Source organism: Synchiropus splendidus, chromosome 16, assembly GCF_027744825.2.
Source record: "Synchiropus splendidus isolate RoL2022-P1 chromosome 16, RoL_Sspl_1.0, whole genome shotgun sequence".
NCBI lineage: Eukaryota > Metazoa > Chordata > Actinopteri > Syngnathiformes > Callionymidae > Synchiropus > Synchiropus splendidus.
In genome coordinates this window covers 4,531,223-4,603,311 of record NC_071349.1, presented here as the reverse complement: position 1 = coordinate 4,603,311, position 72,089 = coordinate 4,531,223, and the positions used below count along the sequence as shown (strand labels likewise).

The 72,089-nt window shown below is 40.2% G+C and overlaps 1 protein-coding gene across 1 annotated transcript; it reads right to left on the bottom strand.

Annotated features, from left to right (window-relative positions):
* Nucleotides 1-25,085: 25,085 nt before the first annotated feature.
* vrk1 (VRK serine/threonine kinase 1) lies at nt 25,086-65,019 on the bottom strand. The gene is made up of 13 exons (XM_053845299.1): nt 64,975-65,019; nt 64,182-64,379; nt 44,686-44,741; nt 43,078-43,147; nt 41,382-41,469; nt 40,304-40,412; nt 37,725-37,817; nt 37,476-37,608; nt 36,618-36,738; nt 36,494-36,552; nt 28,073-28,239; nt 27,788-27,887; nt 25,086-26,474 (listed from the first exon to the last, which is right to left on the bottom strand). Exons 2-13 carry the CDS (start codon nt 64,339-64,341, stop codon nt 26,443-26,445), a joined length of 1,188 nt encoding a protein of 395 aa, XP_053701274.1. The 5' UTR covers nt 64,342-64,379; nt 64,975-65,019; the 3' UTR covers nt 25,086-26,442.
* Nucleotides 65,020-72,089: the final 7,070 nt, after the last annotated feature.

Here is a 72,089-nt window from a genome sequence, read left to right as displayed (position 1 = left end):
ATCCGACCACGCATCTTCCTCTGACTTACTAAGCAACGAATTCATCTCTTCTCTTTCCAATTTACCTTTTCCTCGCTCTCTCTTTTTTTTTTTTTTTTTTTTTTTTAAATCTTAAAATAAGTTCCTGACCTCACTATCACAGACCATCAAACTCAAAATAAAACTCTATATACTGGGCATCAGACCCAGATAAAACTCTATTCTCCTGGTATCCGACCAGGCATAAAACTCTCTCCTGGTATCCGACCAGGCATAAAACTCTGTCTTGATATCCGATCAAGTATAAAACTCTATTCTCCTGGTATCCGACCAGGCATAAAACTCTGTCTTGATATCCGATCAAGTATAAAACTCTCTCCTGGTATCCGACCAGGCATAAAACTCTGTCTTGATATCCAATCAAGTATAAAACTCTCTCCTGGTATCCGACCAGGCATAAAACTCTACGCTGTTTCAGGGGGTCCCAAAAATCCCCTATGTGTACAGCAACATTGCAAAATGAGATCGCGTCCGATCTCAAGCCAGTCTACGGCGGGACAGAACCGAGTCCAGTTCCAAACTGACTCGCGTTCATGCAAAATGAACCAAAGCCCGCTCTATGGCTGCTTTGCATTCATATGCAAAATGAACCAAACCCCGCTTTTTCGCTGATTTGCATTCACAAATAAAAAATGAACCAAACCCCGCTCTCTGGCTGATTTGCATTCACAAATAAAAAATGAACCAAACCCCGCTCTCTGGCTGATTTGCATTCACAAATAAAAAGAACCAAACCCCGCTCTTTGGCTGATTTGCATTCACAAATAAAAAGAACCAAACCCCACTCTCTGGCTGATTTGCATTCACAAATAAAAAGAACCAAACCCCGCTCTTGTGTTTAACCAAAATGACTATGGACCAAACACTGTCTTCCAACCAGTCTCCAAAATAGTTCTTATCCAATGTGCAGAATTCGTGATATCTCAAACAGGTTTCTGCTCACCTTTAGTCCGGTGCACCGTGGAGACCAATCGTCCAACAGAAATCAAGTCCGACTCCTCTGTCCTGTTATCCAGCCACCTCACGATCACGTCAGGGTCACCAAATTGTAGGAATCTACACCTTTAATGTATCTTCCGCATGTTTTCAGTCTGCAGTCTTCAATCTTGGGGTGCAGTCTCCACTGATTGGTCCTGGTCTTCTTATGGTCCTGGGTCAGATTCCAAATCTTGTGTCGCCTCCACCACGTCTGGAAATCCCTTTAGGATGTTTATACATCTGTCCTTTATTGGCGACAATGGCGGAGCAGATGACCCAATCCGGCCTTCTTTGGTATCTTGCTTCTGTCAACTCATCCGTTCTCCACATGGTTAATTGGTTTACGACGCCACAGACGGTCTCCAAAAGGTTCCTCATGTCAGATGCCATTCCCTTATTCTCCGCATCTGTTGAACACAATCTTATTATTATTTAACAAAACAGTATAAATTCAATTTAATAATATAGCTTGATTAATATATTTATTTTGTAATTTAATATTATTCCCATAGCCGTCGTGTTTTAAATACCTGTCAATATTGTTATAAAGAGGTGTAGAAGTGGATTCTACACAAATAATAAATTAATAACGTAAACAGTATTTGGTCTGTGACGTAACTGCAACTTCCGCCTGGTTCGTAGATGCATATAGCCCCTGAAAAATGAATAAAAATGTATCTGTGTATAAGTGCATACTATTGAGTCTATTGTGATTTCTAGTGTGATATCAAATAAAAAAACAGAGCTCTGTACATGTCATCCAATCACTACGCGTTGTTCCGGAGACTGCGTAGAAGAACTGACATGAACTTCGCAAGCGATTCAATGACAAATATCATATTTTGTGGAAATAAATGCCACGCATGTGGTAGAAAGCGCCATGAAATCCTTTATTTCAATTTCCTCTGACCCATTAAAACATTAAAAAAGAGATCGTACATGCCGGATTTGACGCAGCAGGCAGGACATCCCGCTATGTTTTGCTCTAGGTTTCAGAGGTTGTCTTCCAAGCTTAAGATGAGCCTACATGCAGACATGTATGAACATTGGAACGTTATCATCCACATTGTGGTTGTAGCAACATGCATGGCGGAAGTTTTTTGTCAGTGGGACGGTTCAATATGTTCAAGTTCACTAAATGTGTAATGTTTTGGGGGGATTTGTTTTACTCTCAGTGGGTTTTTAGTTTTTTAGTTTTGTTTGTTGACGTGTTTTCTGTTGAAGTTTCAAAATCTTTCATTCTAGGTTCAACAAAAGATGGGAAAGAAAACGTCTCAAAAGTTTCATATTGCTTGAAAATATATTATAGTGAGCTCGCATGTCTAACTTGTTAGATATGAAAGTATGTAGTTGGAATGTCTGGGGTCTGAACAATATGGTAAAGCTAAAACAAGTATTGGGACGCATCCAACAAATGAAATCCAATGTCGTGTTTCTTCAAGAGACCCATTTGGTGAGGAGCAACATGAGTAGAATTGAAAATAGGTGGCCTGGGCAATTATTTTCAGCTAATTTCACGTCTCATTGAAGGGGTGTGATGGTACTACCATAATTTCCGGACTATAAGCCGCTACTTTTTTCTCGCGGTCTGAACCCTGCGGCTTATAAAACGATGCGGCTAATATATTGATTTTTACAGGGATATTCCAATCAATCGGCCACCGATTATGAAAGGCTGAACTCGTTGTGATCGGTGAATGCCGACCACTGCCTGTCATTGCCGGTCACAAAATCCGATCACATGTGACAGCAGCCGTTGATGAGGCACCGCCCGCGGTTTGTGATGCGTCCGCTCCTCCCTCCCGACTCGCCGCTCGCTCGGCAACGGCGTGTCTAATGCGGAAGCTTTTTTCAGTCTGTCATGTCAAGTTTGCATCCTGCAGCACATGCATGTTAAAAGGCGTCAACGCCACGAATTCAATACGATATTTAAAACACCAGCACTTGACGGAGCACAGTGAGTTTTCTGGTGCTCATGAAAGTGAAACTGCAGGAACCAGCGGTCACTCGCGACACTCGCCGGTCTGAGCGTGACGTTCGGAACGCGAAGCATATTGCCCGAGAAATAATCATTAATTTCACCGCGCCAGATGAGCAGCCTTTCTCAGGTGTCGTTTTAAGACGGAATCAACGGCGTCCGAATCCGCTGCAGTCTTGTGTGTGTCAGATGCAGCGTTCGCGGTGAATCTGAAACTTTTGCAACCCTCCAGAGTGAGAACTTTCATGAAAGAGGTTGAAGCTGCTTCAGCTGAGTGCTCTCCCTGTCTCTCGGAGCATCCCGAGTTTTTAGAGTCTAATGAGCATGCTCTTTGCTGGCAAAAATATTGAGCATCAAACCGATGACATCACGGGCGTTTTATTTACCTTTAAAGCGCTCAAATTGCGCTGTTTTCGCCCGCGTGTCCGCAGCTCTGCTAACAGAGACGATCTACTGGAGGGTGAAAACAGCGCTTTCTGAGCACTTTAAATGTAAATAAGATGTGAGCAGTTCATGACTGGAGTTCAGAACATTGGCAAGATTGTTTCATGAGTCAGTCTCGACACTGGACCCCGTTTTCAAAACTAGTACTAGAGGATCGCTAAAAGTGATCCTCATGCATTTTCTGTGGCGCAGACAGCAAAGGTGCGGCTTATGTATGAACAAAATCCATTTTCCTTCTTAGATTTGGTGGGTGCGGCTAATATTCCGGTGCGCTCTGTAGTCCGGAAAATACGGTAATTCATAGATCAATTCCATTTGAAGTTAGCAATAGACATGCTGATCCATCGGGCAGATTCATTATAATTAGCGGAAAAATAACTCATATTCCAATAAACTTTGTATCTGTGTATGCACCAAATGCAGATGACCCTTCTTTTTACCAAAATCTATTCCTCACATTATCATCTTGTAATGGATATATTATTATAGGAGGTGACTTTAACTGTGTGTTAGACCCAGTGATGGATCGTTCAACAGGCAATGATAACAAACATCAAAAAACAAGACAAGTCATTAAAAAATATATGGGTGATTTAAACCTATTGGAGGCCTGGAGATATATACATCCCAAAGAAACAGACTTCTCATGCCTGTCAACAACTTATAATACATATTCCCGGATAGATTATTTCTTCACCATCCAGACTTCATATGTTTTTTAGAAGACAAAATAAGTGAATATTTTTCGATAAATACAAATCAAACAAGTGCTTCAGTGAGATGGGAAGCATTTAAGGCTTATATTAGGGGTGAAATTATAAGCTTTACAAAACATAAATCGAAAATATACTATAATCAGCTGAGTGATCTCGAAAATCAAATTAAAAAGCTAGAATTGGAACTCTACCACAATACTAATAATCAAATAGTACAACAATTACTTATCTCGAAAGGACAATACAATGAGTTAACTACAAATAAAATTGCAACTAGCCTTTCATGGTTGAAGCAATCGTACTATGATCGGGGAACGGGCTGGCAAACTTTTGGCCTGGAGAATAAAGAAGGCTGATCGGTCTATTAATAAAATAATACAAAATAATGGGGACACTGTTGTAGATCCAGTTGAGATTAATCAGGCATTTAAAACATACTACGAGAATATCTATAAATCAGAATATCCTGTAAATACAGAAAACCAAACACATTTTTTAGATAATCTTGCTATTCCAAAACTAGATACTGAGGTTAAAATAAGTCTGGAGAAAAAAAAATGGTGGAAGAACTTACAGCAGCACTTATCCTCATGAGTACTGGTAAGACACCAGGATCAGATGCCCTGCCAATAGAATTTTACAAGAAATTTTCTGGAAAACTGTTACCGCATCTTCTTGAAGTGTTTAATGAATCTTATGATATGGGAATTCTCCCACCCTCAATGAGATCAGCTATCTCCATGTTGTTAAAACCAGGCAAAACTCAAAGGCAAATGGCCTCATATCGGCCCATTTCTCTTGAATTGAATCTCACATTCCCAAAATAATTATGCCAGATCAGAATGGGTTCGTACAGGGCAGACAAGTATATCATAATACACATAGACTGTTAAATATACTACACGCCAGAAAGAATGCTGCTGACCACGCCATCCTGTCCTTAGATGCTGAAAAAGCGTTTGATAGGATAGAATGCCGTTATCTTTTTGAGGTTCTCATGAGATTTGGTTTTGGAGACAAGTATCTCAAATGGCTGAGATTGCTATACACAGATCCAACTGCAATAATATCGACTAATGATCAAAGATCAGGCCCCTTCACTCTCTCCAGATCAACAAGACAGGGGTGCCCATTATCGCCATTATTATTTTTGTTTGCGATAGAGCCACTAGCCATAGCAATACGTCAAAAGCCTGAAATAGCTGGAATAAAGATCGGTCAAATTGAACACAAATTGTCTCTTTTTGCAGATGATGTTATTGTATTTTTAACAAACATAAACAACTCACTACAATCGCTTTTAAAGGCATTTGGTGAGTTTTCAGGACACAAAATAAATAAACAGAAGAGCTCTCTCCTACTCTTAAATGACGAAGAGAGAAGGTCCCCTCCAATACATACGCAATTTAATCTTAGTCCTGATGGTTTTACCTATTTGGGTATTAAAATTTCTCCAAACATAGATGACATTGTCTCTCTGCATTATGATCCTGTAACACAAGGAATATTGAACTCATTTGAAAGATGGAATAGCATGCCTATCTCAATGATTGGTCGTGTAAAGATTATAAAAATGTCAATTCTGCCAAAGTTTTTGTACATTTTCCAGTCTATTCCTCTCCCTCCTCCAGATAATTTTTTTTCTTTGTTAAGGAAACAATTCAATAATTTCATTTGGATCACCAAACGACCACAGATCCATCTACATCTTTTGTATTTACCATATGATCGAGGTGGACTTGGTCTTCCCTGTTTGAAGCTTTATTACTGGGCAGCTCAACTTAATGCTGCTACCAATTATTTCATGGATTCTGATGCCCCAACTTGTGTAAATATCGAAGAGCATTCAGTAAAGCTCCCTCTAAAATCATATCTTTATTCTGCACATTTTCGCACGCTTATTAAAAACACTTTGAATCCTTTTCTTAGAAATACTATTTTAGTATGGCACCAGTCACATGTCTTCTTAAATGAAGAATTACAGATATCACGCTTTACACCGCTCTGCAGTAATGATGATTTCAAACCAGGCAAATCTGATATGGGATTTAGAAGGTGGGCAATTGATGGTTCAAGTGTGGTTGGAAATTTATACCACGTGGGTATTTTGATGACATTTGAACAATTATTGGATGAATATCACATTCCTAGAAAACATTTTTACAAATATCTGCAGTTGAGAAATTATGTTGTGACCACCAGTGGCTCATGTTTGGAACCTGCACTTTCTTCATTTGAAAACCTCACTGTCCAGAATCTGTGTAAAACTGGTCGTTTGTCGAAGTTTTACCACCTATTACTAAGTGGATCGAAGGAGAACTCTCATTCAAATCTTCATGCCTGGAGAAATGATCTGCGAACTGATATATCGGTTGAGGAATGGGAGGAAATCTGTTTTAAATGTCAAACCCAAACAATCAACACCAGATTCAGACTACTGCAATACAAATGGCTTCATAGAATTTATATTACACCGGCAAAGTTGCACCATTTTAATCCAAATATACCAGATGTCTGTGTTAAATGTAACAAGGAGAAGGGAACTTTGTTCCACTGTATGTGGGAGTGTGAAGAAATATTAAAATTCTGGAAGGACATAATGGACTTGATCTCAAAAATAGCAAATCTTTCTATTAATGCACATAAGAAAAAGTTGATAGTTTTCTGTTTGCTACAGGCCAAACATGTTGTTGCATTGAATTGGAAAAATGTTTCAGCTCCTACAGTTGGTCAATGGATCAGGGAAATGTCCAGCAATCTGGCTCTCGAAAAACTGACCTATTTATCAAAAAGGAAAGTGCATGACTTCTATGCTATCTGGACGCCTTTTATGCAATTTCTGCAAGAGAAACCGTTGTTTTCTTTGCTGTGATTGTGACTGTATGTGACTGGATTTTGTACACTGAAACAAAAGATTTTGTACACTAAGAGTAAGTTGGTGTTGAGGGTGGGGGGTGGGTGGGTAAATATGTATTGGTTGTTTATTTTTTTTGTCTTTGTTTGTCATTTGTAATTGTGAAAAAACTAATAAATATATATATGAAAAAAAAGAATAAATATCCACTCCCTCTCATAGAACCTGCTTTTGAACCTTTAAATCAGGCAACTATTTTCTCTGAGCTAGACCTCCGTAAAATCACCTGGTTGGCATCAAAGAGGGGGGCTGAGTGGAAAACCGCTTTCAAGACGCCTCTGGAGATTTGTGATTTCATCAACGACAAAATAAGTATGCATTTTGAAATATTTTGGAAACATCTTGTGTTTGGCTTGCATGACGACCTATATTTTTGTTTCCTTCTTGCTGTTTCGACTTCAATCTGCAGGTGGCGGTGTTGTCAGCAGATCTGCGAGCTCATCGTATTCAGTGTTGAAGTGTGATGTGTGGAAATGTTGGTGACGCTGGTGAAGAGGCCGAAAATGTCCTGGTGTGCACCAATGAGTATTTCCTCCAGGTATTTTTATTTCTCTCTGACTGTTTCAACCTCAACCTGCAGATAAGATATTGCTTTATTCGTCTGTGAGGGGAAAATCCAAATTCACAGCAGCAAAATGAAACGCAATAGAAATAGTTGTCAGAGCACTTTGAAATATGATATACATAATATAATATGATGTATATAAAAAGTCAACTGACAAATGATAACTATTTGGGTAGCTGGATGTCAACAGATGTATTTGGAGTCGTTTCTGGTGTGAAGTTAAACACCAGTCAGAAGGAACTTTTCACATGCTTTGGGTGGCTCATCCTGTCATCCATCGGCTCCCCACCTCTTCCTGAAGGTGGTGCTGTTGCTCTTATTACTTGCAGATCTGTGCTTTACACACACACACACACACACACACACACACACACACACACACATTACACATTACACACATTATTTCGTTCTCAGAATAAACAGCAGTTGGAGCGACTAGGTCCTCCCTGACCACATCCGTGACTCTGGTGCTGTGACTCTTTGGACCTGCTGGATGCTCGTCGTCGTCCAAATGCAACATCCAGGTTATGGTGGTCAGACCTGCGTGGTGAGTGGACATGGATTCATGTGTTCATTATTTACTCTCAGATGACCTCAGTGAACTATAATTGTTTCTCACATTTTGTACACAATGCAGTGGCAAAAGTACATGTCCGGGACATTTCTAGCTGGTAACTGCCATCACATTGTATAGATTAACATTTCCTACTGTGACTCACTCAAGGTCAGGTTCCAGCTCAAGGTCTCCGTCCTGAGCTAAAGGTGGTCTTACTGACAGCTTAATCCCAAAAGAAAAAGAAATTATGTTCGTAACATTCTCTGTACGCAACATATCACAATAAAATAAAATTAAATAATATTACAAATTGCAAAAAGCAATACCAATGATCTTAGAAACAATGTGCAAGAAAATGCAGTTTCAAGGACAGAGCGAACATAAAAACATGACAAAAAATCCTTCATTGTAATTTTTTCAGGGATGAATTGCACAATTTTATTGCCACAGGAAGAAAGGACCTGCTGTGGCGCTCAGTCTTTGAGATGGGTAGTCTCAGTCTATTGGTCCATGTGCTACTGTATTGGACCAGGAGCAGATGGAGGGGGTAGGTGATGTTGTCCAGGATGCTCCTTAGTTTCAGGAGACTTGGAAGACTTGGACAAGACTTGGAAGCAGAGGCTGAGAGCATTTGCATTTGCTTCTGTTTAAGGAGTGTGGCGGGCGCTCAACCCTGAAGCAGTTCTCACCTCAAGCACTGGTTTGGGTTTGATCGTCCGTTCTGAGCCAGCAATGCTCCTGAACCCAGGTGCACTGATTCCGGCTGCATGTCAGAGAGAAGCCTCAACAGCAGAAGTACAGGGACGACTGGTTCTCCAGTGTCGCAGGTCCACTATCATCAGTTTTTTCTCCTGTCATTCTCAGCTGCAGCACAGAAGTGGGAATACACCCTGAAGCATGATGAGATCCGACTCTTGCCTCCATCACTTGGTCATCTGGAGAAGATCTTTTGGAGGCATAACGGTGAACAAGTTGTTACACTCGACAGCAGCAAACTAGAAGCACACTACTTGTATGAGGACCGAATCTTATTAGACCACTTTACTGCAACACTCTGGATCAGAGAAGTGCGGTTGGAGGACAGAGGGGAATATGAGCTGGAGGTTTGGGTCAAAGATCAGAACCACCAGACTAAAAAAGAGTGTTATCGTTGGGAGGTCACAGGTGAGTTCATTCTGCTTTACTGTGAAGTCTGACGTCACGAATGTTGATGATGAAGAGTCTGCACTCTCGTCACACCTTCATTCATCATCAGTGCTCCTCCTCTCCTTCATCTCCAACATCCTTGATCCACCTCTGTCTCCTCTCTTCACGTGTCCAAACATCTATCCTCCCTAACTTTGTCTCCAAACTTCTCTTTCATGTCCCTCTCATAGACTAATTTCGGATCTTCTCCTTTCCTCCAATGACAACCTCAGTATCTTCAGCTCTGACTCTCCTGACACCTCCCTCACCTGCTCTGGCCGTCACCATAGCAACAAGAAGAGCTGATGCTCTCATCTTGACTGTACAGACGTCTGAACATATGGAAGTCACCACTCATGTTTCTGTGTGGTCCAGCTGAAGTGTCCATCACCAGTGTTTCCTGTGAGATGGATGGCGACCGCCAGGCAAAGCTGGTCTGCTTTGCTGAGTCCAGTCACCCTCAGCTACTGAGCTATGAGTGGAGCTTCAATGGAACTAAACACCGCGGTTCCAACCTGACCATTGGTCTGGAGGACGAACGTGACGAGAGGGTGTTCACCTGTCGTGTCACCAGCCCCCTGAGTGAAGACAAAGCTACTTTAGCAGCTAGGAAATGTTACCCAGGTCTGTGTGCACCATCCAACATCGTCTTCTGTGACCTTGTGAGTTCATGATGTCGCTCTCCCTCAGAAACTCCAGAGTTTGTCGTGCCGACTGTCGTCCCCACCATGTTGATGGTAGCTGTGCTGATGATTGTGGGCTTGATGGTCTGGAGGAGATGTAAAGGTGAAGGAAACTCACACACACATGTGGTTTGGACCATGGTTTGGATGTGGTTCATGAAGCAGCTCTGCTCTTTCAACTTTGTACAGGAAGTGTAGTGAAACCTCCTATCGTTGTTCCAACGAGAGCACCACCTTATTATTATTATCTTTGAATGACTGCTCCATGCAGCTTCATCAGCTCACCACTCATCTGTCACTGTGTGTCCTGTGTTCTTACCTGGTCACAGTGGTGAGCTGATGTTGGGCACAGAAGAAGCTACAAATCCATTTCATGTTGTTCAGGGGTCACACAAAGCTGTGTAACTTTTACTCATGGATTTATTCAGGAACAAAGGTTAAATGAAGTTGTGACCATGTTTTCGTTGTTTATCCAGCTCACCGTGCAAAAATCAAGGAGGCCAATGTGGGACTCCAGGCAGCAAACCAAAGTAGGGGTGACTTCATTGTCCACTCTGCTCCGAACACTCACCTGTTCCACTCATACTCAAATATTCGGTACAATGACTGAGACACCCAGCATTGATTTATTGATGTTTTCTTTAGTAGTCAAACCTCACACTACCATTGAGGTGCTGAGCTTCAAAAATACTAAATGTTTTTATTTACTTACTTATATTGACTTAAAGTTTACACAATGGCTGCTGTATTCATGTCTTATGATCAAGTGATGCATCATGTTCACGTGAGTGACAGCAGCTCCAGAGGAGGATGATTGACAGATTCTACATTTCTGTCAGTGAAGTGAAAGTCTGGGCCTCTGGCCTCCGGCTGCTGCCTCCGTGACCTGAGCTTGGTTTGTTACTGAGCAAGGCCTGTGAGAACATGATTATCATAAATCAGACGACACAAAGCTTTGAATATCTGGAGCTCTGAGGCACAGTCTCTCGCTCTCGCTCGTGTCTCACACTATTCAACCCCAAATAAAAACTGACACAAACACAACCAGGTTTGGACTGAACTAGAGTGAATGGAGGTGTTGAGCATGTTATCATGATCATTTACAGGTTCACCTGAGGAAGAGAACCAGGCCAGAGAAGACCATCCTCTCATGAAGTGGCCCAGCGACAATATGGATCAGGGTGAGCTGAAACAAGTTTCGTTTATCATCACTTCACTCACAGGTTCATGAAGTGTCACAGCAACACATCTGTGCTGGAATATGATGAACTTGGTTCTTCTAGCTTCCTCTGTGCACTCTGGTTTCCTCCCACATCACATTTGCTTTCACATTTAAAGGGAATATTCATAAAAAAATATCGATTAGATAAATGGGCCACAACCGCAAAAGATATGCCAGTGATTTGCTTCTTTAGCCCATCGTGTCTGAAAAAAAATTGTACAGCACAATTATCGGCATACATTTGACCCCGCTGGGACCGATTCTTATACCAATTTGAACCAGATTCTTATACATTTTTGAAATTTCTCTGAATTGTTTCCCCTTGCAAGTGTCTAACATTAGTCCACTTATTCCTGGTGGTAGATTTGAGCTCTGACTCTGTTTTGTAAAATGATTTCTCAACTGTAGATGCCTGTAGAAATCTTCCTTGTCCTGAAAATCTTTCATGATTGTGAATATTGCCGTGAACCCCATTCGTGCCCAGCTTCTGAATCTAGTATCATTCAAGCAGCACCTAAATTTTTTATCAAATGCAAGCTGATTCAACAATTTTACTTCCCTGTTCAATTTCTTGTGTTTTGTTATTATTTCAAGCCAAACATTCAGAGAATGTGATGTAATCAGGTCAATATTACCTTTTATTGTTTTAAATAGTTAGTCGTTGCCCAGTAGAGTCTGAACTGGATAATCTCCAACGTTATTTTCTAAATCTTTCCACTTGGCACAGTATCTGACATCACACCACTTTATCAATGTTCTCAATTCAGCTGCATTATAATGGTCTCTTAAATGTGGATGCGCCATACCTCCTTCATCTGTGGTCGGTTGTAATGTGGAATATTTTATTCTTGGTTTCTGTTCATTCCATATTTATCTGGATATGATTCTGTCCCATTGTTTAAATGTGCCTGGAATAGGCGCAGAAGCCCAGGAAAGATTTTCATTTTTATTCTCAGGATCCTAGAACTTAAATCTAGTGTGAGAGTAGACTATGTTTCCAAATCTTTGCCTAAATTTTAGTGTATTTTATCATAATTTTGTTTATATATAAGTCAATTCCTTGTTTGGATAAGAACACTCCGAGATCTATCATATTTTCAAGATCCTATTTCAGTTGATTTTTCTCTGATTCTTTTGGAGGGAGAATAATGAAATGCCAGTATCTGTTTTTGTAATATTGATTTTATGTCCAGAATGTTGGTCAAATGTTTTTACCAGATTTAGCAATGCTATTTACATTTGGATATGTTAAATATAAAATCAGACTGACTTTGTGTTCATTTCCTTTGACACAACTTTCAATTCTTCTTTTTGATGTATTGCCTGCGCTAATGGCTCAATATATAGAGCAAATAAGAGTGGTGATAAACAACATCCTTGGGTGCCTCTTTCTAGTTTGATTCGCTCAGTCAAGTAACCATTAACCTTTATTCTGGCTACTGGGTATTTGTAGATTGATTTTTTGCATTTATTTGAGTCTTCATTAAAACCACGTTTTTGTAGCTCTAATTGACACTAGAGAGAGTAAAATCTGTAGCACAGTTTACTCTCTTGTATGTAGTGAATGACTTATCATGTTCGTCTTATGCTGTCATGAGTTTGGCATCTAGAAATGAATCCAGTTTTTTTTCAAATCACTTTACAATGATCGATGTGTACAGTATATTTTATACTCCATGTTAAGCACAGACATGGGCCTCTAGTTGTTGCAATATTCTTTATCCTTTCCCTCCATGGAAATTAAAAAAAATGGCCTCATTCCATGAAGGTGGGAGTTTTCCATCTTCCAATGTGGAGTTAAATGATGTTTCTAATATAGGAATGATGTCTTCTTTACATTGTTTATACCACTGGAAAACCATCAGACCCCGGAGATTTGTTTGATTTGAGTCTTGCAATAGCTTTTGCTATCTCTTCTTGAGTGATGGGGGCTGGAAGTTTGTCATTCTCTTGTTTCCCAATAGTTGGTAAGTCCAGGAGAAATTGATTTTTTCATCGATGTTGGATGAGGGAGGTTGCTTATATAGTTCTTTGTAATATTTATGTAAAATAGTTTCTACATCTGTTGTGTCGAATTTAAGTTGATTTGCAGATGGTTCTCTTATCTTGTATTTAGTGTTTAATGCTTTTTGTTTTTTGAGTCTCTGTGCGATGTCTGTACCCTGTTGACTTAGGGCCAATTTCATAATAATTTTCCTTAGGAAAAATGTGTTTCTTCTCTATTGCTTCAGTTAAAACATTATTTATTTATTTATTTTATTTCCTCTAGGTGTTTGTTTGTTCTGATTGATTTGATTTTAAAATTCCAATTCTTTTAATTGATCAATCAAATTCTCTTATGTTTAAAGAGAATTTAACCGATTCTCTTTTAATCAACAAAACTGGTCCCGTTCAGGATTTTCTGCCGAGTCTTGCCTTGTCTTTTGTCTCCTTGTTTTTGTCGTACCTTAGATCACTTTTTTAAAGTCATACCAGTTTTGAATGAAGACATATTTAGTTTTTTTTTTCAAGTGTTGATCTTTAGCTCTCGTTTTATGCTGCCATCTTGTCCGAAACTGGCTCCGCTCCATCCTTTCCCATCTCTTTTTAATATATTCTGTGCATTGTTTTTGATTTGTTTTGTCTTTGTTTGTGCTTGTTTTGATTGTTGTATGTCTTTGGAGGAGGAAGTCGTGCTGATGACTGTGCAGGGCGACTGAAGAGGAGGCTGAAGGAGAAGTTCCACAGTGTGTCTGAGGGGGTCGCTGAAGCAGGAAACTCTGTCCCTCTGAATCAGATCTACACAGAGCTCTACATCATCGAGGGCAGCACAGACCAGGTCAACCAGGAGCACGAGGTCCGACAAATGGAAGTAGCAACCAGGAAGCAGACCAGACCAGGAACTACCATCAGACCAGAAGACCTCTTTAAAGTCTCTGCTGACGCAGAGCAACCAATCAGGAGCCTGCTGACAAAGGGTGTGGCTGGCATTGGGAAGACCTTCCTGACACAGAAGCTGACTCTGGACTGGGCTGAAGACAAAGCCCACCAGAACTTCCAGCTCATGTTTCCTTTCACCTTCAGAGAGCTGAACCTGCTGAAAAAGAAGTTGAGTTTGGTGGAACTTGTTCATCTCTTCTTTTCTGAAGCCAAAGACTCAGGACTCAACAGCTTTGAAGGAGTCCAGGTTCTGTTCATCTTGGACGGTCTGGACGAATGTCAACTCCCTCTGGACTTCAACAGTCGGGTCCTGACAGAAGCTACAGAGCCCACCTCAGTAGACGTCCTGCTGACCAACCTCATCAGGAGGAAGCTGCTTCCCTCAGCTCACCTCTGGATCACCACACGACCTGCAGCAGCCAATCAGATCCCTCCTGAGTGTGTGGACATGGTGACAGAGGTCAGAGGGTTCACTAACCTCCAGAAGGAGGAGTACTTCAGGAAGAGGTTCAAAGATGAGGAGCAGACCACCATCATGTCTCACATCAGGAGCTCACGAAGCCTCTACATCTTGTGTCACATCCCCATCTTTTGCTGGATCACTGCCATAGTTCTGGAGGACATGTTGAAGAGCAGAGAGACAGGAGAGCTGCCCAAGACCCTGACTGAGATGTACATCCAATTCGTGGTGGTTCAGGCCAAAGTCAAGAAGCTCAAGTACCATGGAGGAGCTGGGACAGACCCTGAGAGCAGGAAGATGATGGAGTCTCTGGGTAAACTGGCTTTCGAGGAGGTGCGGAGAGGAAACCTGATCTTCTATGAATCAGACCTCACAGAGTGTGGCATCGACATCACAGCTGCTGCAGTTTACTCAGGAGTCTTCACACAGATCTTCAGAGTGGAGAGCGCATTGTACCAGGACAAGGTCTTCTGCTTCATCCACCTGAGTCTCCGGGAGTTTCTGGCTGCTCTCCGTGTCCACCTGAAGTTCTACAACTCTGGAATCAATCTGCTGGACTCACAACAAACACTTGAAACCTCTACATCTAGAACAGTTCTACCAGAGAGCAATAAATGAAGCTGTAGAAAGTCCAAATGGACATCTGGACTTGTTTCTGCGCTTCCTCCTGGGTCTTTCTCCACAGACCATCCAGAGGCTCCTTCCAGGTTTGTTGACACAGACAGGAAGTAGCTCTGGTACCCATCTGGACACAGCAGAGCTCATCTGGAAGAAGATAAGTGAGAAAGTGTCTCCAGAGAGAATCATCAATCTGTTCCGCTGTCTGAGTGAACTGAAGGTCACTTCTCTGGTGGAGGAGGTCAATCAGCTGCTGAGATCTTGTGAGCCTTCTGAGCAGTGGTCCACCCTGGCTTTCATCTTACTGTCCTCAGAGGAAGTGTTTGACCTGGAGAATTGCTCTGCTTTAGAGAAGGTTTTTGAGAGGCTGCTCCAGGCCTCAAAAGAAATTTGGTAAGTGGATCAAACACAGAAACCTGAAACATCTCTGATGATGTGAACTGAACATGAATGTTTGAGCTGCTGTGGACTGTCAGGTTGATATTAATATTTATTGATCTGGAAACACCTTCAGAGACACTTTAGTGATTCTTCTGATGTTACAGTTCCATTTCTAGATTTCACTTCATCTTTGGCTCAGAAATTCACTTCCTCCTTTTCTTCTCATTTTCTCTCAAACTAATGAGTTTTCTGATTTTCCAAAAGAAATGATCCACTTTTCTCAAGTCTTTTTGAAACAACTTGTTGACTGTTTAGTGGCTATTTCTTGTCCATCATGTTGATTGATGTTTGTCATGTTGCTGATAAAACACTTGACTTTCTCTTCTTGTCCAGGTGTTAACTACTTTACTACAGTTGGACTTTGTCTCCATTTATGCTTGATATTGAAGATATTGAGGACAATGTTCATCAGCTTATCTCTGCAGCTCATGTCCGTAATATTGGAGCAGAATCACACCATTTTTCATCAGAGCTCCTTTCTCTGTTGTGTCCACTTAGTTTGACTTTGAAATGTTTTGTCTTCATCTCCATGTTTCTGTTCTCTTGTTGCTCTTTTGACCTATAATAGGAGCCAAAAACACTGGCCTCACAACAGTCCTAGTGTTTCAGACATGTTTGATCAAGTTGATCCTAACTGATATAAAAGTGCTTCAAATATTCCAACTACTATGTGATGATGATCTTCTGAATGGAAAGAGTTTAGTGTGTCCTCACATCAAGTCTTGTCACAATAGAGGATTGAAAAAGTTTCACTTGTTGATGACACTCGTCTCTGTCACAGCCTGAGCTGCTGTGGACTGTCAGAGAGAAGCAGTTCCCTTCTGTCCTCAGTCCTCAGCTCTCCGTCCTCTTGTTTGACACAACTGGACCTGAGCTACAACTACCTGAAGGATGCAGGTGTGGAGCTGCTGTCTGCTGGACTGAAGAGTCCACACTGTCAACTGGAGACTCTCAGGTCAGAACACATCATCTCCTTATTCTTTGTCCTCATCTGTGGTGAGCATTGGAATGTACAGTTGCAAGCCTCACTGGATTCAAGCAGTTGGTTCTCAGAGGAGAAACTCAGTCACTAACAGTTGAAGCTCCTTTTATAGGCAGGTATGATGGACGTCTGCATTCGCCTTCTTTTCACATCCACATCATGTTCAGTCCAGACTGGATGCTTTCTTCATTTCTAACTCAGAGAGTAGCATGGATACATGAAGGCTGTCCGTAGTGTGAGCTGTGTTTCCGCTCTACTCTTGGAAAATAACACGCTTCTTCGTGGCATCACTCTCACTGTCCGTGTCATGGAGTTCATAACAGTGTGGTGTGTTGAAGCAAGTTTTCAAACCTTTGGCCAGCTATACATTATTTCTGCTCTTTTGTGTGTGCTGAAAAAAACTTTTGTTTTCAGCCTCTAGTTAGTTTGTTGCATGAGATATGAAAGGTGAATAAATGTTGTTAAACATTCCAGTTTATCCCTGTAAAACATCAATGAATTTCAATAACAAAAAAAGCTCCAAACAGGAATTACCCATCTTTCAACACTGTAGTTCTGTAATGACAGCCTCACTGGATTGTTTCTTGCATTACAGCAGGGGAGTCAAACTGATCCACAGAAGGTTTTGGTTCCAACCCAGCGTGTAGGTTTAGGATGAGAGGCTGGGGAAAGGGTTATGGCAATGAGATGCCCCCACTAAGATAGCAGTGCAAGTGTGTGTGTGTTTTTTTTTGTACTTCTATCTCTGTGAGGACCTTGTGAGTTTTAATGAACAGGTGCAAATGCAAAGTGATGGCATTTTTGCCAGCCCTCACTTTGTCAAGGTTTAAAACTACAAAATTGCTGGGTTATTATAATTGAAAAAGGTTAAGTTTAGCCATCTGTTTTAGATGGTTATGTTTAAGGCTGAGCGGCTGGGAAAAGTGTTATGTCAATGTATGTCAATGTATGTCAATGACGGTCCTCACTAAGATCGGAAGACAAACTTGTGTGTGTGTGTGTGTGTGTGTGTGTCAGGGGAGTGTGTTGTTTGTGGTGCCTCTGTAAGAAAATCCTAATGAGAACAAAGTTTTCCAAAACACATTTATATTCCAACAATAATGTGATGAAAAAGTCTCACTTGTTGATGACGCTGGTCTCTTTCACAGCCTGAGCTGGTGTTTACTGTCAGAGAGAAGTGGTTCCTTTCTGTCCTCAGTCCTCAGCTCTCCGTCCTCAAGTCTGACACTACTGGACCTGAGCTACAACAACCTGAAGGATGCAGGAGTGGAGCTCCTGTCTGATGGACTCAAGAGTCCAAACTGTAAACTGGAGACTCTCAGGTCAGAACACATCTCCTCTCTTCAGTTCTGCTCCACAACTGGACGGTTCTTCTGCTCTCATGATTCTCTGAAACACTGTTTCTCCTTCATTACAGGTTGATTCAGTGTCGGATTTCAGAGAGAGGCTGTGCTTGTCTGGCCTCAGTTCTGACCTCTAATCTCTCCCGTCTGAGAGAACTGGACCTGAGCCACAATCATCCAGGAGGACCAGGACTGGAGCAGCTGTCTGCTAGGCTGGAGACTCTCAGGTATGGACAGCGCAGCAGAACTGACTGACTGAGCTCCAAAGAGCCTCAGACTAAACATGAGGTCCAGAAGCAGACAGAAAGGATGTGGGTGTGTGACGCTACTCAGACTCTTCATCTGAACTGAGCACATGAATCCAAACACATGACAGGTTCTCCTGCTGGACACCAGTGGAAGCACCAAGTAGACAGTAGAGACTGTGCAGCTGTTTAGAGATCCATCTTTGTTCTCATCAACACAGTCATGAAATAGCCGTCCACTTAGCAGCAGGAGATCATAGTCCTGAAACATCTGAATTCACTCTAATCCTTCTCTCTCTCTTTCTTCCTCCAGGCTGGACTACTGTGGACCAGAGATGTTATAGATCTGACCTGAAGAAGTGTGAGTGTGTGATTGATCCATGAGAACTGCTCGACTCACGAGTCTCTGACAGAGCAGCAGTGGCGATGAATGGACTTTGTTAATCATGTCATTGGCTGAAATGGTCTTCTCTGGTCTTTCTGAATGCAAACCGACAGATGCTGAACTTGCGCATGACTCAGTAGGAAAAGGGCTGTTTGACTCGCCATGTCTTCTTTGCCCCAAGGTAGTTACAAACACAAGACTATGTACCTGAACAATATCTTTTAGAAGTCAGCAGTGACTCACTGAAAAGCTACGGAGAAATGGTGTGATGAGGTCACCAGCTGAAACCTCCAACCAAGGCCTCCTGATGTGGTGTCAGAAGATCAACCTGCCATTTGATGTCTCCAGTTCTTTCAACAAGCTCTTTAACTGGTCGCTTTGCCTTGTTTTTGACTCAACTCTTCCACAGTAAAAGAGCCTGTTTTGGATTTGCTGCACTGCAGGTAGAGAAGGGGGAACCTCCTTTAAAGTTCAGTAGAATTCAGCTTCTGTTGAGCTCCGTGGGTGAAGCTGCTGGTAGGGGATGAGTGTAGCCCAGAGGAAGATGACTTAAGAATGCTAGGAGCATGAAAACGTCCAATTCCAACAGCATCGAGTGGATGAAACCCAGAGCATTGAGAGTCATAATAATATAATTATATAATATAGAAAATATCTATAAATATATAGAAGACAACAGCCGGTAGTTTTATTGTTTGCTCCTCAGGTGTGTTTCATATCCATATTTGTTTCCTTGTAGCTGTTTCGACTTTAACCTGTAGGTGGCGGTGTTGCTCACGTTGTCAGCAGATCTGCGTGCTCATTGTATTCAGTGTTGAAGTGTGATGTGTGGAAATGTTGGCGACGCTGGTGAAGAGCCCGAAAATAAATGTTTGTCATGGTGTGCACCAATGAGTTTCACGTATTTCCTCCAGGTATTTACATTTCTCTCTGGCTGTTTCAACCTCACCCTGCAGATAAGATGAGATTAATTGCACATTTACAGCAGCAAAATGAAATGCAATAGAAATAGACTACAAAATCGGGGAAAAAAGTTTTCTGTTGTGAAGTCAAACAGCAGGCAGAAGGAAGGACCTGCGATACTTCTTCTTCACATGCTTTGGGGGCTCATCCTGTCATCCTCCTGCCCCCCACCTCTTCCTGAAGGTGGCGCTGTTGCTCATGATATCTGCAGGTCTGTGGTTTACTATAATGAGTGGAGAAACGTATGTCGTCATCATGAATCTCCCCACTGTGGGACAAATCAAGAATATCTGTCTATCTATTGTTGTATGGAAATGTTTGTGACACTGGCCAGAGTGCAGAACACATTTATATTCCAACAATAATGTGATGAAAAAGTCTCACTTGTTGATGACGCTGGTCTCTTTCACAGCCTGAGCTGGTGTTTGCTGTCAGAGAGAAGTACAAGAACTACAAACTCTAAGCATCCGTAGCAAGACACACACTGACATTCCTTATATACTTATTTCCTTTTTTTTTAACAATATAAGCAAGTATTTAACAACTTTCAATCAGATTCTTGGGTGGCTGTATATGTCTCCTCAGTCTAGGAACAGTCTGCAACTTGGATCGATTGACCACAGCATTTGATGGTACAGACTCTGTAGCAAATTCTGAATCTGAGGTCTTTGCGGTTTCTCCTCAGAGACGATCTGTTCTCCATCTGAATCCTATGGGAACGTGGAGTGACTTCCTCTTCCACTAGTCCCTGTTGTCTCCAAGTGCGGTCAGAGGCGTCTCTGAGATGTCCTTATCTCCAGGCTTCAGTCGAGTCAGGTGTCTTGCAGTCCGATCATAGAACCATTTTTTGTTTCCTCTTTTGTTCCTCCTTTCTGACTCTGACCTTCTATGCACTTCTGCGCGTTAGCAGCTCCTTCATTTGAAGATTGGAGTGAATCCGCCTCCCCATCAGCATCTGGGCTTATGTTTTCTAGTGGTGCACTTCTGTAGATCAACATGTTTTTCTGAAAGTCATCTCTGTCCTGTGCTTTCTTCATCATCCTTTTCACAACTTTCACAGAGCTCTCTGCCAGTACATTGGTTTTCGGATAGTTCGGACTAGATGTAATATGCTGGACTCCCCATTCACTGGCAAAGACAGCTTTGCGCATCCTTGATAACAGTGTTCCAACTTCAGGGTAGTTTGAGAAATAATCTGTGACTACCATGTAGTTCTTCCCTTCGTGATCAAATAAGATCAGTTCCCACCTTATAGTAAGGTCTGTGGGGCACAGGGTGAATCATTAGCGGCTCCGATTGTTGTTGTAGCCTTTGGATTAAACAGTTTACATGCTGCTGCTGTTTGGCTAATTTCTTGATTTCTTCTCGGCCTGTACATCACTTCTCTTGCCCTGCGTTTACACTTCACCTCACCAAGGTGGCCATCGTGGATCTTTTGAAGCATTTGTTCACGTAGTGAGCATGGAATAACAAATTTACTCCCTTTCATCACGATGCCATCCACTACTGAAAGCTCTGCTCCACAGTTCCAAAAGTCCTGTATTTTCCCTGGGCAGTCACTCTTGTTTTCAGGCCATCCTGTCTGTATCGTATGCTTGACCTCTTTCATGGTCGCTTCTGTATTAGCTTTTCTCCGTATTTGTTCTGACCTGTCTGCAGTTACAGGCAATGATGCCACAATCATGTCTACATATGCCTGTATTTCTGTACATTTTTCACAGCATTTTCTCCCTTATCCACAGTTCTAGGTGTCAGCGGTGAACATGTACTTTCCTTGTGTATATACCATGTGCACATCATATTTCTGCAGCCTGATGAGCATCCATTTTGTACAAACAGGACAGTCATTTAAAGGTTTCACCATGATGGACAGCAAAAGTTTATGGTCGGTTTCTATTTCAAACGTTTGGCCATAGATGAACTGATGGAAACGCTCACAGGCATATACACTTGCAAGAAGCTCTTTTTCTGTGCATACCTGGATTCAGCACTTGCAGCAACACCACAAAACCGCTCCCAGGCCATACTGTGACACATCTCCCCTCAGACTCTGATGCTCTTCTGTGGGTCGTAGAACTTCCAACACAGGCTCCCGTGTCAGAAGGAAGCACTGTTCTTGCTCGTGTGACCAGATCCATTCATTTCTCTTTGCTCAACAGGACTCCTGAGGGGTGCTGACTGGGTTGATAGTTGAGCGATGAATTTAGCAACCATCCCTAGGAACCGTCTCACATCATCTTTGTTCTTCGGACTTTCCATGTTGTTGATGGCTGATGTTTTTCTCGGGTCTGGTTTCACTCCTTCCTCACTCACAACGTCACCCACGAAGGTGATTGTTTTCACTTCAAATGAACATTTGTCTTTGTTTAGTTTTAGATTCACTTCTCCTGTTTTGTCCAGAGCGTGTCTTAGTCATGCATAATGTTCTTCGCGCGTAGCTCCCCAAACTATGATGTCGTCCATCATTGTCTCAAGCGAGCAGTTTGAGACTGTTGGTTCATGTATGTTCTCCATGACTTGTGATTTTTCCATGCGCAACAGTTATTCCTTCAGTTTCTCCTGCAGTGCAAACAGTACCTTCCTGCAGGGATGCACAACAGATGTCACAGACTTGTCAACATGTATTTTGTGGACCCCTGGCAAACACACAAGTCCTTCAAAACAGTCTTTATACTCCTCCATAAGCAAGCTGTGATCTTTTTTTGCATTTGGTCATGTCAACACAAATCCTCTCTTCAAAAGAGAAGAAGAGCTTGGTACATGCACTGAGTCCCAAGATTGGTTGAACATCCATGTCCACTATCAGTAACTGCTCTTATTTGTTGATCCTTGTGTTTAAAGGAATGCAATGCAACTACCTGTGACTGGAACACGTTCTCCAGTATATCCAGTTACCTTTGTTTTTACAGGATTGATTTTGCTCTTCTCCCTCAGTGTCTCGTAGTCCTTCAGAGACAGCAGGTTTACATGGGCGTCAGAGTCCAACTTGAATGGTATTTTTGTTTCATTCACAGTGATGTGCACAATCCATTCTTCTTTTTCAATCATACAAGCTTGAACCACATCCACAATAACTATCTTCCTTGTCAACTGTATCAACTTTTGCATTTGAAGTACTTTTGCAACATTTTGCAGAATGACTGTTTCTTCCACAGTTGTTACATGTTTTCCCATATGCTGGACATGATCTTGGTTTGTGAGTACTCACACATTTGCTACATCAGTACTCAACATTTTTCTCTTTTAGCTCCTTGTATTTAGAAAATGTTTTCGTCTTTCGCTGTTATTTGTTTATTGCCTTTGTTTTCCTGCTGTAGTTCTTTAGCTGTGTAGTTTAGGCAGCTCGACACATACTGACACATTTGTCCAGTGTCAATCCTGTCTCTCTCATCAGCCTTTCTCTGAGTGCATTATCTGATGTTGCACAAACACTTCTCTCTCTCACAAGGGAATCTGTTAGAGTGCCAAATTCACAAGTTTTGCTCAGTGTGTGTGGAGCTCTGCCAACTTGTACCTTTCAAAGGTCACATTCTGTCTAGGCACAAAATATTCTTCAAACATTGTCATCACCTCTGCCAAAGTCAGATTTGCTTCATCCAGTTGAAAGCGATTATAAATGTCCAAAGCATCTTCACCAATCATACGCAAGAAAATGTTGTTCATCCTCGTCCCCAGTTCCACTCGCTGCTAAATATATATTGAATCTTTGCTTAAACCATTTCCAATTCTCAGCAAGATTACCAGTTAACTGCATGCCGGTGGCTTAGCTTTTCCATCACTGCTCGGCTCCGGGACTTCAAGCTCGATATTTCTTTGTATATATTCCACTTGCTGCCCGTCTCCAGCTTTACATCTATTGATGATTGTATCGATTACCCGCCATGGCAAATTCCACGACGATATTACTCTTATGGCACAATCTGATCTGTATCAAATTACTTTTGAAGTTCATGTAAAAGCTTTAGCACCAGTAACTATTTATACACTGCATTTTTGTCTTTTCTCAATCACATACTGTTCTTTCACCAGGTCACTTCTTTGTGTGTGTCTGCATGTGTGTGAATGTGATACATCGTAGGGCGGCTGTCCTGATGCCACAGAGAACACAACTTGTAATGCTCAAACAGCATTGCAGTCAAAAATACTATATAATAAAATCAAGATGCTAAGAGGTGAAGTCAAGCAAATGCATGGCTTAATCTCATATTTATGGGAATAGGAAATGTCAGACCAGCTGGGGACTTCTCATCTCAAAGGGCAGATACATCATGAATCATCACTGTCATGGCCACATGCAGCGCATTATAATCCTCTCCATCCCCACCCTTCTGCCAGTCCAGATGAGAAAAAAGAAAGGCTTTTCCTGTGTTCCTGTGGGCTTGGTGACCATAAAAACTCCTTATTTCAGGTATTTGTTTAAGTGATACAATTACAGCTGAGTGGGTATTGTTGCTGTGTCCTTGCTTCACAAAAAATTCCCAACATGATAACCTCAAAAATGCAGAGAACACAAGATCGGACCAGCACAGCAGTATAAATTGTTTCCGTGTTCATCATAATAGCAGTGACTTGCTTTTGGTAAAATCGGTCCAGCAAAGGGACATGCCAATGATAACACATCTGACTTTGAAATTATATTCAGCCTTATCAGAATTAAATATGGGCTCTGTATTCATTTTGCTAGATGACAGACTGCTGCTGGTGTTTGCCTTTCTGTATTATTTTATCATGGAGCGACAACTGATTTACCCATGACATTCATTCTATGCTCCCTTTACAGTGACTTGCGATCCCATGTTTTTTTCTTTTGTCCTCTGACCTCGCTCACACACCCCATTTTTTCCTTAGGAATTGTCACAATTAAATATGGTCTGTCTGGAGAATGTTGTGGACCAGAACATGCCTACCCATAAATATTGGAAGATGCTGCCCACACAAGAGCACTGAGAAATCTAGTGCAGTGTTCATTGAAAAATCATACACAATGAAAGAATCCTGACATGAATTTCCATTGACATATAATACTTTACATCGAAGCACAAAAAGAAAGCAGTGTCTGAATCTGTGTGTAAACAGTTCGGTAGATAGCCCCAGTGCAGTAATCACTAGGGAAAAAAATGCTTTAAGCGGTATTTGCATTGAACCTGTGTCCAGTCCCAAGGACCTGCAGAAAATGCTTATATTTTTCTCAAAACTTCATGCTGAGGAGAATTGTGGTGCATACTATTCAGGATGTTTTGGATGTCTCCAATTCACTTGGCCCTTTGTACATTGTTGGAGACTAATTGATTTGCAAATTTCACAATAACACATATATCTCACTTGATAGCAGTTCACCTGAAATGGTTCAGTTGCCAAGGTTTCAAAACAACAATCTCTCCCACATATTCTCGAAAAAACAAGCTTGAATGCAAAAGTTCCACTTGTCCTTAGACATTTAATAATGACATCTGTCCTGCCAGAGAAGTGTTTTATTGGGTCACATTGACCCAGCTAAATTACAATTCAGAGAAAAGGTGCATGCAATATTTCCAGTAAAAGAACTGCCTATGACTCCTAAAATGGACAAGTTTATATGTGACGGCGTGTATCTGGTACGAGGACAGCTCTTGATTCAATTCAACAATATTAAGGCCCGGCTGTGTGTCCTTAACCCAATCTCTCCAATATAATAATAATACAGTTTTTTTTTTTTTTTTTTGCAATGTTCATTATTCCATACCAGATAATATGACACTGCAAAAAATGTTCACAATTTGTGTTTGTAGTATGTCTTCCATTAATCTATGTATCTCTGACCAGAACTGTTCCAGCATCCCAAAATATGTGCCAATGGTTGGATCCATCAGACGACACGATGCAAGCCACTGAGATGTCACAATCTGTTCCTGACTACATTAATTCATTCTTTATTTAAAATGACTTTTATGGTATTATGAATTACTTGAAGGCAGGTGAAGGATGAAGGATGAATCAGTACAGCATCGACAAGTGCTCAAATGTCAATTCTCATCTTTTTTGTCGGTAAAAAAGTGGCATCGGGACGTCCCTTATTTTAACTATTGCTGTTATAGCAAAACTTTCTCTAATAAGTAAAATTCCAAACTAAAAACCTTCAAGTACATTTAAAACACAGTAAAATTGTGAAGAAACAGGAAATGATGGAAGCAACGTGTCTGTGTGAAAAGTGACTATAACGCTAATCGATACAGCTTAATTTAGGAACAAAGTCTGTCACACTGGAATGCAAATTGATGCCAACATGTGGTCTGAAAATATCCATTTTATAATCTCAGAATCTCAAAATTCTCAAATTGAAGTTCATGCATCAGTGACGTGTCTACTTGGAGCTCTCCATGCTATTTCAATGCTTACAGATTCATTCTTTACATTGATAATCCCCATTTGCAATTTAAACAACCAGTTGAATGGCAAAGCTTGAACACTGTGCTACTGAAAAGATTTGGATATTACCTGCTTTGTCTTGTCTGGTTTTAATTATTCTTTAATTAGTATTTGATGTTATTAAAAAATCCATTTTTGCTATCTTTAGAATAAATTTCACGACTTTTGAAATACCTCCTGCCATGAGTTCATGAATGAATTGTCACAATGGAATCGCCAGTTTTGTGTACATTTTTCATTTCCAAAAGAAGAACAAAACACACCCCCACACACACCCAGACAAACATGTTGAACAGTCATGACAAGGTATACATGTAAATGCAATGTTGTTACATGGGAAGGTCAACCAACTTCTTTCTTGGCTTGGGGTGTTGTTGCCCGTTTGCCACCTTCTCCAGATGTTACAGCTTCTTAGTTTTTTTCGCACCATCCTCTGTAACAAGACACAGATGTTTTGTTCACAACATTGAACAAGTGATGGGCCAAATGACACGGCTGCTGTGTGGAGTCAAGGTCAACTTCTATTTTATTTATATAAAACAGTTCCACAGTAAGTGCTGACCAAAGTGCTTTTCATACAATCAACAATAAAAGAAGACAGAAGTATATCCAAATGAAACACTCAATACAAAAAAACTTTGACTAATACACTGCAAATAAACAAGTAATAAATATTCCCTCATCGCTAGTGTGACCAAACGTTCAATAAAAAGTTTACAAATAATGCAATGCAAATAATACAGCAAAATATTGAGCTGCAAAGAACCATTCAAATTAAATATCATTGGGAATGAACAAAATTACTTATTTATTATTTGTTCACTTTGGTGAATGAAACGTTTTAATGAAACGTGACTAAAATGATTAATTTACGCCCATTACTATCAACCGGGAGGTGATTAAGAAATCAATGAAATATACCACAAAGCAGCAATGGAAACACATCCTCAAATGTTTTCTAAGATTGAGGTGTCAACAATCTTCTTGTCAGAGTGACTATTATCAGGCATCAAATTTGCCAATGGGCATTTTAAAATGCCTGCGATTTTGCGACAGACACTGGGCAACTTTCACAGGGACGAAGCATGGTGCAGCGTTTGGGTGCATCGGGATCAAATGAGAGAAGCAGAGAAGACTGCAGTTTGGCTCAATGATCGTTTCATAATCGCAGGAAGACAATCGTGATCCTGATACAAATTTGATTGATTGACCAGAGTCTTTAAATGTTAACACATTTAAAACTGTGAACATGAGAAAACCAAATCCTCTTGTACTTCAGTTTGAATATTTCTCTCACAGCTGCTCGAGCGGGTCATAAAACAGCTAACACGCTGCGCCTGCATTCCCATTGGGCACACGCATGGTGGATCCAATGAAATCATCAGCGTGCACTTTCTTCAGTGATATCACAGTCATTGGTTGGTATGATATTTTAAATATCAATGTATTTAGAATTCAAAATATGTCCATATTTCTGAAACAGATTCTCTTTTGGGGACTTATATGTTGTCGATAATGTTCGAAATGCTTGTCGTGCAGCCCTAGTTAAGATGTCCATTAATCTTTACTCTAGATATGGAATTTCTATATATTGACTTTATACAGAGAATTAACTCCTCAAGACAGAGAAAGACAAACAAATAGAAAAAACAAGTCAGAAATACAAGTGGTTTTTTCCAAGTCCTAAATAACTGTTTCCAATGTGGCACTGTGGTCTCCCAGTAACAGCAAAAAACAGTGACTCACTTCTTTTGTTTGTGACTTTCTTTTTTCTGACTGGAGTTCCATCCCTCTCGTCACTCCCTTCATCTTCCACCGTGATTGGCTTCTTCCTTTTTGTACCTTTCTGAAACACAAATCAGAATAGATTGCAGGTCTCTATTTTGCATTGACTTTTCATACTTTCGTGCCTTATGCACCGAGGTTATCTCGGGGGGTTGTATATTTTGAACGGGGGAGAGCAGCAGCTATGGGACTGGTCTAGCCATATCCACATTGAGGAAGGGTGAAAACATGAGCAGCATCACCGACCTTTGAAGATGTGGATGCTGATGCATCAACCGTGAAGTCCAGCTTGTCATCATCTTTAGCATGAATTTTAGTGAGTCCTTGTTGCAGGATTGCACGCAAGCGGCCATATGGTGGCTTGTCCTGATAGCCCAGAGCTTTCACCTCCTCCAAAAACTTCTGAATCTCACCTGAACATAAAATGAAAATGTCAACAATGGCAACACTATACCTGCCTTTATTGCAAAATCGGTCAATTGTGTCATTGGCATGTGCAGTGGAAAAGAGACATGCACTAATACGATACCAACACCTTTTTCCCCCCTCAATGCATGACATAATAACAGATCACGCTGTTTTAAGATAGGAAATCAATTTCTTTTTGTCAATCTTTATCAAAATATATTGATATGCCTGTAACTTGACAAAATGATAATAAACCAGATAATAATTCATCTGGTATGTGGAAAATAATGCACATTTGGAGTTTGTCGAACCTCTGACCTTGCACACTAGTTAATGTAGGGCAGGGAATTCAGTGATACTGATAATGATATTGGCAAATTGCAAATCGTGTCAAGCAAAGTCAATCACAATAATAAACAAAAAATAAAAAAAATAATAATAATGCTAAAGATGGTGGAAATGACTAAACAACTTCCAGGTCAGCCAGAGGAGATAAACAAGCTGACAAATTCAGAGAAGAAACAGAGGGAGGAAAAAGTCAAAATGAAGGCAGATAAATAAATTCATATCCACTGTCATTTCATTAAAGGAAGCAAGCAATGAGGAGTATAACTGAGAGTTACACGTTCAGAAACCTTTTGAAGTAAAAAAAGTCAAGGAAGTCTAACAACACGGTCAAAAAGATTTATGACAGACACACATCCCCTTTATAGTAAGTAAGGTGGACTATTAGACAGTGGTGGCCAGTATGGGGAGCAATACTTTCCCTGTCTTGTGTAGCGTTTAATAAATTGTGCTTAAAATATTTTTTTTGTTAGTATTAGTTTGAGGAAGAAAACAAAGCACCATAGTATTCTTCATTTTCTGGTTTTATTACCTGTCTCTGAATATTCCATTTTGTCTGTCTTCTTTTGTGGCCAGATATGGCTTCGGACAGGAGTCACCAAATGTTCCAGAAAGGGCCACAGTGGGTGCAGGTTTTTGTTCCAAATGATCAAGCACACACAGCTTAAACCAATCAGATGGCAACTGAAACTTAGATTGGTGAAGCTGTGTGTGCTTGACTGGTTGGAACAAAAACCTGCACCCACTGTGGCCCTTTCTGGAACATTTTGGTGACCCCTGCCTTCGTAGGAAATTGTGTGTCAAATTTCCACCAATTCAGCAATGAATATTTTACGACAATATGATATTCCCCAGCTGCATTATTAAGTAAAAAACATGTGTTTTGCAACCGATAATTCATTGCAGCAAGATGAAACTTATCCCTCCCCCGTTGAATGGTGTGACCACTGCCAACACTACAAAAAAAACCCTATTAAAAGAGTGATTTTGTCTATATCGGATGCCAGACGTGACACAAAATGTCATTTTAAATGGCAACTTTCTGACATTGAGAAAGATTAAAAGAATTAAAATATGGATTCACTCAATTCTTTGCCGTCTTCTTTGGTCTTCCAGTATGCTTGCCTTATACAACCTTACCATGTTGTTGGGGTTTTCGACACAGCTGACTGGGAACAACCTTCTTCACTTCTTACTCAAGTTTGACAATCCTCTCTTTTGTTTAAATTGACATCTCTTGGAGCCATAATTCACATCAGTTCACTTGGTGCAACAGTTCTCCAGGGTGTAATCATCCCTCTTCAACTGCAGACTGATGAGCAGATCTAATGTCAGGCAGGCGTGAAAATTTTAAATGGCAATTCCATCATTTTTTTGCCTCGGAATTAAGTGATTGGGGGGACTCGAATTTTCGCTGTGGCTCAGTGTTGGGATTCTGTTTTTCAACACTCATGTCAACGTCTCGGTCAGCTCGCCAAAAAACTCGTCAATCGCCTGAACCGGAGTCACCGGAAAAGTTGGATGCTAATGCAGCTATGCTACGAAGCATAAAAACGATGATGGAAGGTATGCGGTCCGAAATTATTTCGAAATTTGAAACCATCATTGCGGAGACTGTTAAAAGAGAAGTCAAGTCAGCGGTGAAATCTTTGGAGGAGAAGCTCATGACACAAAAGAGCACTGTCGACGAACTGGAGAGGTGTGCTAATGAGTATGATAACAAGCTGGCGGAGCTACAGGCTAAGGTGACTTCATTGACAGACAACGTCGAATCACTGAGAAAGACGTGAGGACTTGGAGGCGCGCTCCAGGTGGAACAATATCAGACTCATTGGATTGCCTGAAGGGACAGAAGGACCTCGCCCGACTGATTTCATCGCCAGTCTACTACAGGAGTTGCTTGGGCTGGAGACGGAGCCGCTTTTAGACCGGGCTCACCGCACGTTGCGTGCCAAGCCGAAACATGACGAACCTCCTCGCCCGCTTATTGTTCGGATGAACCGATTCCAAGACAGGAATCTGATTCTACAAAGTGCAAGTAAAGCTTCACCTTTGATGTACAGAGAGAAGAGGATCCATATTTTCCCGGACTTTACGTCGGCGGTGGCCAAGCAGCGTGCGGCTTTCAGTCCTGTGAAGCGTGAACTTCGTAGACATCCAGATATACGGTTTGGTCTCCGGTACCCCGCGATTCTACATATCACACTACCTGACGGTCGGGTGAAGAAGTTCGACAACCCAAACTTTGCAATGGACTTCGTCACGAGCAAACTTGGAACCAAATCCCCAGCTCCGAGCTCTCCAACTACACGTTAGCAACTGTTTCAAATTGCTATTTTTCTACAGATTGCTATAACAATAAGTTCCTGATAATCGAATTCGACACTTGACGTTGTTTGTTTTCTTTTGTTATCATTTTGCACAGTTTCAAGATATCATATTTGCATACACTGTACAGTTAAGGTTCTATGAGGTATTGTGGACATTTATTTCATCCCCAGGGTTAAGCATAAGTAGGTTTTGATCCACTTATGAAAGTGTGTTTAGGTTTTGTTCGGTGGGTTAAGTGGGCACGTATCTTGGATGCTTCTGCCAGGGGAGGGGGGGATGCAGGGATTTTGTTGTGTGAGTTTTGTTTTCTTGTGTTGGGGTTAGGAAGGGTACATTTTACTTGGCTCGTTTTTGAACGTTAGGGCAAAATAGTAATATCATTATTACAAATGTGGTGTTTAATGATTATTCCATGACCTCAGGTTGTGATATTAAGTTTACAAGTTTGAATTGCAAGGGCTTAAACAACCCAATCAAACGTAGCAAAGTTTTACATTATTTACAGCATGTAAATGCAAATATTGTCTATTTGCAAGAAACCCACCTAAGGGACTTGGATAAGGTCAAGTTGAGGAGAGGCTGGGTGGGACAGGTTTTTCTTTCATCCTTTTCAAGTCGCGCTCGGGGTGTAGCAATAATGCTGCACAAGTCTATTCATTTCATTCATTCCAAAACTATTACAGATCCCTCTGGTAGATATTTAATCATTATTGGGAAAATATATGACATTAAACTCATCTTGGCAAATGTTTATGCACCCAACTGGGATGATGATAATTTTTTCAGACATTTTTTTCACTATTGCCTGATCTTAACTCATTCAATTTGATTTTACGAGGTGATTTTAACTGTTGGATCGATCCTAGTCTGGATAGATCATCCAGTACTCCAACTTCAATCTCTAAATCAGCCAAAATAATTTGAAGTTTCATGGAAGAATTTGGAATGATAGATCCTTGGCGTACTTTGAATCCTTTAAAAAGACAGTTTTCTTTTTTTTCACCTGTCTATCATACATATACCCGAATAGATTTTTTCTTAGTCCATAAGCGTCTCTTAAATTTAATATCAGAATGCAAATATGAACCAATAGTTTTATCAGATCATGCATGTTTATCCATGAATATATATGTTAAAAAAATGCTGAGAGTATGCACCCCTTGGCGTTTAAATCCTCATCTGCTTCTAGAAAAAGAATTTGTTGAATTGATATCAAATCGCATAGATCTCTTTCTACAACTTAACAGGACCCCTGGTATTTCTCCTTACTTACTTTGGGAGACTATGAAAGCTTATACACGTGGTGAAATTATATCCTTTGAGACACACAAAAAAAGAAATGGAAACAGAGTTTGAATCAACTAACACAACAAATAATGCAGCTCGATCAAGAATTTTCAATATCAAAATCACCTGACTTGTATAAAAAGCGAATTATCTTACAAGCCGAGTATGACTCACTGATGACACAGTGCGTTATAAAGCAATTGCTACAGTCTCGATCAACGTTTCATGAACATGGTGACAAACAGAGTAAACTATTGGCCCATAGACTCCGTCTTCACACAACATCTTCACAATTAATTCCTCAAATTCAAACAAAATCAGGGGTAACTTCGGATACCACAGAAATTAATAATAGTTTCAAAGAATTTTACAAATCTCTATACACATCTGAGGTCAACCCTACAATAACTGAATTAGATGCTTTTTGTGATCAACTTATTATTCCTACTCTCGATTCAAACTTATTTCAAAAATTGGAATCACCAATTACAATGATAGAACTTGAAATGGCAGTAAAATCCCTACAATCTGGCAAGAGCCCAGCACCGGATGGCTTTCCATCTGAATTTTATAAAATATTTTGGGACAAACTAGCTTTGCTGCTGTTTGAGGTTTTTACTGAATCATTTGATCAAGGTTCTCTTCCACATACCATGTCCCAGGCTACTATATCTTTACTATTAAAAAAGGGAAAAATCCGTTATTCTGTGGATCATACCGCCCAATAAGTCTACTTAATGCAGATTATAAAATACTTTCAAAACTGCTCGCATGACGGCTGGAAGACGTATTACCTTCAATCATATCAATGGACCAAACTGGTTTTATTCGTGGTAGGCATTCTTTCTTGAGGCGGGTGTTTAATGTATTGTATAATGGCCATTCAAACATTTCTATGGAAGCTCTTGTCTCATTAGATGCGGAAAAAGCATTCGACATGGTGGAATGGAATTATTTATTCTTCATTTTGAAGAAATGTAACTTTGGTTCAAACTTTATAAATTGGGTTAAATTACTGTATTCCTCACCACAAGCTACTGTAAGGACTAATGGCTTGCACTCAGCCTCTTTTCCACCAACGATCCACAAGACAGGGATGCCCACTCAGTCCCCTTCTATTTGCAATTGCCATAGAGCCTTTGTCCATTGCAATCCGTTGTCACCCAGAATTTACAGGAATTACCAGAAATGAAGTAGAAACTAAGATCTCTCTATATGCCGATGACCTGCTGTTATTTACGTCTAATATAGCTCAGTCTATTCCAGTGGCTCTTACAATTCTTGATTCCTTTGGTAAAATCTCAGAATATAAGGTGAATTTTGGGAAAAGTGAGTTATTTTTTGTCAATGGATTATCAGAAGATGATTCCTCGCCAAATTCACCATTTAAACTTGCCAAGACAGGCTTTTGTTATCTAGGTATTCATATCACAGATGCATATAATAAATTATTTAAAAGAAATTTCAGTGCACTACTGGCTCAAACTAGACATGATTTTGATCGATGGTCTCTTTTGCAATTATCGGTTGCGGCCATAATCAATACAATAAAAATGAACATCTTGCCTCGTTTTATGTATTTGTTCCAATGGATACCAATATTTATTCCCCGTTCCTTTTTTTTCGAAAACTAGACAGCATTATTTTAGAATTCATTTGGGACAAAAAGCCACCGAGATTAAAGCTGCAGTCTCTTCAAAGAGCTCGACAGTTGGGAGGCATGGCGCTTCCAAATATGCAATTCTACTACTGGGCGGTTAACCTAAGAAATTTAAATCTTTGGATTCAGTACAACTCTCTTGAAGATCCACCGATGTGGCGTACTATAGAAGCACACTCCGTACACCCAGCCTCACTACAATCCTTGTTGCACTCCCATATTTCTTCATCTATTTCCAGGTATACGAGTAATGTCATTGTCAGGTCATCAATGAAAATATGGGTGCAGTTTCGTCGTTACTTTGGCTTTCAATCAGTGTCCACTAAATGCCCACTCAATAACAATCATTTATTTCCTCCTTCATTAATGGATAATGCCTTTTCAAAATGGGCCGAACTGGGAGTGAAATGTATCAAAGACTTGTTCATAGATGGGACATTTGCCACCTTTCAACAATTAGTCAATATATTCTCTGTGCCTCAGAGGGATTTTTTTCGATACTTACAAGTACGAAGTTTTGAAATTGACATATTTTTGAGTGTTCTTTCATCCTTTAAAGGTGCTATATCGTCTATCTATTCTAATATACAGGCACTTAGATCCAGCTCATTGGGCATTTATAAAACAACTTGGGAAGCTAGTTTAGGAATGGAAGTGTCTGAAGACACTTGGAGTGAAATATTACGGAGAGTGCACAAGTCCTCTATTTGTGCGAGACATTGTTTTCTTCAATGCAAAATTCTTCATCGAGTTAATTTCACAAAAGAGCGACTGGCAAGAATATTTAAGAATGTGTCTCCTTCTTGTGATCGTTGTCATCAAACACCAGCAAATTACATCCACATGTTTTGGGAATGCCCACATTTATCCAAATATTGGCGAGAGATTTTCTCTTTTCTATCTAATTTGACAGGTATCATAGTTCCACCAAACCCACTGACAGCCATCTTTGGGGTCACACAACCTTCACTCAGCCTCTCCTCCGTACAAAAAGATGCCATAGCTTTTACCACTCTTCTTGCTCGAAGATTAATATTGTTAAGATGGAAATCTAATCTACCTCCTACACACACACAGTGGCTAAAAGATGTTCTATATTTTTTGAAGCTAGAGAAAGTTAGGCTGGCTATACGTGGACAATTGGAGAAAGTTCAATAAAGTTTGGAAACCTTTTTTTGTTTTAATCAATAGAATAGAATTTACATTTGAACCAGAAGCTGTTGACAATTAGGTGGGTTTTCATAATTTTGTACACTGAGGTCAAATTATTTGTCATTTATTTATTAATTTATTTTCTACTGTTCTGTATATTTGCATGATCATTAATAATACTTGTTTTCTGCTTAAACACCATGCGCCTTGGTTGTCTCAATGCTCATAATTTTGAATGTACCATAAGAGGGTGGGAGAGAGGGTTGGTGGTTTGTTTTTGTTAGTTTTTTTTTCTTCTTTTTCTTTCTACTCTGATATTTGGCAGAATTCACCTCTTGGCCTTGATATCATGTTTTGCTGTTTTGTGTTCTGCCAAAAAAAACAATAAAAAAATATAAAAAAAAAAAAAAAGGAATTGAGTGATTTCATTTTTTTTTCATGCGCTTGGTCTGAAAAAGTGACAATCACTGATTAACACATACTTTTCTCTTGATGTCTCATTGTTTCTAAAGCCAGAAAGTTGTCAGAAGTGGTGTGTCATGTCTGTGAACTGCTTTATTCTATCAAATTAAACAATTGAAGTAATATCCTCTGTGACTGGTGATTCCATAATATTAGCCAGAGGCTAATAGGGTTGTTCCAAACTTCGAAACACTTTTTTTTTAAATAAAGTGTAAAGAAAGGGTAATGGATATCCCTGAACAATGAATTATTTATTTTCAAAAGAGGGTCACAGAGAGCGATATAAAAATCAAAAATTGTTTTATTTTGTCATATTTTGTTATTTCTATGGAGTTAAGACCTTGTTTCATTTTTTTCCGTGAGGAGAGTCTTCAAACTGATCAGCTGCAGTGTGCCTCACCGTTTGTGCCGCGGCTTGAAGCTGACTAAGATTAAGATGAGATTTACGACCATTTAGGTCTGCTGTCGAGTGAGCAGCGAGGGAGCGAATGATACACAAACTGCGGGGCTTAACCAGAGTGCTGACTGTAACAGGTAATGGGTTTTTGTGAACCCAGTGAACAGATCACACTGCCACATACATCTTCAGTTAACCACTGCTTAGACCTGGTCAGGGTTGGAGAGAGTGCTGAAAACGCATGCACAATCGAGAACAAACATGTTTTATTTTCAAAATCATGCAGCCCTAACTGACGTTAAAAAAAATAGTTGACACCTGAACAGATTTAGGGGCACAGCTCATCCCTGCTTAAATATTTAAATATATAATGATATTAGTGTACGTCAAACAGTAAAGAAAACATTTTGTCTGTTTTATAGTGTATGCAAGCCATTTGTTTCAGTGCTGAACTGCTTATTGGCCTTTTCCGTCAGTCCACACTGTTTAATGAGTCATGGAAGCTCTCTAGCGCTCTCTCCCTCTTTAAAATTAAAAAAGATCATTGTGTCTTAAAACATAAGGTGTTTTTGTTTAGCCATTACTACCATTCAGAAAACATGGACTCCTACAGTAGTAGTTGTACCTGGCTTGTTTTCAGAGGAAAAACACTGACTCATAAAGCTGGGGATGTCTTCCAGGAACCTGAAACGTAAGAAAGAACTCTTGAGCACTCTAGTGTTGACTATGAGACACTGTGTTGGTTTCACCTTTTTTTGGAGTCTCGAACATGGAGAGGGTCCTGTAAGTTATCCTCCCATGGTAGACGGCCACATAGCCACTGGACCATGCAGTAGCCCAGGATCTCCATGTCACAGCGCCTGCATGAGGCTGATTTCACAAGGAAAAAATAACTTTCAAAATAGATTAGATTAGATACCGGGACTGTTAGTGTCACCAAACTGCTAAAAATGCAGATACTTGCCCCCCGCTGATTTGCACCTCAGCCGCAAACCCCCACAGCACCCCATACATATTTCAGCATGATGTAGCACATGACAGAAAGACTACAAAACAACAGAGACATCTCCTTGTGTAATTCAATCATGTTGTCTGCACATTGAGTAGCAAGCAATGATAGGTGCAAGACTTGCCAAGCCGGTTGGTTTTGATGTGGTGGAAAAATGGGTGCAGAAATTCTGCATATCTGTGCACAAAATGCACATGTGCACCACTGCATACACATGTAATTGAAGACTTAGTAGTTGCAAAAAACACAGATATGCAATTTGAATATTTTGGACACCATATACTGGTGTCCAGAACGTGCTGCCCAGGGACATCAGGATGTTGACATAGCAACAAATGAGGAACAGCATGCAGACTTTAAGTTTGTTTTTTTTAAATTGATTTTGGGACACTTTAAATTGATTCTAAATGAACAAAATGTTACATGTTAATTCATTCAGTTATTCAAGCATCAATTATTTTCAATATTCCACTGTATGACAATGCAGCTGAACAAAAAAACAAGCCTCTGCTGTTAGACTGTAACAATGGTAAGACCAAGTACTTTCCATTTTACCGCCCGAACCATGGTCAGAATGATGTGTGGTGAATGCAGATACCTGCTCCATTGTGGGCGTTGATGCTTGTGTACTCAATAGTACCATCGTGACATCTCTTAGGATCCTCCTTATAGTCTTTCAGCACTCCTCCAGGAGCATATCTGTATGCAAGCCCATAGTCAGCTAAATACACCTGGAGATGTACATGAAAAGAGCAGAAAGCAGACATTGCTGTGAAATATTTTCTGATGAAAATCAAATGTAATATATGTTCTGATATGAACAAGCTGTCCAATATTTCATACAGACCTGATTTGGGTCTTTATAGTGCAGCATAAGGTTTGACGCTTTAATGTCGGCATGGACGTACTCATGTTCATGGATGTACTCCAGAATGTCCAGCTAAAGAATAGCACATCTAATTTCAGCACACAATTCGCCTGCTCATGAATATCGTTCAAACATCTTTCTGAAAACTTTATTGAAATGCACTTGTCTGTTTTGGAGTGATCGGTTTTGGAAGCAACAACACCCACATATTAGACGGCTACTCTAGCATTGTGCTGGCACCAGCTGATGGATGAGTTGCACCACGAGGAAGCTGAGTGGTATGGCAAGGCTCTGTACCAAGCCAGACACAAAGGAACATGGAGTCCAATATCATGGGTTTACAGTCCGATCCACATATTATGTCCTGCCCTCTCCAACCAAAATAAATCTCAGCATACAACATGTTACCAGAGCGCCGCCACAGCAACCCTAAAATACGTGCAAGTGGATTGTTTGATGAGCAGTGCCATGGCAGATACAGCAGGGGTCAGTAGTTAGAAGCAACTGCTTTGTGCATCTACAAAGACTGAATAAAAATCTTGATAAATAATTATAAACCAAGTTGAGATTGGGATAACCATGCATTAACTGAACCCAAGTTTTCTTCAGTCCCGCTCCTCGAAGAAGGCGGACGCTGTTTCGTATGCTTTGCATTTGCATTTTTCTCCCTCTTCTTTCCTCTTGTTTCCAAGTCCTCATCGATGATCGGTGCCCTTGTACTCCCTTGTTATGTCTTTATATGTCTACCGGACGGGAGTGAAGACAATGTGACTTCGTTGTTACTATTTGTGGTAGAATGACAACAAAGACATTCATTAAATTGTGATTTTCATCTTTTAAGCGGGGTGAATAACTACTATGGAATTAGTTGGATATTGGTTAGTTGGATATTTAATCCAACTCAACTACATTTTCTGTTGCGTCTGAGCAGAGGTCTCTCATTAGGCAGGCTGTTGATGGTTGAAATATTTCACCAACATTTAATGAGAGACGTGATCTTCAAATTAGATTTGATGCCCTTTGCAGAGGGTGGTAAGGACAGCGGAGAAAATCATTGGGACCCCGCTCCTTGCCATCCAGGATATAGCAGATGGTCGCTGCTTATCCAAGGCACAAAGGATCATCTCGGACTCTTCTCATCCCCAGTATGCACTGTTCTCCCTCCTGCCATCCGGCAGACGGTTCCGTAGCATTTGATGCAGAACCACCAGATTCAGGAACAGTTTAGTTCCTGGTGCTGTCAGGCTGCTGAACGTTAGACAACAGCTGCAATAATCTTCCTGGCCTCAGACCAAAATTTCATTGCCATCATATAGTGATATGTTTTTGTGCAATGACAATAAAGAAAGTCTAAGTCTAAGTCTTTTTAGTCCCACAGTGGGGAACTTGTACGTGCTACAGCAGCAACAGTCAATGACAACAACCGTGTCCTACGTCGTAGGTGGTGGTCCACACCAGCATGACTCAGGTTGTCCCCGAGCAGAGTGGGTTGGATGTTGTTGAAAGCACTGGAGAAAGAACATAATCATGTTACTGGGCCCTAACTTTAAAGGTCCACTGTGTAAGAATTTCTCCCATCTAGTATTGAAATCATAAATTGCAATCTGTCCTATTCCTATTGTGCCATGCAGCTGAAAGTGCGTATATCAATTACAGTCGCATTCAACAAGCCAAGACGTCATTGATGGAAATTAAGCGAGATAGCAAGATGCCGTCTCATAAGTAATGCCACTCGTCTTAGTAGCGAAAATCTCAGAGAGATTCATTTGGAGTTTTTTTTTTTTTTTTTTTCCACATCTCCAGTTCATGACAGGAGTAATCAAAGCAAGTGTAATGTATTTTCACAAGAAGCACGTAAGACACACGGTAATGCCACTAATGGCAAAGTAGCTCTTCGGCGCTCATCAGAATTTGGACATTTTCCAAAGTTTTTTAATTTCCCAGTGTAGCTATGATAACCAGTGCCTGAGTTTAGATCAGATTAGATTATGTGTTGTTTTTATGCACATGTTATGTTCTGTTATGTTTTATAGACACATTTCATCGACTTCCATGCTTTGCAACAGCCTCTCCACATGGCAGAACTCAACCAGAACCAAACGTAAAATCAATGTCCCAGTTATTTTAAAGCTTCAATCCTCAAATTGAGGTTTAACCTTGTGGGGACCAGCAAAAGGTCCCCACAAGGTGTGTTTCCAAGAATTGGTCCCCAGAAGTTTAACATCCAAGTGTAGCTATGATAACCAGCGCCAGATTTTAGATTAGATTAATGTCTCTAACCGGCTAATCTATTTCAAGATGGCGCATCAGTATGGAACGTCTACCCTAGTTCATAAATTACAAATTTTAAGATTTCAAGCCATCTGGATACTTGATTTTGATAGTGTTCGTGAACATTCATTAAAAAAATGATCTGATTTTTTTAACCATAAGTGAGCTTGTTCTTGATTTGTTTATAACGGCAAACGTCTGCATGTTTCTTCATTTACAGTATTACAGAGAAAGAAAGGAAATGGAAAGAAAAGACTTTCCAAATTGAAACATGTCTCGAAACTGACCAGACGCAAGCCAAGCTGCAGGACCAGTTTTCTGGGAAAAATCTTCCCGCACGCTTCAAACTTCTTCTGGAGGTCAATGCCAAGTCGGTCAATCACCATAAATCTGTACCTGGAACAGATGAAATGACAGTGTTCAAATATTATGTAAAAAAATCATTAATATTATTCTAACACACACACAAACAGTGTATCAAATATTATACATAGTATTCAAGTATTTGATACACTGCTTTGTAAGATGTTTTCCAACTTACAAGTCATTTAGATGTCTGTACTTTTTCTCAAAGCTACTCTTCAACTGTGAGTGACGGAATTTAAGACAAAATAAATCATAAATTTAAATTAATGATTTAAAATAAATTTTAAATCATTAATTTGCATTTTATCGCATGACATAAGTATTTGATCACCAATCAACCAGTAAGAATTCAGGATCTTATCGACGAGACTCACTTTACAAAGCCCTAATTTTCTCCACTCATTACCTGTGTTAAATGTACTTGTTTTAACTTCTAACTTAGCAAGACACTGTGCATGGATTAAAATCCCGCAGTTGAAGCTATATTGCCCTGAAGGCTCTTGAGAAGATCTGAATGGAGTAGTGGGCCAAAATCATTGCTGCAGTGTGTGCAAGTCTTGCTGATGTTACCGATCAAACACCAATTTCAAGCAATAAGGGGCAATTTGATCATTTTAAATTCATACAAAGTGAGTTTCTGTACTTTTGTTTTAGATTTTGTCACTCACAGTAGGAGAGTACCTTTGATAAAAATGCATTGTAAGACCTCATACATCAGCAGTGTATCAAATGCATGTCCATGTGTCTGCTTTAACCAGTGCTGTTTGTGACATGGAGCCATAATTTCCCAGTGGGAATTAACATCGTCTGTCGTGTCACATTACAAACAATGTAACACATATAGCCATGGCATTTCAGTTTAACTGATGTTGACTGATACCAGAGGTATCGTTGCGCATTATGTCATCTTGCACCATGGCTTTGCGTATTTACAAAGTAAATAAAATTGCCAATAAAAGATAAAGACTGAAACTATTCAAAATTTTATACTTATCTTACCGCATCCCTCCTTTCTCATGTAGACCTGAGCCCCAGTACCGTGGGACTCCTAGATTCTTAAGTTTCCGAGACTTTGTCCAGGTCTGAACTAAAAGGCCAGGGGAAAAAAAAAAGTGTTTGACAAAAGCATTAATCAGCTCAGACTTATAATAGATGGCCAACAGGATGACAGGGTCTCGGTGTCCCTACTTCCGGACGTGCACATCAGCACGACCCTGCACTGATGGAGTTGTTCAGCTGGGCGGCAGTAACTAGCTCAACTCAAATGTCTCTAAAATGCAAGACATGGTTATTAATTGCTTCCAGGGGTGAAATAATTCCTCAAATAATTAAAAAAAAAAAAAATCAAGGTATTTTTTTTTTAGACTGACTAACTGTCAGAACGGAAATCTGCATGCTCCACTTTAAATGTTACTCGCAGATGTACAATGAAGTAAGGATGCCGGATGAAAGGCCTTTGTTAAGTATGAGAGCATTTCCAACGTGAAAATAAACACGGTGACCTGTGTTTGTTGCAACAAAGCTGGCCTCATCATTATAACAGAACGTGTTCCATAATGCAGCACATGCAGGCATCCGGTGATGTAATAGAATGTGTTTTTCAAAAAAAAAAAAAAAAGCGAGCAGTGGAGGTGAAACAAGCTCAGCACATCAGTAGTGAGAGCACGAGCTCCTTTCACTCTGTATCCTACTGTGTGTCACTTGGTAGATAGCACCTCAAATGATGATGTGTTTCAGTCACATCAGTAAGGGGCAGAGTCACATAAGGCGCTGAAAAGTCTAGGCAATAATAGTTACAGGCAGAAATTATAAACCAGTTAGTAAGTGAAAACATAATGAAACCTTTCAGTCACCTTGTTAGTTAGTAGGAGCCTAAAATAAAAGTGAATTTTGTGTTTTCATGTATCAGACATCACCCCTGTTGACATTTGAACAAACCAGCAAGCCAAGACAATTGCTCTTGACCATTAACATATGAGAACATATGACCGTCTCCACCATCAGTGACTTATTTTGCACACATTTACATAAACTGAGCACAAAAGAGACAATGCTGCGTGCTGTTCTTCATGGTTAAAATTACCCACAAATCTGCTCTTCACGATGAATGAAACAAAGAATGAAAAAGCGCAATATCATGACATCACCTGTAGCATCAGACCCTGTGATGTTGGGAGCTGCTTCTTCATCCTCTATGATGACACAAACCATACAGCAGATATTTCGAATGCCTAAACCTGCGCTCAAAATATGTTTACACTTGTCTTATTCTTAGATTGATAGTCAATTTGCAATGTTAACGCTCACTCTTTTTTTTAAACATTTGACCACATTACAACAATGACGCAATAATATTGATAACCGTGATAATGTAATAATGATAACCGGTCACAAAAACCATGGCATCTAAGAAGACATAGTGTAGAGACCCTCGATCACTTGCAGATGGACCCTATTTGACCCCTTGGGAGTGAAAATGGGTTGTCAGTGACGGCACAGCTGTGATCACAGAGTTAGGTATAGTTTGTTTTGTTAAACTGAGACAAAAAAGTTTGTTTTTTTTTGGAACGTTAGAAGTACAGAGCATGCAATCCAAGTATGTGTATTCATTCAGTTGTACCCACATCATCCGAGAACAATCAAGGGCATCTGTGAATAGTCTAAGATATTTTAGCTGAATGTGTGAGGGACTTACTCTGATCAGGCTTAGCGACTCTCATGTAAAATTTGAGTTCCGAAAAAAGAGGTCCGTTTTCACTGGGCTCCTGGAGCAAAACAAAAAAAGGTAAGTTAGTGCCAGTAATCGATGCATAATTGAAGCCTGGCAATAACTGATAGCTATGACGCTTTTCTTCTGATCCTGAAGTGCCGATGTTTCATCTCAACTTATAACTTAGTTTTGCGTTCACTGTTGTCTGTGTTGTCTTACCAAATTATTTTTAAGGGAAACAAGTGTGTATATGTTTGTTGTTTGGGTGCAAGACTTTGTGTATGGCAAAAATAGTTTTTCAGTTAATTTAATTGCCAGTCTTGTTCATTTTCTGAAACAATTACGGATATCTGCTGTTTGTCGTATCGCACTATTGGAACGTACAGTGAACATACAGCTGACCAAACAGATTAGCCACAATGCTAATAACCATGCTAGTCATGTTAGTCAATGTAGTGAAAAACAATGACTGAAAAACAAAAGTTATAGTGGTTAGTCACACAATTAGTAGTCATTGTAGTGAAGAACAGTGTTTGGACCAGATTTGTAAGGCATTCTTTGTGTTTACTGCGGGTCTTAGGTGTGTTATCAAATATGGACTTATTTTGAGAAAACAAACGTGTAAGTGTCCGTTACTCACTTTATTGTGTTTATCATAGAATAGTGACAATATAGCCAGCAAAATGTTTTTTCGTTTTTTTTTTTTTTTTTTTTTTTTTTTTTTTTTTCGGTTCGCCTTCTCGCGGCTTCTCTGCGTCCATTCGGACAGATTTATTTCTTCATCCAAATATGTAAGTAATAACACAGATCTAGAAATCACAATTACATGCAGAAGACCTGAATAAAAATTTTGTGAAATGTGTGTCCATCAGAGGAGGAGCAGTTAACAAGCGAGATCGTGCTTTCCATTAGAATGGTTGGTAACATGCGAGATCATGCTTTCCATTAGAATGGTTGTGATGTGACTGTCACGGACAGCTTGCGACCAGCATTGTTTGTAGCCAAGACCCAGTTTTGCAGCCACGATATTCAGCTTCTAACTAGTAACGTAAGGAAGTGCTTTGCACTCACACCAGTCAACGCCAGCGTACTATTCACCCGTGCTACCAAAGTACATCCGCACCGCAGACCTGTTGGCTGTATTCAGACAATCATGCACTGGCCATGGTATTGCTTGCATCATCATAACATCCAATTTTGGCCGTGTTGTTTCAATAATCTTTAAATACGTAATTTAAAGCACCACTAGTTGATGGAGCATGATGAGTTTTGTTGTTCATCAAAGTGCAGCAATCTCCGTAGCAACACCCACTGGTCTGAGCGTGGAGTTTGGAAAGCTAAGCAAATTCCCAAAAGATAATTATCAATTTCATCGAGCAAGATGCCCAGCCATTTTGCCATTTTGTAGTCAAATGTATCATCATTTTGATTACAAATTCATATTCAATCCATGTGATTGTCATCGGTGATCTGCCCTCTGGCTGATCCGTGACTGCAGCAAAAATCCTGATCGGAGCATCCCAACTCAATATAAAATGTTGACGAAAGTAGCAAAAAAAAAAAAAAAAAAAAAAAAAAAAAAAAAAAACTTACCACTTTGATCACATACGGAGCATCAGACTTGACAGGCTTCTCAGAATTTTGGTCAGCTGAAACACAAAGAGAATGCAATACATAGGTATGAATAAATACCACTTAAGCAGCATTTAGTGTACAGCTGGGTAATATGCCCTAAATTTGATATAACAAAGTTTTGCCATAATATAATATTCAATATGACTTCATATTTATCTAATTTAACAATTGTATACAACACAACCAGAAGACAAACAAAAACATAAGATACGTTTAATTAACAATAACAAACATCAAGAAGTAACTTCCTCTTAAGAGATTTCAAAATATAATGCAAATACAAAAATACAAATTTGTGCATGTAAGCATGCTCCCCAAATCTTGCTGTTGCCCACATTTTCTCAGCTTGCGAGAAACTTTTTATAAATGACCAAGTCACAATGATCTACCCACCATAAAAATGAAAAAAAAAAAAAAAACCATTTAGAAGTAACATCCAACTTAGGACCGGGACCGCCAGATTGGACGCAAGTCGAATGCCATTCAAAACAGCTTTTGTTCATGTGTCATGAAGGCATCACAAATACTTTAAGGTACACACTTAATAGAGCAACCAATCAAAACATGTTCTATATATGCAGCGAATGTTTATTTTCAGACCCAGATCAAACAATAATCAGAGGCAATATATACCATAAATTCCTACAAGGATATGATGCTAATTGCTGTTAGCCAACAAAGCTAACTGAGGCAGAGGTACTCTGTTTCAGTGATCATTGATGTAGAAACACACTCCATCTTTGGTTCTACCGTTGAGCTCTGAAACTCGGTCCGCCTGGTGAAGATGGAATCACTCCAGATGAAGCGCAGTGTCCGGGGTGCGATTGCTCAACCACGTCTTTGTGAAACACAAAAAACAAGAGGAGGAAAAGTCGCTGATTCTTCTCAACATCAGCACCAGTTCATCCATCTTATTACTGAGCGATTATTCCAGGAAGCGGAGTGAAAGCGAACGAGCGCACTGGCACGTTCCTCCTCAGTCTCTTCTGCTCAGCCAAAAGGTGGACTAACTCCGAAACTGACACAAAAAACGCTGGGAGTAAGTCAGACGGAGTCATAGCCCTGATATTCATCAACTGATCCCTTGTGTAAGAACTTGCGGATACATCATCAAAACATAAAAATAACACACGATAATTCCAGGCCAGCTTTTGTCTGCGCCATCTTCAATTTATAATTCATAATTTCTTTAAATAATAATAAACCAATTTGATATTGGGATGATACATTAACTGAAACCAAGGCTGAAGGCTGAATTAATCGTGATTTTCCTCTTTTCAGTGGGTTGTATAACTGCAGTGAAATTAGTTTAAAGTTTTATACTAATAACAGGGCTAGGGATGGGCAATAACTTTTCGTACACAATATCCCGCCAAAAACAATTTCTGCGATGAGAATTCTGCATATCACGATAAATTTGATAAACACATGTCACACTCGCAGCATTGGACTTGCATACATGACCACAACGAGACCATGACGGCGCGCCGTGCTCTCCAGCTCCGCAGCGTTTGGCAGCCGACACTGGAGTGTGACAGTTGTGGAGAGTTTGGTGGACTTTGGTACACGATCGTATTTTTAAACACATTTTTAATAAAGCAAAGATTTGATGATGACACTGGTCGACTCTGACTCTCTGGATCAGTGTCCTAATAGTTTCCTGACACCATTGTCTGCGTTGGTTCATATCAACACATGCAGGATATAGGTATTAGCAGCGTCGTCCTCTTCCATGTCCCTGATTATGGTTCGCTGATCATGGACACATTTTCACAGGCAGAGCCAATGCTACAACCAGGCATCAGTTAGGGGCCATCAACAAATGCTAACGTGGTCAATGTATTAGTGAAATCTTAGGCAATGAAAAACAACCATTTTAGGGGAGAGAATTGTGAAAAGGAAGGAAGGAAGGAAGCATCTTGGAAATGTGTCCACTAAACCAAACTGTTAAGGGACATGATATACATTGTGGACAGCAGACAGACGGCTCAATTTAACCTCTGAATAAAACAGCATTAAACTAAATAAACAAAACAAAAGAGCAGTCTGTCAGACACAACCATTTTCTCATCTCCACACAACTGTTATAATTAAATATAAACAAATAATGATGTTCAAGACGAAGTCCACTAATGCGTATCTTGAAGCAGACTTTGCTTCCAGATATGTAGAACACTGAGATGGGAGTAATAGGGCATTTATTGTTATTTATTAAGCTAGACAAGCCCACTTCATTGTGATATAGATTAGGGGTCATATCACCCAGCACTACAATAGGCATATCATCTTCAAACTGCTGAAAAACACTGCAAAATCTCAGAAAAATAAAATCTAATTGAACCTAAGCTATTGTTTTGACAAAAAAAACAAACAAAAGGGGAACATGACATTATATATTATATATTATTACACACAGCAGATCTGATCTCTTTCTTTCAAACTGCATTTGACTCCAGTGGAACTGATCTAAAATATCCCAAAGTGTACTGTGTACCATCTTAAAATGCAAAAGACCACTTCTGGCAAGTTTGGTGTTATGTCCCCCAGTCTATGGGAAGGTGGACACAACATGATGTGCTCCATTCTCCTAACACTTGTCACGGTCACCAAGACCACATTTCATTTTGAGAGAAAACAAACACGCAAACAAACAAACAGCTTAATTGAAATTGTTTGGATTAACTTATGTTGGATACTTTTAGATAGTTAACAAACCAAGGCTCAACAAAACAGTTTACAAAAACTGAAACTGGATGGTAGACAGACTATTCACGGTACACAAATACCACACCAGCTGATTTGTTGGAAGTAGTTGGGGAAAAGAGAATGAGCAGAGCGCAGCACACACATATACATATATATATATACATATATATATATACATATATATATATATATATATATATATATATATATATATATATATATATATATATATATATATATATATATATATATATATATATATATTGTTTTAGCAATTTGGCTCCAGCAAATCAGCATCTTGCTACACCTAGACAGAATCACTCTTGCCTGTAGCCACACTTGTCACTCAGACATGGCAGAGACAAAACAGCATTTACAACAAAACCAACAAAAATGGGAACCAGCATCAAGACTAGTCATGTAAACAAACTCTGCAATGTTCTGAGCAGGTATTATGCCTCCACTATAATTAAGCATTCCATCAGACCAATGAAATTAAAGGTGTTTTATTGACATAAAGGAACTCAAACCATATCCTGTTTCCGCCCTGGCAACTCCTCTGCCTTTGCTTAGTCTTTGTGCTTCAAGTTTAAAAGTGTTGTCCAGTCTTGTAGAAAGCTTATTTGAAGGTGAAGGAGGTACAGAAGTAGCCATTCAATAGTTCCACTCCCAAAACAGAGTTACAGAATTCAACATTATTAATTAAAGTAAATCACACATCAATAAAATCAGATGTTCATCACGTAAGTACAAGCGAAAACACATTATGTTCAGTCACCTGAACACATAATTTGTGCACCTCAATTAATGACTTAAATTCTCCGTCACCAACTCCATTGGTGAACACCTCAGCGCTCAAGGAGTTTTGTGAAGTTGTTTTTTAACGTTGTTTGGCCAGACAGGAATCAGGAATCATTATTAGTGAGGAGCTGTGCTCCATACATCATTCCGGCATCTTGCGTAACAAACTTTGTCCTGAGAAAAAAGCTAGTGCTGACAAGCCATTAAAACTGTGCAATTATCTATGTTCATAAATGAACTAATCATTGGAATCACACCTAAAGATTTCAGAGAAAACCAAATTTATGATATTATTGTGGCATATAAAAATACAGATGAAAAAATAAAAAACAATTTTAAATGATGACTTCTACATTTTTTTGTTTCTTGGACAAACATGACATTACTGGCACATATTTCAGGGAATCTATGCATGTGCTGATCAGGGCTGAAGCAATTATTATTCAATTACTATATTAATTTTGGAACTCGACAGCAGAAAAAAAAAAAATAAATAAATGATTTTTTTCTCCCCTGAGTAATCGATTACTTAATTTAAAATTATCACAATCCACACTCTGCTTTTAATGCCATTCAACACACCAACATCACCTGCTCAACAGCTGAATGATGGTGGAGGTCAGCACAAAGGCAGAAGTGTGTAAAGTCAGAAACTGTCAAAAGTATGGGAACACTTTCGCCTGAATGTCAAGACGGATGACGTGCCTGGTGCAACAATGCTTGCCTCATCATCAGCACCTTCCTGCAGCAATTTGGATGCGGGCATCCAGGCTGGAGTCATGGACAGAAAACAATGGTAAACCGCTAACATTTCTGCCTAGCATAAGGCCTGTTTTTTGTTTAACAAGGTTGGATGTTGGGCTACTTCATTACAATGAGGGCTGTGTCCAGTGGCATAGTCTACTTTTTCACAGTGGCTATACTCCCATCTCAGAGCGATGCATGCTGGCAGAGCATCAATGTTACCGACTTCATAAGCACCATCAAACTCACTGATCCATGGCAGAGAGTGACAGCTTATGTCTTACCAACATGTCAGCTTATTGCTTATTATGCCCAATAATGAATAAAAATAAATAAAAAAAATCATTATAAATAATCAGAATTATCATTATTTTAGTAACTTAACAGTCATCAAACTTGGGCCATGAACAAAATAATGAAATATAAGTGGCTGCAGAAGGTGGACAACTACAGCCACTACATTTTTTTTTTCCAAATGTGTTTAGATTCAGGCATCTGAGGTGTACAATGCCTCCTGGCTTGAGTGGCAGATCAATGTTTTTTCACCCAGGTCAACACATATTTCCTCAGTTCAAATACTGATATTGGGGGGCCATTGATGCAGGTCATCGTTAAATGGCTCACATTGGACAACAACAGAACAATCTCGGGTCTTGTTAATAAGACTAAAGCCTCTTTCACACTTTGCAGTGATGAAAGTAATGGTCTGCATACAACATATGAGTGGTTGTAGGCCTTCAGGCTCACTGTCTGGGTGGTCAAGGAAATGTCTCATGCCATTTACTGCACTCTCTTCACAAAGATTGAATTGCCTGCACAGCTGTTTCACTTCTATCATGGACGGCGAGTTGTTTTTGTCAAGAATGCTGAGATCCTGAAGCATTATATCATGAAATGAAGCATCACTTCTCCAAGTTGTTTCTCACACTTCACTTCAAAAATATCCCAAAGCTTTAGCAGCCAGCACCTCTGACCACCTATGATTTCTCACCTGGAGTGTCTTTGAATGATACCAGCTCTCTGACTCTCACTTCAGGAGACTGTTTGCCATCAAAAGTGTAAGGGCCTGATCTGGTGAGACAGGTTCGCAAGTTCAGACAATACATCATACACGAGTCCAAGGTCACCCAGGAATTCCTTACTTTGTTTTAGTCTCGCCAGGCGCCTACAACTTTATCTCTTTTTGCTGTTTCGCATTTGGTCAGCATTTTCAAAGTGAGTATTGAGCACTTCGTCCGATCTTCACACAGCCTTTACAGAACGAAAGCTACTGCCATTGTGTGCTTAAAACTCTCCTAATTTTGAGCACTTCTGATCCTACTTCTTGTGCTGCAGCTTGAAGCTCCCATAATTTTTTATTGGACTGACTGCAGAGATTGTGGATCTTATCTATCATCACTTTGAAGTGGTTGACTACCTGAACCTCATCCACAGCATCGAACACAGCTAGTTCTAAATGGTGATTAATGCCGTGCCACCTTAACAAGTTAGGGTACCTTGGTGTCCTACTGCTAGGAAACACCAGAGTTGTTTCATAGCTCCCAATGGTTGTATGCATTAATATGAGTGAAGAAAGTGCTTGGTAATTATTGCCACTACTCCCGTCTTCCCGAAACATTCTGCCACTCCTCGTTTATTGTTGACACCTTCTGTCATGCTAGCATATTCCCAACACCTGCTCGGAAATGGCCGAGCAGTGACAGCTAAGAGCTAAGCGCTCTGAAAAGGCTTTGTAGAGGCACGCCCGGTCAGAACTTTGCCGGCTTTATTATTCATCATTAATCGACCCTGGACCCTGATTTCAAAACGTGTTTGTGAAATGATGTTGATACGCAACCTCATGCACTTTGACATATATGACAAACGCCGACCTTTCCCACTGGGTATACAGGGCATACCTGCGCATCACATACACTGCATCATTGGCTGCGTACCATTGCTCCCACTTACCCGTATCCCTTCATCTTACCCCTTTCCCTTTGTCCATCCCTTAGCCTAAAAAACAAGCATCAACAAGTATGGGTAAGGGACTTCCGGTGGCGCCGCATGGAGTAGACAGAGGTTAGAGCCCTCCAGTACTTTTTAAAATACTTCACTCCAATATCCACACAAACTTTGACCAACCACATTGACGACTATTTAACTTAAAATGACATCCAAGGGCAGTAGGTCTGCTCGGAAGGAAGACACAAGTGGCGAAGTAACAATGGAAGCAATCTCCGCACTTTTCGAACAACAGCGCGAGGCGCTTGCGGACGACTTTAGGGCGGCACTCGCTGTCCTCAAAACAATGTTCGACCAAGTCCAGACGACAGTAGAAGACCACGGTCAGCAGCTCTCGTTGTTGGAACTCGCCACGGATGATCTGAGTCAGCGCGTCAGCGACTTAGAAAGCACTTGCTCTGCTTTTAAAGAGGTCAACGCGAAGCTACAAGCTTAAGTCGTGGATTTGGAATGTCGGAGTCGACGTCAGAACGTACGCATCCTGGGTCTGGCAGAGTCCACCGAAAGTGGACGGGCTACGGAGTTTTTTCAGAAACTACTTGTTGAAGTTTTTGGACAAGAGACTCTCACACCAGCCCCGGAGGTGGATCGTGCGCATCGCCTCGGGACGCCCCGAGCCGTGTCGGAGCGTCAAATGGGACTGAGACAGACCATATTTTATATTTCAACACCAATACCCATCAATACATGCATCAAGTAAAGGGAGATGGATAGTCCACTAACTTTTTTTAAGCAGGAATGTCAAAGGGTTAAATCATCCTGTAAAGAGGAGGAGAGTGTTCTCACACATCAAACATTTGAAGTCCTCACTTGTTTTTCTACAAGAAACACACATATGAGGTTCTGATAATACACATCTTATGTCCAAATGGGCGGGCCAGCATTATCACTCAACCTTCCAGGCAAAGGCCAGAGGAGTTTCTATTTTGATAAGTCAGAGTACTTCATTTGAGCCGCATAATATAATTGCACGATGTAGGCTTTTTTGAGCGTCTTTTTTTCTTGCCTGCCAGATCTTACTGTTTATTCGGTGATACTAGGTGGTGACCTTAGCTGTTGGCTTGACCCTCACTTAGATAGATCTTCTCATAACCTTGCCACCGTGGGCAAATGTGCCTTATTCATCAAGACCTTTCTCTCCGATTATGGAGTTTCTGATGTATGGCATTCTCTCTATCCAACTAAAAAGGAATACTCTTTCTTCTCACATGTTCATGTTTATTCTCGAATTTACTATTTTCTTGTTGACAATCGGCTCATTAATTCTGTGGCGTCTTGTAACTACCATAGTATAGTGATATCAGACCATGGTCCTGTCACAATGTCAGTACACCCCATCTGGTTGTCCACAAATTAGAAAACACTGGCGATTTAATCCAACATTACTGTCTGACGATCATTTTAACGAGTTCCTGGAGACTCATATCAACATATTCTTTGAAACAAATGTCACACCTGAAATATCCAGCAGCACAATTTGGGACACCCTTAAAGCTTATCTTCGCGGGCAAATCATTTCTTATTCGGCGAGCATGAAAAATAAGACGCGAAAAGCACGTTCAGAAATAGAAAAACAAATAAAACTGATTGACCAGCGATATGCCCAAGACAAAAACTCAGAATTATACAAATCTCGTATCGAACTTCAAACAAAGTATGATCTTCTCACAACACACCCCATCGAAAAGCAACTATTGAAGCTAAAGAGTCTGTTCTACACACATGGGGAAACGTCTGGGAAACTCTTGGCAAATCAATTGAGACGTACAAATGTAAAACAGTTGATCTCAAAAATAAAAAAGGAGGATGGAACTATCACTTCAGATTACATGGAAATCAATGATACATTCAGACATTTTTATAGTCAACTCTACTCCTCAAATCTACTAAATAATGATACTTCTTTGCATAGTTTTCTGCATAACCTAAACATTCCTACTCTTTCAGCTGAAAACAAGAGCAGACTAGAGGAGCCTATAACTCAGGAGGAAATAACCACAGCAATTTCCACTCTGCAGTCAGGAAAATCTCCTGGTCCTGACGGTTTTCCAGCAGAATTCTTTAAGAAGTTCTGCACACTACTCGTTCCACAACTACATTTGGTACTGTCTGAGTCCTTTGATAATGGCAAATTACCAGCATCATTGTATGAGGCATTTATCACCCTCATTGCCAAAAAGGGCAAAGATCCAATTGAGTGCACCGCTTACAGGCCAATATCCCTGTTGAATGTTGATGTCAAGATACTAGCTAAGGTTCTGGTCCGTAGGTTGGAAAAAGTCCTACCCACAATTGTTGGTGAGGATCAAACAGGCTTCATTAAAAACCGCTATTCCTATTTTAATACCAGACGTCTTTTTAACATCCTGTATTCTCCTGCTGTACATGCGTCAGAGTGCGTGCTCTCCTTAGATGCAGAGAAAGCGTTCGATCATGTTGAATGGAAATACCTTTTTGTGATATTAGAGAAATTTGGTTTTGGAGGAAACTTTATTTCTAGGATTAAGATACTTTACTTGTGCCCAACTGCATCTATCTTAACTAATGGCCAACAGTCGGAACCCTGTTCAATTACAGCGGGGAACTCGACAGGGTTGCCCACTCAGCCCATTTTGATCTAGCTCTTGAACCATTAGCCATCGCCCTACGTAGCTGCAAAGACATATCAGGGATATGGAGGAATGGTGTTGAACACAAGGTCTCATTATATGCGGATGACCATTTCTACATTTCTGACCTAGATTGCTCTATTCAGCCCTTTATGTTACTACTCAGAAAATGTAGTCAATTTTCTGGTTATAAGTTAAACAAAAACAAAAGTGAGCTTCTTCCAATTAACGGTGATGAAATAATAAACAAAATTTCTAATCATCTGTTCCAACCATCGATGTCAGACATTGCATTTCAAGAATGGCACAGAAACGGTATCACGAAATTCAGAGATGTTTTCATAGCAAATCAATTTGCATCGTTTGAACAATTATCAGAAAAATTTGGTCTCGGAAAGGCACACTTTTACAGATTCCTGCAAGTCAGACATTTTATTAAATCGAAGATCCCGAGTTTCCCCATATCATCAGATGACAATTAATAAACTCTCAACTGACGTAGGTAAAGGGAAGGAAGGGATATGGTTTTGATGTTTATTTTTACTGTTGTTGTTGCTTTTTATTTAATTTTTTTTATACACTTGACTTGTATGTATATGTGTATATATATATATATATATATATATATATATATATATATATATATATATATATATATATATATATATATATATATATGTATGTTTTCATTTACTTGAATGTGTCTATGTTTTCTAAAATCTATAAAAAATATTTGAAACAAGTATGGGTAAAATATTTCACTAGGAAATGGGACACCCCTTGACTCTTGCTACGTCATCAACCGCTGCTGCCATAATGAAAATCAATATTCAACTGATGTTATGAATAAATGTCATACAGTAACTTGAATTGTTTATTATTTTTGGGGTTCCATATTTACATTTAACACAATTTAAGATAAAACAGTATAAAATGTGTATTAATACAAACTTAACACAACTAGTTTAAAAATGTAGATTACATATTAGAACTTACCATATACAAAGATTAGTGCAAACGTTAACACATAAATGAGGTACACAGGCTATAGCAACTCAACTGTAAACAAGAAAGCAAAAATTGTAAACAAAACTGACGTTCAAAAAAATAAATAAGTAGCCTAAATATATCTCCTCCAACATCTTTTCAGGTAACTGTTAAAATCTCAGCATCTTTGCCTCACTCTACTTATGGTGGTTTTGTTCTTTTTTCGATGCAACCATGAGGAAATCCAAAACAGGCCTTGATTTTTATCCTTTTCATGCTGGGGGGAGAAGCTGTGACAGTGTTGACACTTCAGCTCCTTATGCACTGGCCTCAGAAAGGCCAGGTGAGTTTGGTGCAGGTGTGTTGGGCTGAACAATTTCCTAAACAACAGAGACACATGAAATTACAATACAATATTTGTATTAATGCAAGGCCGCTGAGATTTAGCAACACGCCCAAGAAATAAGCATTTAATTCCACTAGATGAGCAGCCTTTTATAGGAGTCATTTAGAGACGGAGACCCGTTTTGGAGATGGGTATATATATATATATATATATATATATGTATATATATATATATATATATATATATATATATATATAAGAGGAATGTGAATATACTTTGTTGAACTAAAGGCTAATGTCCAAAGCAGTTTTGCTGTGTGTTTACCTCGGGAGTTCCAGCTGGGATGCCGGGGTCACACGTTCTTCAGTTTAATGAGTTGAGGAAAAAGTCTGCGTTGTGGACTTAACAAGCTGAAAGTAAAATAACATTAGCCAAACTGGCATAGTTGCACTTGTTCAAAATTGCTCCCCCAGGGATGAAGACTGGGTGGTTAAGTATAAACTTCCCCGTGTTGCAAACAAGGTCGCAATAACTTCTGGTATAACTTTAGCTACTTGGTATAAAACTATGCCCGAACATTTGTGCTAGCATGCTCGCTGTCATATAAGACACCTACTACTACTACTACAATTGTATAAAACGATCTACAACGCTACACATGCAACAATGTTCATGAGTATTTATTCTTTCTTATTTTTCATCAAATCACCACAGACATGGAGTGGATACACTTCCCATACAACACCACCATGTGATCCTGAGCAACCTGCTGAGGGAACAAATAGCATTCAAAGTATGATAATCAATGATTTGCGCCCGCTTCCTCACAATCATTTAGGTAAATACTTGGTTATTTAATTTTTTTTTTTTTTTGTGGCAAAATAAAACAATTGGAAAAAGGATACCACTGTCATTCATTAATAAGTAAAATGTCTTTTTTGTTTGATTTTGTAGCTGTAATATAATGCATATTTATCCTACTAATTGATAAAGCAACAGGAAATATTCAGTAGAATACTTGAGAATTACTGAATCATTTGACAGGTGCAGCACTACAATAAATTTTAGTTGCCATAGCGGACAGGCAGTATACAGGATCAGACAGAAAGCTATGCAGACAGAGCTAAGGGTGATCACGTATACACATACGCCAAGTCTAGAATGTGGATTTTAGTTTCTAGATTCTCAATTTTAATTAACATAAAATGCTTTGGATCAATGGGCTAAGAGCCAAGGGCTCTACATTTGGATAAACCAGAGATTTAGGACACAAGCTTCAGATCTCCTCAGTGAGACACACATCTGATAAGTACAGTATATATTTCCCATGATGTGACTTTAAGTCCTTGCAATCGGTTGACGTCTGCAGTGGTGACCTTTGTAATAGTTCATGAACATTTAAACAGACTTTTACAGAACGAAAATGAAATAAATCCATAAATTGGCTGCCACGGCTGGCAATAGCCAGCTCCAATAGTTTAAAAAGCCAGCTCTTCTCTGCACGATACATCATGTATATATATGTTTTTGTGCTATTTCAACAAAAGTCCAAGAACCAATCTAGAGGAAAGGGAACTCTCTTCCAATTTGCGCAAGGTTTAAAATTACACCTGATTTCACTTGAGGTCAGGAAGAATGAAAAAGAAATATTCACTTTGAGTAAAGTTGACACATGCCAAGGAACATGCTGGTGGAGAGAGTTTTTCTGTTTTTGTTTGCCGTGAACGTCACCCATCTACTGTGTCGGACACAGCGGATCCATGGCGGCGTTGTTTACACTCTGGCTCAACTGACTGAACTGTGGTAAAACACTGCTATCATGACCAGAGATCCTGATATTCCGAAGGAGATCTGGAGGAGGTCACATCGAGGTTGCAGAGGAAAGAAGAACCAGTGGAGAAGGGAAACGAGGATGAGACAACGGAGGCTTACGGAGAACACGGAAACATGGCTGCACCAGGATATTCCTGATGACGTTTCCATCGGTTGCTTCATGACTGGACCGGCAGGAACAGCACTGAGAGCGGTAAGCGGAAAGGAGGGGGGCTTGGCGTTCTCGTCAACAACCGGTGGTGTAACCCTGCGCACATCACCGTCAAGCAGATATGTAGCCCGGCCACTGAACTGTTTGCTGTTGGTCTGCGCCCATATTATCTGCCACACGAGTTTTCCCATGTGGTCATCACTGCGGTTTATATTCCTCTCTCCGCCAACGCGACATCAGCGAGTGACGCCCTTCTCACCATGATAGGCCGGCTACAGAGTGCAGAGTGCATTTATTGCTGTCTCGGGTGACTTCAATCATGTCGCCATGGACAGGATTTTGCCCAACTTTGTGCAATATGTGACCTGTCTAATGTGAAGGATGCATACAGGTCATCTCCCCTCCCCCCACTTGGCAGCTCAGACCACAACCTGGTGCACCTCACCCACTCCGATGCGCCCTTGGTCAAGAGCCAGCCTGCAACCACCAGGACAGTGAGGAGGTGGACGGAGGAGGCACTGTGTGAGCCGAATGAAGGGGCCCTGGACAGACTCATGGAGTGCATTACTGGCTGCATAAACATTTGTGTGGATTCCATCGTCCCAGCTGGAGACTGTCAAATGCTACCCAAACAATAAGCCATGGGTAACAAAGGACATCAAAACCATTCTGAATGAGAAGAAAAAGGCTTTTAGGGATGGCAATGGGTGGAGGTGAGAGGGATCGAACATCACCTGAAGATGAAGACTGGAGAGGCTAAGGAGGAGTACTAGAAAAAGCTGGAGGGGAAACAGCAAAACAACATCAAAGAAGTCCGGAGAGGGATGAGGACCATCGCTGGTCTTGGGCCATCCGACAACAGGGGAGCTGGGGGCAGTGTGGAGCAGGCAAACAAACAAAATCAGTTCTGGAGTTCTGGTTGGAAAAAAAAGCAATATCCTTCCGGATAAATAAAGTGTTTCTGATTCTGAAGTGGTCAAGGGACTCAAGCCATTGAAAGAGGCAGCATTGGTGATGTCAGAAGAAAGCATGCCAAAGCTGTCTGCTCTCATCATGAGAGCAAAAGAAACCCATGAAAACACATCAGTATAAAAGAACATTAAGGCAGCAATAGCCCAACATCTGATAAACAGATAAACTGACTTGGAAACCAATGATGTTTTCAAGGCTGAGAGACGCTGTAGCAGCTGCTATGTAAAACAAACCAAATGTAAGTCCATAAATGAAAAAATCTTAATAGGTTGTTTTCAACAGATCTGGATTGTAAATACTAATGCCATTTGAAGGAAATGAGCAAATTAAAGGATGAATGCTTTTTTAGTTTAAATAGTTGCACTTGATGTCCAAAACTGTTTAAGTACGATAAAATAAATCTTGGAATCTTTTACAGTTTACAGTCATTTCTCACAAGCTTTCCAGTAGTATATGAGTATAAGTATGCAATATGATGAAATTTGATGAGGAAGATGTCGGAATGTGTTTGTTGAGATGTTTACAGGTTTGCATGCATAAGACATCTCTGTTCATTCCTGTTGGATTTTGAAAGAAACATCTGTGTCTAACAATAAACTTTTTTTACGCACATAACATTGTAAGCTTTCTGTATTGTGATTTTTTTTGCTCCCCTAATGATTGCTCTTGTAAAAAAAAAAAATTACAATACATTGCCATTCATACAAAATCTCAATATTGCAATCACGATAAATTGTATCACCACACCTGTATAGAGATTTGTGTCATATCAGCAGGTTCCTACCTACTACACACCCATAGTACTGATATTTGGGCACAACCCTACCTGATTGACTTAGTATTATTTGTAATTGTTATTTGTTAATAGTGCAACTAAATACATTGCATAGTTTTTGTTCTAGGGCCTCAGCCAAATTTTAAATGCTTGGCCAAATACGAATAATAGGGACAATCAAATGTGGTTGTTATGTTTTTTTAGGTATTTTTTATGGGATTTTTTAAATATTGTGTAGCATACTTTTTTATACATGTTTGTATCTGTCATAATTCTGGGTTTGTCTGTATGTTTTGATAACTTGTATGTACACTGTGCATACAGTATGTGGTAGTAAGTAAAGGCGTTTACTTGGGTTGAGTCATTTGAAATCGCTGAGGGGAGGAAAAAAAAGACGTATGCTATACAGCTGGCTTCAGTCGCTTTGGAACCGGAAAAGAAAGGGCTTGAGCCACTTTGGAGCTGAAGGAAAGAGCTATAAATCTTAATATGCAATGCGCAGTGATTTACATGTCATATAATTACTTGGTTAATTATCACTGACAAGTCAACTAGCAAAATAATCGTTTGGGGGAACCTTAGTAGTGGCAGAGTTGAAGACGCTAAGGTTTTTTCAAGAAGTAATGCCACTAAATTACAGGTAAAAGTGGGACAGAGTAGCATAAATGAGGATTGTTCACTGCTCTTCTTCAATCCCTGTGAAATGTCAGGAATGTTGTCTGCACAGTATGTAAATAACATATCAATTATGGCTGCAATAAACGTTTATTTAAGAATGAATACAAGGTTGATCATTCTTAAGATTAATCAATGGAAAAATAAAAAATATAAATAAATAAAAACATTTTTCAAACGTTGCATTCAGTGTCAGAAATGATTGCAAAGAAATCGGTTTATAGACCTCACAAAGCACATTGACAAGTAGCACCATGAATCTTTGAGCTGTTAAAAGGTAATAATTTAAAAAAGCTAAAATAAAACACAAAAATATATATAAGTTGTTATTTTTCAAATACATAAACTTTTTAACAACCTGTACAGAAATATCTATATTTAAGGACAGAACAATCAATCATTTGTTTTACAGAGAGACACAGAGAATTAAAATCAGAAAATTATATTTTATTAATATCAGGATTTTGGTTCATTTGTCTCTCACTCACTCAGTAAACATCACAAGTTCACAAGAACAGATCTTGATGCAGCATTCGGGGTCAGAACTATAATATTTGCATGTTGGAGATGTTTAAGATATAAATGAACATTTAAAAGGGAAAAGAAATGTGTCCAAGAACTTGGGCTTAAACGATTAGTTGATGTCATCCATAATGTTGACAACAAAAATTTGTCGGCATTAAATGTGTGTCAATATGTCGCGTTGCTGTTTGTGTAAACACACACAGGCCATGGGACAGACATCGACAACTGGCTGTTATTCAATAGCAGTGAGAAATTATCAGATACTCTGGAATCAAGATATGTTAATTTCTGTTCCTCACTGAGGTCCAATTCCAACTTGCTGCACAGCCCGGCTCCATGTCACCACCTTTGGCTGACCGCAGCAGCCACAGTCACTGAGGACTACGCCACACACCCTCAAGCTAAAAGCTTGCATGTCGGACACCACGGAGCTATTTGTTGTTGTAATAGGATATTGATTTGTTTTGAATGAACAACGTCAGATCTGACTACACTGATTTTTTTTTTTTTTAACAGTGATGTAGAGAAATGTCCTCTGCCTGTCTCCTCGGAAAGTATGCGTAGTGTCCTGCACCAATAATGACAACCAGAACTGAACTAGGGAGCTACACTGAACACATCGTTAGCTTATTATTCAATTAATACCTTATGAGCATGTGGATCAGACGTATTACAGAGGCATGAAAAAGTATCTGAACGTTTTGGAATTTGTCACATTTCTGCATTAAAATCACCATCAAATGTGATCTGATCTTCAACCAGATGCTTCCTGTAGCTGCAGATCAGTCTGGCACATCGATGAGGACTAATCTTAGACCATTCTTCTTTACAAAACTGCTGTAGTTCAGTCAGATTCCTGGGATGTCTGGCATTAATCGCTGTCATGCCACAGCATCTCAATGGGGTTCAAGTCTGGACTTTGACTTGGCCAGTGCAGAACGTGCATTTTGTTCTTCTGAAACAATTCTGAAGTTGATTTACTTCTGTGTTTTGGATCACTGTCTTGCAGCATCCATCCTCTTTTTATCTTCAACTGTCTGACAACTGACGGCCTCAGGTTTTCCTGCAAAACATCCTGATAAACCTTTGAATTCATTTTTCCATTAATGATTGCAAGTTGTCCAGGCCCTGAGGTAGCACAACAGCCCCAAACCATGATGCACCCTCCACCATGCTTCATGGTGGGGGTGAGGTGTTTATGTTGGTGAGTTGTTCCATTTTTCATCCACACATGTCGTTGTGTGTTCGTCCCAAACAATTCCACTTTGGTTTCATCTGTCCACAAAATATTTTGCCAAAACTTCTGTGGAGTGTCCAAGTAACTTTTTGCGAACATTAAACAAACAACAATGTTTTTATTGACAACAGTGGCTTCCTCCGTGGAGTCCTCCCATGAACATCATCCTTGGCCATTGTTTTACATATAGTTGATATGAGCACAGAGACATTGAACTGTGCCTGTGATTTCCATAAGTCTTTAGCAGACACTCTCGGGTTCTTTTCTACCACTCTGAGTATTCTGCGCTGAACTCTTGGCGTCATCTTTGGTGGACGGCCACTCCTTGGGAGAGAAGCAACAGTGCCAGACTCTCTCCATTTGTAGACAATTTCTCTGACTGTCGATTGATGAACATCCAGACTTTAAGAGATGTCATTGTTTGCATGCTATCCTCATTAAAATATGAAAACCTATAACTGTTTGGGTTGTTTTAGTTAAAGCAGACACTGTTTTTTCATCATTTGACAAAGATCAGATCACATTTGATGGTGATTTTATGCAGAAATGTGATAAATTCCAAAAGGTTCCGATACTTTTCATAACACTGTATACGAGATACATATATGAACATTGATGATTTTAAATTGTTCTCAAGGACCAATAAAGACCTCAGTTTTAAAGAACTGGAGCTCGCAGTCAACTGTTTCATGGTTCATGCTTCACAGGGTTAACATGTTCCTAGATTATGTGTCATTATTTTAATATACTTGTTGAAAAATGTATGGCGTTGGAGCATCGCAGTGAAATGGTTTCACAGTGGAGATGATTTGAATTTAACACATAAATTCAAAATAGGTCCAAAATGGTAATTGCAATTAGTCAACATATCAAACAAAATTATCATTAATTGCAGCCCTCTGGAGTACAACTTAAACCGCCATATGGTTGCATATTAGAGATGCACCAAATTGATAATTTGTGAAGCTGAATAATATTTGAAATGCTTGGCTGAATAAGGAATACAGAATATCCATTGTGGTTACATTTTTTACTGTTTTAGTTTGGGGTTTTTTTAATGCTGCATATATAGTCAAGAAGATATTTACAAATATGTTTTTCAAAGAAAGGTAATGTTTAGATGATAAAATATCTTTTTAAACATTTTTTTATGTTTCAGACTTTGACTTTTTATTAATTTTACAAACAACACAAATTTCTATTATATAATAGGCTTATAATGTAAACAGAAGGCTACAGATAGTTTGGTTGCACACTTATTGTAAACTGCAATTCTATTCTGACTCTGAACAGATCCGAAAACTTCAACACTGTACACAGACTTAGAATCACGCTTTAGCACTGAAGCGCCACCATGATGGCGGTCAGAACCGCCCGCTCGTGATCCCACAACACAGATGCGCAGATGCAAGCGCCGAGCTCACAGAGCAATCCCCACATCGGTGCATGTCCTGCTTTATGACAATTGCGTAACCAATGCATGAACTGTGTCGACCAGGCAAAAATGTGCCAAACTGTGTTCATAAGGAAGAACCGCTGTCTGCAAGATGCAAGTGCTGGAACAATGTAATATTTATTTATCTAATAATTCCCTTGGAGCTGTCTGCCGTGTAGGACATTTTGATTTCCTATCGGAGAATAATGTATTTATTTCCAATGTCCTTTTACCCCGTTTGTCTCAGATTTTCCACTTGTCTTGTGAGAAATACAACAGACTAGGGATGGTCGATTATGGCAAAAATGATCTCGATTATTTTGATTCATATCATAATCTCGATTATTTAACGATTTTATGTTTTGCAGTCATTGAAGTTTCAAACGTTATTGAACAATGATCTACAATAAAACAATGTGTAAAATGTAAACAATCAGTTAACAGTTATATTTAACCTTCATCATGTAGGTTACATGTTTCTCTCCAGAAACTCCTATCTGTAATGTCTGGGTTTGGAGAACAGTGGAGACGAGAATATATTTATTGAGCTGGCACTGGACTGGGATGCACAGATTTTTGGTCGGTTCTGATGTTGTAAGAAGTGATTTGACATTCCAAAGTTTTTGTTCCTATGCATTTATCTACTTCCAAATAATCATTGCTTTTCATTGATTTTCTCCAACAAGCAGCTATCACTGCTGTTGTGACTCAGAACGTTCGCTGAGCATCTGCTCTGTTGAGGTTCTGACGCTGAATACCATGCCGCCGTTGTACCGAGTCGGGAGCTAACAGTGGCTAATATTCTCTCTCGTTGACAGGCAGAGCCTCGCGCTGCTCTGCGTAGCGGGCTCACTGTGCCTTCCGGCCGAGGCGTGGTGCAGCGTTCGGCTGCATCAGGACAGAATGAGAGAAGTTTGGGAGATGTGTGTGTGCTCCCGTTTGTCACCTGCTGCCTGGGCAGTGAACTGGGGAGATGGTGCTGTCACAGGAACGTGGAGGCTTGTGTCTTAAAAAACACTTCCTGTTACATTTTGTTGTTTGTTTGGCCGAATATATTTGGCCACCGAATGTTGGGTGCATCCGTAATGTGTTTATATGTCCAACACTACGGTCCGCTGACATCATCGGCTCTTCCGCATGAACAAGCCAGACATCAGGGCAGGAGTTGTACTATTTCAATCGCAGTATACACGTCATTAATCAATAAAACTGTGTTACTGAAACAACACTATTGCAACAACCACTGTGTGGCATTTGAGCAAACATGCGTGGCAAGACAATGACTATTTGGTGATCGCCTCCTGTCCCTAACGACGCATGGCACACATTTCAGAACATAATCAACACGCATTAAGGACACTTTTCAGTTGTTATTGGCAGCCAGGTCGCCACGTCTCTGCAGTGGTCTTTGATCAGCCTCTGCACCGCACAGAACACAACTTTCTGCGCAGCACAACAATCGTGCAACACAATAAACTGATGACCAAATTTGTTGCCAACACTTTAAATCATCTATTTTTACCATTTTTCATAGCATGGGGAGGTGTGGGTCATACAAATGTCAAAGGTGATTACAATGTCATTTCGCAGTTCACGGTCATTTCAATAAACATTCATTCAAAACATTTAATTGTGAGTATTTGAACATCTTACCTAGATATAAGAGGCCAAATCCACCCTGACCAACTGGAGCACCGAGCTTCCACTGCTTCTTCGCCATATCAGTGAGCACTTCCCCAATAGGGAATTCTTCCGCGAGCTTCCTTTTAACCGGAGCTTTGCTCTTCGTCGCAGTCTTAGCTTTAGGAGGCATCTGAAAGCCGATGTGTCCCCAGAAGGACGTAGAATATACTGTAATCATAAAACACAAGATGACATGAATATGGGAACATTACATATTGACATTACATCACTGTCACTTTACACACACACACACACACACACACACACACTCAAGTACATTTATAATGCCAAAGACATTCATCATGTCAGCAAGTGTTTGCATGTTATGTCGTTAGAAATAATACATTTGACACTAGAGTATACAAAGCTAATAACTGAGTGTCTTCAGTAAACGACGCCACTTAAATGGACAAGCTTTCATCAACCACTCTTTGTTAGCATAGTAGCCATTGTCATTGTCCAGAACAACAGAGTAACTTATTCATGTCGACTGTTGATGATCGATAATAGCCACTGCAAAGCGGACCCCACACCGTTTTCGAGCTGTTCTGACTCACTCGCCGACTTATATGGTAATTTACAGGTCACTTATAGCCTCACATTAGCCTCCAGGCGCGCTTCAAACACGTCGAAGAGGCTGACTAACATTACCGAAACAAACAAACACACATATGTATGTATATATATATATATATACATGTATATGTAGTGTCGCCAAGTAGTTTCGTTGTTTGACGGCAGATAACTACAAGTCTTGTCTTACGTGCAGACGATCTGGACTTGAGCAGCAAACTTCCCGCAAATAGTGTTTACCGGATGTGACGTAACGATAGCGGAAAAAGTATTGCACATTTTTCTTTCTGTATAAAATATTTCCTGTGGTGCGCTTTATTACCAAAGTGAAGCCCGCACCAAAACGAAACAAAAAAACGAGTATTACAACAACGCCACAGCGATGCCAATTTCAAATTAAAAGACACTGAACTATACCGTATGTTTTTTGCTGAAAATTGATGTGTACATATTTATAATTATATTTTATTGAATCGCTTAGGTTGACTACTATGCCACTGGTCTAGACTCGAACTAGATCATCTGTGGAACTCATTCTCATGTGTTATTTCAAAGTAAAAGCCTTTTGAAAAGTATGCCTATGGAATGTGGATATGTATATATTTATAATAATATTTTGGAGTTCGTGGAAGTTACCCAGAAAGTTTGAACTCAATCTCGTGTGGTATTTCAAAGTAAAGGCCTTTTGAAAATTATGCCTATAGGATTTGGTTCGTTTGGTTGACCATGATGCAACTGCAGTAGACTCAAACTAGAGCATCTCTGAAAGTCACCCAGGAAGTTTGAGCTCAATGTCATGAGTCATTTCAAAGTAAAAGCCGTTTGAAAATGTATTTATTGAAAATGTATGTATTTATATTTATAATGTTTTTTTTGTTGTTGTTGAGAATGCCTTAGATGACCACCATGTCACTGTTCTAGACTCAAACAAGAACACCCCTCAAGTCACCCAGGAAGTTTGATGTCACAGGCCCCCTCCATCTTGTCTTATTGTTATGGTCAACTTCCTGCTCCCGCTTTCTTCTACTCCTCTCTTCCAGGATTGGTGGGTGTCTTCCCACCAAACAAGCTCCACAGCCACACACACACCTGATCTCAATCCACTAATTACAAACTCACTCAACCTGGTCTCAAGGCAATTCGTTCATGTGGTCACGAATGTTGAATCTATTGAATCGTGCATGGGGTCACGAAAAACGGCTTTTTTAGGTGCTGAGGACCACAAAAAAAATGAATGGGGCTCCCGTTGCGGCTCATTCATAGGCTATAACGTCGTACTGCTGCAATTTATTTGAGCTTCTATGACCCCGTTACAACATTAGAGCCACACGAGTCACTAATTTCACCAGATTGACTTCGATTTTGTTTCTTATTCATTCTCCCGTTCCCGAATGCTCTCTGTTCTGTTTCCCGACAAATTCATGAAGAAAAACGAGTGCAGACTCATAATATGGATGCATTTTATTGGTTTAAATTTGTCTGAATCAGTTTAGTGAATGCGCCACATTTTCGTGGAAAAAAATGAATAAATCAACAAATTTTTAAACAGGCATCGACTACTATGCTTCTGCGTGACGCTTCAAGGACCCAGGGACAGGCAGACCAGCGGACTTACTTCTGAGCAGGTAAGTTGTGCTGCCCCGATGTTAATGTAAATGATTTTTTTGTGTCGTGTAACTCTGGTGTCACTTTCGTCGAGTGCCAGTGAAGCGTTTTTTTATGTTTTTTGTTTTTTTTTGTGTTGGCCGGGCCTCGTTTCTTCAAGCCACATTTTGAAGGGAAATAACTTGGTTATCATAATACGATTATAGCAAGATTAAGGTTAACCATTTTTTTTTGGGATGATTCAGTGAAGGATTGGAGGCTTGGGAAAGCGTTATGTCATCGACGGTCCTCAATAGATAGAAATAATAGATAGAAAAACGTATATGTGCATGTGTGCCTGCGTGCATGCCTTTATTTATACATAGTCTAGTTCAGGGTTTCATCACCATATTTAATCTACTCACATGTAAACAAATCAAAACCTTGCGAAATGACATGAAACCATGTGATCATTGCAAATATGTTTGTCATAGAAAAGTCCAACCAGCAGCAGAACCAGGTGCAAGTCATGTTCATCAAATTCAGAAAAAAAAAGAAAGAAATTACACTTGATGCAAACTGTTGAGAAAATTGGATGAACTGAATACAATTCTGAATAAAAGAAATAATTAAATCATGTCTGGATATCATAAAATAAAAAAATAATATGATTTATTGAAACTCAGAAGATTTTTCAGTGGCACACTATTGCCACCATATGTGGCTTATGTATTAAAACTGAGTGTCTCACGGCCCAAAGGTGTAAAACAAAAAAAAATTAGCGGCCCAACCATGGGTCCTGGTCCTATGGTGAAGAATCACTGGCCTAGTTGAAGCCCCTTTCAATAAATGATTCAAACTTTGTGTGGAGAGAGACAGATCTTCCAAGACTACCTCAGGACATGCATAGAACATTGGCCTGTGGTGTTTACACTGTGAATGTTTATAGCAAGGTACAGAGAAGGTCAGGAGTTACACTGCTCTTTGTAGATGAAGAGGAAGCTTCCCAGAGTAAGAAGCCCAAGAGAAGAAGCATGCGAAGGCCACTATGAGGACAGAAAGTGGTGAGGTATGCAGCAGGAGTTAGGGAAGGTTTCAAGTATATACCAATGCATTGTTTGAAAGGTCTCGTTCTGCTCATTGACCTCTGTAAGTATGAAGGTCAGACGTGAATCCCTGACAGAAGGAGTGACCTTTGAACCTCAATTAATGTCCACCTTGACGGCCACGGTCGGTCAATACTTGGGTGTTTGGACATGAGACCAAGTGTTCTAGGATGCTCTGAGAGTCCACTATCTTGTGGGCTTCACCTTCAACACAGGGCTGCTCTTTCATGTAGAATTATGGAATCATACCCGATCAAAGGACACAACACTTTAAATGTTCTGTCATGAATCTTTCCCTTGTGTCCTCAAAGCTCCAGAGTCAGACTCAGTTGCATATTTTTAATGTCTGTTTACCTTTGAAGGAAGAGAATTTGAGGTGGTATGTAAAAACTACAACTCCCATTCTAGACCATAACTGGCATCAGCACGCCATGTTTGTAGTCCTTCAAACACATTTTCTTCAGCATAGACACTTATTTGTGTGCAGGCTGCTGTGAAACACGGCACACGTGGTTTATACAGTTGGGCAGGCCTTATGATGGCAGAGTGGTGTTGTTATGGACGTCCTTGAAGGTGAAGACAACCTTGTAGTCCACACTCAGACCTGACAAATGAAATTAAGAGTAATGAATCAGTTCTATTACTTGAATGGGTCCCAGACCCGTTTGTTCTGGGAAAAGTGGGCGACGAGATCAAAAAGGTGAAGAAACCCTGAAATAAATGCATGCACGCACGCACGCACATACACGTTAGTCTTTCTATCTTAGTGAGGACAATTCCCCAGCCTCCAATCCTTCACCTTAATCTTGCTAAAATAGTATTATGATAACCTAGTTCTTTTAAACCTATTTCCCTTCAAAATGAGGCTTGAAGAAGCGAGGACTGGCCAACGCAAAAAATAAAACCTCAAAAACTCATAACGCTTCACTTGTATATATAATAAAATTATTTATATTGACATCGGGGCAGCACAACTTACTTGCTTGAATAGAAAGCAGGATCAGCTCCTCCAAGGAGTTAGGCTCATTGCAGAGAGAGAGCTGGTCCTGAATGATACTAGCCAAGCCATTAACGTAAGCGGACATGAGAGCTGGTTCGTTCCAGCCAGCTTCAGCGGCTGCAATCCGGAATCTGATGGAAAACTCTGAGAAAGATTCAGTTGGTGAGTTCTGAGTGATGCTAATCAGAATTTACAGTAATTTTAAATCTTTCACAAAGTAAAGATGGAGAACAGCCATAGAGGTGGACACATGTTCATCTTCATGTGTTTTTCACAAACAATAGTTTGGCCTCTGGGATTTTGGCACAAATCAGAGCTGCAGGTCACCATTTAGGTAAAGTACCTTCAATTGTGAACAACATCAGTGTATATTGTGCTTTGGATGGCAAAATTCACGTTCTCCATAGTGCTGGTACCAGGTCCTAGTGGCATGGAGCTGACTCCCTCTCACGGGCTCCGCTATTGGTTAATCCACTCCGAGGCACCGATTTGCTTAGCTTTCTGACTAGGTAGGCTAATCCTCCCCCAATAAAACCAGCTGCTTCTCGTCTCCTTTTGGACACTCAGGCAAAGAACAGGGACTACCTGGTCCAACCCCTTTCACGTTTCTATACGTGGGAGGGACAAGATGGCTGCCGCCCCTACGCGATGCACTCATGGACAGCGGAAGTTGCACAAATTTGCCGATGGAAACAGGCTGATCATATAGCTTAGCCACCTTAGCTGTCAGGCCTGTCGAGCCTCCTTCCCTTTTTATTTGCCGAAAAAGCACCAGAATTTGTCACTGTCACTGGAGAAATGGCGTCCTAGAAGTAACACAGTCAGAAGTATCAGACACACTGTACTTTCTGAAAGTTTTATTAAAATGAAAATCAACTTTCCCCGGCCGAGAGAAAGCATGCTGAGTACTACAGAGGCCTTCCTCTTTGTCCACAGGTGTAGCTGGTGCCGTTGGCGCCAACGCTGGCCCTGCTGCTGCTAGCGCTGCCGCTGGCACCCGAGCAGATCGTATGTGACAAAAGTAATTTAGTTTATTTAGCATTGAGAATTATGATGCTTTATTTGGACACGTGTCAAATATAATAATACTATATATAATAATATATATAATAGTATATATAATAATAATATTGATGCCAAATGAAGTGTGCCACGCAAAGTCCACCACCTTCTGTGAACATTTACTAGTGATGCATTGATTGCTTGCAGTACATGGGTATGGCCTTTCCAGACACTGCTCAAACAGAATGAACAGTGCACAGACACTGTTTATACTGGGGACAATAAAAGGCCACCCCAAAATGTCCAATTTTCACAAAAGCAGCAATGCCTCAGATGACTCTGCTCATGCGGGAACGTTTCCATGGGGACTACTGCAAACTGACCCAGCACAGGTTCGGCACATCTGGCTCATTCACTTGCGGGATTGTCTGCACAACAAATGCATCACACTACAAACGGCCCATAACCACTTGCAATAAGCCAACTTACATTCTTGGAGTCCTCATGATGGTCTGAATATTACTGCTGTCTGCCGTCAGACCCGACTAGCATGGGCAAGTGCACACGTTTGATGGCCTTTGGCACGCTGGAGAGGAGTGATGTGCAGACATGACAGAAGAGGACTTCAAAGAAGGTTTTTTTAGAAGCCACTAGAAGAGCACAAAAGGTCATAGATGCAAATGACTGGTCGGAAGCTGGGTTCTTTGCAGTGCAGGAGGCTGGGCTGGACACGGAAGAAGACTTTATGTTGAGTGAGCAGCACAGAGGTCTTGAAAAAATTGCAAATGAGTGTGACTCAAAACTAAGGGAGGTCAAAACCATGCTATTACAAGACGCTGTGGGCCAACTATGGTATGGTTGAGATGTCAACTACATTACAAGCAGCTGAAGCTGAGTGTGACCATGTTGCAACAGCAACAACTCTGGGTGAGGTAGCGTACAAATTCATGCTTAGCCACCTGGAAGTGATCGTGAAAGGCATGTATTTGCACTGGTTGTGGTCTGTTCCCCAGCACAGGCAAACATTTCTTCATGGTCAAATGAGAAATCTTGACCATGAATTCCCAGCACTAGTCTCAAGAAAAGCCCAACTCATACAAGTCAGAGTAGAGGAGGACAAGGCGTGTCACTACAGAATTGCAGCAACTTCAAACATTTAACAAATAACAAAATTAATACCAATGTCCCTGCTCTAGTTGACCAGCAATAGGGCTGAATATTACAGGTGGAAAAATGACTGGGGAACACTCCAGAATCATAGGTCAAGGATCAAGGGAGGCAAGAAAGTTTCAACTTCTTCACAGTGCGGATGAAAGGATCACTAAAGACCTACAACGACATTTTCCAGCTGCTGAAGAATCGCGATGATAACAAAACATTGCTACCGTCGCAATTGAGATTGTGGAACAGGATGTGGAAAAGGCACTAGATATCTGCACGAGGTAAATTTGATAGGTTTCCACGCCCCTGTATAAGCCCAAGACCTGCCCCCCTGAGATCCAGCTCCTTTAATGTCAAAAAGATATCAAGTGGATCTAAAGTTCTAAAAATTATGTTTATGTTAAAAAGATATCAATTTATTTGGCCTGTGTGTGTGTGTGTGTGGGTGTGCGTGCATAACTAACAACAGTCGTCAGCTGACATGATCGCAGGAAGGATGTGGTGTTTAATCAAGTATATAAAGTTAAAATGGGTTCAAAATGGATTTGTAGTCACAGAGGAGATGCCGATGAATTTGTGTATGCGTAACTATAAATTTGAAGTCACAAAGAAAATTATTCTAGGAATTGAAGAAATAAAATTTCACATCATTGAAGATTTTTTTTCCCTGCAATTTAAAAGTTAATAACTCCAAATCCTCAAATATATCTTTTTGCAAGTGTACCACTGCTGTGAGTAAACAAATCATGGTCTGTGGGCGGTTTTGCTCCTCCTGGACTGAGATATTTGGTGCGTTCGGGTACAGCTAGGCGGATGGTGCACAATGCATTGTGGGAAGTCAGGCTGTGCACGGTCGCGCAGTTTAGCTCTGATGTCATCACAGATGATGCCACCTAAATCTCGAGAGAGCGAAGAGCGCAGATGGCGGGAGCCAGCTGTGTCGCTGTCCAATCACCTACCCTCTCTTTGGGTCGCGTAATTTGTGACGTCACCGTATTTATTTCGTTGACTCACCACATAGATATTGTTTTCCACTTCTATACGCAAGGATGATGAGTTTTTCCCAGCAGTAGTACTTTGGAGGCATTTAAGCGCATTTCATTCGACCCTGTCATGGGCAGTGAGCTGAGCTGCGCAATGCATTGTGGGAAGTTGTGGAAGTCGTCCAGAATTGCGGTGCTCGGCTTCGGCGTCATCACCACCAAATCTGGAGAGAGCCCCGAGAACAGGGGGCGGGATCCAGGCGTCCCGCAGTTGCTTCTGAACCACTGCGGCAGCCTGACTTCCGCCTGGCTCCCAGGGCAGGCTGGGATGGAGTGGTGTGCCACCTGATTGGCCCTAGAGTTCGACAACAATTGGAAGTTTACCTTCTTCAGTTGAGTTATTTGGAGATACAATACCAAATACGGTGACAGTTGTAATTAGCGCATTGGAAAACGGAAAATTCCCATG

Coding starts and splice junctions, on each gene's coding strand:
- vrk1 (XM_053845299.1), bottom strand. CDS start 64,341: ATGCCTCCTAAAGCTAAGACTGCGACGAAGAGCAAAGCTCCGGTTAAA. Junction 37,818..40,303: donor TGCAGCTTGGCTTGCGTCTG/GTCAGTTTCGAG, acceptor GCTATTCTTTAG/CTGGACATTCTGGAGTACAT. Junction 28,240..36,493: donor TTCCTCTGAAAACAAGCCAG/GTACAACTACTA, acceptor TTTTATGTTCAG/GTGAGATTCAGAAGTTTTTG.